This window comes from Salmo trutta, chromosome 4, assembly GCF_901001165.1.
Source record: "Salmo trutta chromosome 4, fSalTru1.1, whole genome shotgun sequence".
Taxonomy (NCBI): Eukaryota; Metazoa; Chordata; class Actinopteri; order Salmoniformes; family Salmonidae; genus Salmo; species Salmo trutta.
The window spans coordinates 6527784-6599872 of NC_042960.1; the positions used below are offsets into that span (position 1 = coordinate 6527784).

General features: G+C 42.9%; 3 protein-coding genes across 4 annotated transcripts; 2 read left to right on the forward strand and 1 right to left on the reverse strand.

Annotated features, from left to right (window-relative positions):
- The first annotated feature begins 14388 nt into the window (after positions 1 to 14388).
- On the forward strand, positions 14389 to 16525 carry LOC115191744 (forkhead box protein E1). Its single transcript, XM_029749612.1, has one exon. It carries the CDS (start codon positions 14762 to 14764, stop codon positions 15878 to 15880), a length of 1119 nt encoding a protein of 372 aa, XP_029605472.1. The 5' UTR covers positions 14389 to 14761; the 3' UTR covers positions 15881 to 16525.
- A 5385-nt stretch (positions 16526 to 21910) lies between these two features.
- On the reverse strand, positions 21911 to 32943 carry LOC115191745 (uncharacterized). The gene is made up of 21 exons (XM_029749613.1): positions 32841 to 32943; positions 32198 to 32258; positions 31923 to 32051; positions 29719 to 31838; positions 28901 to 29555; positions 28695 to 28787; positions 28449 to 28583; positions 28195 to 28288; positions 27901 to 28048; positions 27742 to 27792; positions 26560 to 26734; positions 26191 to 26324; positions 25820 to 25988; positions 25496 to 25727; positions 24934 to 25072; positions 24358 to 24490; positions 24006 to 24086; positions 23695 to 23844; positions 23317 to 23391; positions 22447 to 22527; positions 21911 to 22070 (listed from the first exon to the last, which is right to left on the reverse strand). Exons 2-21 carry the CDS (start codon positions 32234 to 32236, stop codon positions 21999 to 22001), a joined length of 4905 nt encoding a protein of 1634 aa, XP_029605473.1. The 5' UTR covers positions 32237 to 32258; positions 32841 to 32943; the 3' UTR covers positions 21911 to 21998.
- Positions 32944 to 38920: 5977 nt separating this feature from the next.
- LOC115191750 (acidic leucine-rich nuclear phosphoprotein 32 family member B) lies at positions 38921 to 55468 on the forward strand. 2 transcript variants are annotated; one of them, XM_029749618.1, is made up of 7 exons: positions 38921 to 39439; positions 44518 to 44667; positions 44957 to 45079; positions 54531 to 54708; positions 55048 to 55133; positions 55239 to 55269; positions 55364 to 55468. In XM_029749618.1, the coding sequence occupies exons 1-7, from the start codon at positions 39044 to 39046 to the stop codon at positions 55420 to 55422; spliced, it is 1023 nt and encodes a 340-aa protein (XP_029605478.1). In that variant the 5' UTR covers positions 38921 to 39043; the 3' UTR covers positions 55423 to 55468. The 2 variants fall into 2 exon arrangements, with proteins under 2 accessions (XP_029605478.1, XP_029605479.1); XM_029749619.1 differs by having other exon boundaries at positions 55367 to 55468.
- The last annotated feature ends 16621 nt before the right edge of the window (positions 55469 to 72089 follow it).

The following is a 72089-nucleotide window of genomic DNA, read 5'->3' on the forward strand; positions in this document are numbered from 1 at the left end:
TCCTGGCGCTGGGTTAAGGGCCACCGCACAGCATGCAAAGTAATTCAGTGGGAGAGCATTTGGAGTGCAAATACACAACTTAATTTAAATACAGTCAGTAGCAAACACACATAAAGTGGCCAGACACACAGAGAACCAGGTTATCATACCATTATGATGCGTATCAACCATCCTTTTATATAGAGTCTTGTCTAATATGCTAAGTAGCCGCACCTGGGGTCAATCAAGCTAATTCCCCTAATTAACCAATCAGCTGAGGGGCACGGTGGAAGAACAATTCAGGGCTGCGTTCAGCAGGGCACAACGTTGAGGAACGTTTACACATAGAAATATATAATGTAGAATGGACATGCCTATCTTCCATTGATATTATACTGTACAGAACACACATGGGCCGTGCGTACAAACTCTAGTCTTAAGCCCTATAATGATCACTCATCTTAGGTCTTTGAAGATGTGAAAATGTCAACATTTCAGTTTTACAAACATAGCCATCATGTTCATATTTGAAAACGTATTACTACTTACTTTCCCTCTGACCTTTCTGTTTGTATGTATCTACCTCCACACAGGTCGACAGATCACTTCCCATAGACGGGTTGGCAGACAAAGTCAGGAAAATGATGCGCGCATCGATGGGGCCAGAAGCTGTGCGTTGTTATGATTCTGAACGGTCAGATAGCAGCAATGACAACAAGCTGCCATGTGGGGAATCGTAGGTGGATTGTTCGTTTCAGCTAGGTTTGTCTTATTCTTGATGCCATGTCTTGTTTTGAGGTGTTTTGACTGATTTCATGTCAACGCTAATATGGCTAAAATTAGCTAGCTAGCCAACAACTGTAACGATGTATTTGAGACAACAAATGCTCATTGTGCAAATATATGTATGTTTTCAATAAACATTTGGAGACTAAATATAGTTTACATGTTGTCAACAATCTAAGCCAAGCCTGTTTTTCCCCATAGTTGTGCAAGTATCTGTTTTGTTGCTAAACAATCAACCGGTCGGTCTGTAAGGCCCTTGGCTTGAATAACGAGTTTAGACCAGATTTCAATGGCGAAGTCAGTCAGTGACTCAACTAAGTCATCTTTTGCTGATGACAAAGACCTTGACATTGGCCTAATTTGTCAAGCTACAGTGAAATGTCACTAAAGCCTTGTTCAAATTGGCAGTTTGAAGTAACTCAAATCCTATTTATTTGCCTCTCTGATTCGAATCTGTTCTTTTTTCTGCAGTCTGAAAAGCCAAAAAGCACATAGAATTAGATAGTTCAAGCCACACTTCAAACCACCATCGTAGGTGGTTTGTAGTCACATTCAAATAGCTACTCTGTTGACAGTTTGACAAGAACATGTGGTAGCTAACTAGCTTGTTAATTGTTACAAACAAATTTGTGAATGTGTACTCCCTGTTCACTCACGACTGCGTGGCCAAGCACGACTCCAACACCATCATCAAGTTTGCCGATGACACAACAGTGGTAGGCCTGATCACCGACAACGATGAGACATCCAGAGACCTGGCCGTGTGGTGCCAGGACAACAACCTCTCCCTCAACGTGATCAAGACAAAGGAGATGATTGTGGACTACAGGAAAAGGAGGACCAAGCACGCCCCCATTATCATCGACGGAGCAGGTTGAGAGTTTCAAGTTCCTTGGCGTCCACATCACCAACAAACTAACATGATTCAAACACACTAAGACAGTCATGAAGAGGGCACGACAAAACACTTTCCCCCTCAGGAGACTGAAAAGATTTGGCATGGGTCCTCAGATCCTCAAAAGGTTCTACAGCTGCACCATCGAGAGCATCCTGACTGGTTGCATCACTGCCTGGTATGGCAACTGCTTGGACTCTGACCCCAAGGCACTACAGAGGGTAGTGTGTACAGCCCAGTACATCACTGGGGCCAAGCTTCCTGCCATCCAGGACCTCTATATCAGGTGGTGTCAGAGGAAGGCCCTAAAATTTGTCAAAGACTCCAGCCACCCTAGTCATAGACTGTTCTCTCCGCTATCGCATGGCAAGCGTTACCGGAGCGCCAAGTCTAGGTCCAAAAAGCTTCTTAACAGCTTCTACCTCCAAGCCATAAGACTCCTGAATAGCTACTCTGCTGCTACTCTGTTTATTATCTATGCATAGTCACTTTAACTCTACCTACATGTACATATTACCTCAATTACCTCGACTAACCGGTGCCCCCGCACATTGACTCTGTACCGGTACCCCCTGTATATAGCCTCGTTATTGTTATTTTACTGCTGCTGTTTAATTATGTGTTACTTTTATTTTCTATTTTTTACTTATCAATTTTTTTACTTAACACTTATTTTTCTTAACTGCATTGTTGGTTAAGGGCTTGTAAGTAAGCATTTCACTGTACGGTCTACACCTGTTCTATTCAGCGCATGCGACAAATACAATTTGATTTGATTTGATTTGAAAGCTAAACATCTACCTAGCTAGCTAGTTGACTGCTGTGGCTAGCCAAAAGGGACTTGTTTTGAAAGTTGGATCATGTAATCCTTTGGGGCTCCCAAGTGGTGCAGTAGCCTAAGGCACTGCATCTCAGTGCAAGAGGTGTCACTATAGTCCCTGGTTCAAATCCAAGCTGTCTCACACCTGGCTGTAATTGGGAGTCCCATAGGGCGGTGCACAATTAGCCCAGTGTCATCCTGGTTTGGCTGGGATAGGCTGTCAAAGGAACTGGGAAATGTCCATGGCATTGTTGTCGCCTTAGCTTGTTACATAACTTCCTAGTGATAGGAACCATGAGCACCACCGCCAATCAGCCTACACCACTGCACACACACCCGTCATTACTATGACAACTAGTGTAGCCATGTCAGCAAATTACTGCAGTCTGAACACACACAAATCTGATCTGGTCACTTGTAACTTGCTGTTTGGACAATCAGTAGTACAAAACGGATTTGAAAAGCAAAACTGATTTGAACATTAAGGCCTGCACAAGGCTTTAGTGTTTCGGGGCTGAGCCCAGCAATGAGTTTCGGTGAGAAAGTACAGGGACATTTCCCCTCAGAGGTAGCTAGTGGAACCAGTCCTCTGCTGGGTCCCATTCTCCTACGGTAATCCAACAGGGAGTCACACCCATAGAGAAGCATTGTGCTGTGGTGAAAGCTCCCTCTACGCATGACCGATCTGTCGGATCGAACACACACACACACACATCCAGACTATCAGACACGCACATACACACACTCACGCATGGTTTTCCCCGGCCCTTCATGTCCAACACAACCATAGGAACCAGAGAAAGAAAAGGTTACTTTAGTTGTCAGGTTATTCAAATACAGCAGGTCGAGCATCTAAGTACTTACCTCAAGCCCCCAACCAACCAAAACACCACAACACCTTAGCAGGCGGTGCCACATGTAAAGCTGGAGGTGAGTCCTTCCTGGGTCAGAGGTCAGTATTGTGACATGTGGAGTGGTGATCCATAATGACATGTTGACCGACAAGACGGGAACTCCTCAGTCGTTCATTTTGTGTCAAAATAGTGACGATTATGTTTGTAACATCATCCACCTTACCTGAGTCCTGAATACCTGCATCAGCTCCATGATCTAAGGCTTTAGCTCAGCGGGCTAAAACAGTGTTATGGTGTGCAGAAGACCTAGGTTTGAAACCCAGTCGGTCACAGTTCCACTCCTGTGGTTTACATTTATGACAATAGTTTGATTATATAAGTTATATAAAGGAAACCGCAATCTAAATGGTTCATAAACTCCCATATAAAACCACACAAAGAACTGGAAGGTAACAAATGGAGAAGCCAGACAACTCAACTACGTATCAATAGAAAAAGGATAATACACCTGCACCTGCAAGCAAAGAGTAATGAGTTGGTGCCTGTTGAGGGAGATTATCGACATTGTTGGGTCACTTCCTACTGTATGTGTTTCCTCCACAATGGGCTCACCTTTTCACCCCTGGTGCAGATATCCTTGCCAGACACAAGCCCAAGGCACCTCCAACCATTTAGGAAGGCCCCATAGTAGTTGTCTTACAAAGTGCCTGAGGAATCCGCAATTATGTCATGTATATATGATGCTAATGTAACAGATATCAATGAAACAATATACGTTCTATCTGTGTGTTCTAAATGGGTTAATCTATGTTTGGAAAGAGTCACATTAAATGAATTCAAAATAACACGGGATCCAAATTGCGGTGTAATTAGCCGCGTTATGCCTCCAGCAGTGATCTTTAGGGCAACCTATCCACAATGAGAATGAAATGTAGCATACGAGTACCTGAATGCCTGCATACAAGATGTGGCTTGTGTTGGCTCTTTGCCTTAAGTACAGATAATCCACAAGTGTCAGTGATTGAGGAGGTTCAAATCCCACAGCAACAGGCGTGCAGGTGGCACTGGAAAGAAACGTCATACCAGAAGCTTTTTTAAGACCTCTTTCCCTTCAAATACTTACCATTCGGAATGCAGAGCTACAGACCAGAGCGAGCTCTCCCTGCCAAACCGAGCTGCAGAGGAATTTGAGACTGACAAGCTGCTAATGCATAACGCACACATTTGAAGACACAGGCACGCACACAAGCAAATACACACATACACAGGTCATGTTTTTGCCACTGTAGACTGTTTTGCAATGCATCCTGTTTGAATGGTCATGGTGAACTCCCAGCCAAGTCACAGAGATCAGCCAGGTCACCCGTGATAAAAGTCAGTATTAGACGTCCATCCATGTCTGAGGACGTCAAGAGATGACGTGGAAACCAGCCTCTAGGGGCAACAGTGAGCGCTGTTACCTTCAAGTAGGTTTTGGTTTTGCTAGGGCGCTGTGGATGGGGATGGTGAATGGGCATTAAAAAAAGTAACCTTTATTTAACTAGGCAAGTCAGTTAGGAACAATTTCATATTTACAATGACTGCCTACCGGGGAACAGTGGGTTAACTGCCTTGTGCAGAACAACAGATTTTTACCTTGTTAGCTCAGGGATTTGATCCAGCAATCTTTTGGTCACTGGCCCAATGCTCTAAGCACTAGGCTACCTGCCACCTCAGTAGCATAAGCATCTGCCTCTGAGTCCAAAGGTTGTTTTAAGCCTATCCCAAAACTTAAGCGTTACCTTAACCATTCGGAGTTAATGCCTAACCTTAAGATTTTGGAGTTAATGCCCTCATCTTAAAAATGTGGAGTTAAGGCCTAAACTTAACCTTAAGCCCTTTGAAATTTGACGTTCGCAACAACATCGAAATTAGACATTTGAGAAACATAGATGAACGTCTAATTCGGACGTGACACTGTGAGAGCTAGTTGCAGAGATAGCTGCATCAGTCCTGTTGAGAGTTTGAGGATGTATCTAGAGCCTATACATTATGACTCACAACATGTCAGTCCTGTTGAGAGTTTGAGGATGTATCTAGAGTCTATACATTATGACTCACAACATGTCAGTCCTGTTGAGAGTTTGAGGATGTATCTAGAGTCTATACATTATGACTCACAACATGTCTTCCCCCCCAAATAATGTGTTTTATTGGTCACAGACACCAGATCGGTGCAGTGAAACATGCATCAATGGGATTTGATGAGTGACCTTAGATCAGATTATAATCATGTTTATTACGACAATAAATGGCTTTTTGTAACCTCAGGCTACCTTAGAGTCCGTTCTGAGATCAGTATAAAGATGCACTAGATATCATACACCGATGGTCGATCTCGAGGAACTGAAACCTCAAAAGCTACAGTAACTATTTTGACAGTGTGTTTTGTCAAGTGTGTTGCTATCAAAACACAAGTCTTGCTGTGAGGAAGCATCTGAAGTAATGACAGACAACAACAGCAAACCTACTCAGGTCCCTACTTTGGCAAAGTCAATGAAAGAAAGGCTAGAAGAAGCCATTGCAAGAGCAATAAACTACAGGTGTAGGATCTGCAAAATAATCCTGCAGCAACAGGATTTGAACATTTAGTCCATAATGTTGCTTAATCGGTGGCCAAAATTAGGCTACATGAAAAGTGCAATACTGTCAATATGACCATGTGTTATTGCGAGTTTTCAGTGAATTTATGTAAATCAAGCTCATCTGCGTTTCCTGTGGTGCAGGAAATTTCTCAGCAACAAAGTAGTGATCAATTAGGATCCTACATCTACATACCCTACCTGTAATGTGAATAAACATGGAGGTTTGTTATCACTGCTATTGACTTTTTTAAGAAGATAATTATGAGTGGCTTACTGTGACTGAGAATTGGCATTAGTTTGCACATAAACACCTGTTGATTAAAAGTTTACATTTCATTGAATGAGTGTTATATTTCTCATAGCACCTATCTGTTTTTCTAAGCAGTACTTACCAGTGGGGCTTATTATACAAACATGTTGTGATATCAAATAATTGAACAATTTCAACATCGGATCATCATGACAGATGTGTGAATACGGAGCCAGAGTCCTTTCCTCAGTCTGTAGGGCTTTAAAGACATGTCAAGGTTTGACAGCTGTGAAAACACAGCACTGTGTTCACAGATCTAAATGGAAACCTGATGAATACCTTTATCTTCCTGCTTAGGAATTGTGGGGATTTAAGTAGCGGTTGAAAAGCTTGTCAGGAACTGACAAACAAAGATGTAATTATACACAACCGGAGAGTAGCAACACTTTTGACCAAAGAACCAATTACGGATTGTGTTAGTAGTTTATACCATTGTAATGAAAATGTTCACATACAGTACCAGTCAAAAGTTTAGACACACCGAATGATTCAAGAGTTTTCCTTTACTTTACTATTTTCTACATTGTAGAACAATAGTGAAGACATCAAAACTATGAAATAACACATATGGAATCATGTAGTAACCAAAAAAGTGTTAAACAAATCAAAATATATTTTAGATTCTTCAAAGTAGCCACCCTTTGCCTTGATGACAGCTTTGCACACTCTTGACATTCTTTCAACCAGCTTCACCTGGAATGCTTTTCCAACTGTCTTGAAGAAGTTCCCACAAATGCTGAGCACTTGTTGGCTGCTTTTCCTTCCCTCTGCGGTCCAACTCATCCCAAACCATCACAATTGGGTTGAGTTTGGGTGATTGTGGAGGCCAGGTCATCTGATGCAGCACTCCATCACTCTCCATCTTGGTCAAAAAGCCCATACACAGCCTGGAGGTATGTTGGGTCATTGTCCTGTTGTAAAACAAATGATAGTCCCACTAAGCCCAAACCTGCAGAATGCTGTGGTAGCCATGCTGGTTAAGTGTGCCTTGAATTCTAAATAAATCACTGACAGTGTCACCAGCAAAGCACCCCCACACCATCACACCCCCTCCTCCATCTTTCACGGTAGGAACCACACATGCGAAGATCATCCGTTTACCTACTCTGCATCTCACAAAGACACAGCGGTTGGAACCAAAAATCTCAAATTTAGACTCATCAGACCAAAGGACAGATTTCCACCAGTCTAATGTCCATTGCTCGTGTTTCTTGGCCCAAGCAAGTCTCTTCTTATTTGTGTCCTTTAGTAGTGGTTTCTTTGGGGCAATTCAACTATGAAGGCCTGATTCACGCAGTCTCCTCTGAACAGTTGATGTTGAGATGTGTCTGTTACTTGAACTCCGTGAAGCATTAATTTGGGCTGCAATTTCTGAGGCTGATAACACCAATTAACTTATTCTCTACAGCAGAGGTAACTCTGGGTCTTCCTTTCCTGTGGCGGTCCTCATGAGAGCCAGTTTCATCATAGCGCTTGATGGTTTTTGTGACTGCACTTGAAGATACTTTCAAAGTTCTTGAAATTTTCCACATTGAATGACATTCATGTCTTAAAATAATGGTGGAATGTTGTTTCTCTTTGCTTATTTGAGCTGTTCTTGCCATAATATGGACTTGGTATTTTACCAAATAGGACTATCTTCTGTATACCACCCCTACCTTGTCACAACACAACTGATTGGCTCAAACGCATTAAGAAGGAAAGAAATTCCACAAATTATCTTTTAACAAGCACATCTGTTAATTGAAATGCATTCCAGGTGACTACCTCATGGTGCTGGTTGAGAGAATGCCAAGAGTGTGCAAAGCTGTCATCAAGGCAAAGGGTGACTTTGAAGAATCTCAAGTATAAAATATATTTTGATTTGTTCAACACTTTTTTGGTTACTACATGATTCCATATGTGTTATTTCATAGTTTTGATGTCTTCACTATTATTCTACAATGTAGAAAATAGTACAAATAAAGAAAAACCCTTGAATGAGTAGTTGTGTCCAAACCTTTGACTGGTACTGTATGTTAAGTTGTGGTGATAACTGATTATGTCTTATCACCAAGCAGCTGAAATATTTGTTTGGTTAAATCTTATTAAACATTAAGCATATCATATCAGGTGTTTGAAGGACCCATGTATTGCCTGAAGTGCTAACTCACTGGGCAAAAACTGGTTGAATCAACGTTGTTTCCACGTAATTGTACTTCCACGAAAAATATGGCAGACTCAATTTCATGGGAAGCCACTCGTCCTCTCCTTCCTCCCCCGCTCACCCCTCCCTCCATCCCCTCCGTCTGCTCTGCCCTGTCAGAAACCCAGACGATGAAGAGATAAATCCGTCCTAATGAACTAGAACAAAATAAGGAGCGCGTTACAGCTTCTCCGGTGCTGAACACTTACATGTATCTCTATTGTGAAACATGAGCCTCCATTCAGGTGCAGGTAAGGGGGAAAATGCTGATGTGAGGGTGGGGAGCCCGAGCCAGTCACTGCGGTTGTGGCAAGCGGAGGCATTAACAAGGTGTTGACACACATGGATCCAAACAGAGGCGTCAGTGATGCACGGACTGACATCTGCAATCAGGCATGGCATTAATTGTGGGCTACACCACGAGATAGTTAAAGAGAGCTGGATATACTGTCTCTATAGGGTCGGAGTTGAACTCAAAGAAAGAGAGAGGGAGAGGAGAGAGAGATCGAGATCGAGAGAGAGAGAGGGAGAGAGATAGAGACCAACTAAGAGAAAGGTAAGAAGGAATGTATGTTTTTTGTATTATTAGGACTGTGACAAAGTGCAAGCAGAGCTTTAAAAACTCCAGCGATGCAGAAATGTAATCACACTACAATCACAATTGTCATGGGAGAGCAACATTGCATAAAACTCTTCATATTAGGTGAGACTGTCATAGTGACAATAGCCTCTATCCCTGGCTGTATTTTCTGTCCCAGGGATACTCACACAGTGAATTAACGGCGGTGGCGGGCCCTGGGCTGCACGCAGCTTCAGTTATGTAAACCGACCCAGGCTGGGAGCCAGTCAACCGTCCACGGGACTTTGCATCAAGACCAGGCCCCATCCAGCTGCAATGCAAACAAGACTGAAGCCTACTGATCCTGGGTGTACTGGTTGTGTCAGCACACAAACACACACAGGGTGAACAACAGACACATGTGGGCAAACACGCAGAGTATGCAATCATAATTTGATCAAATACACACACTAATACACATAAGCACAGAGATGACAGATACAAATAGTTACCTCATACAAAAAGTAGAACCAACACAATATTTTTTACAATTATGATATCTAAACAAACAAGATAGCCATAAGTGACACATATGTGGAATAAGTGGAATAAATTGCCTAGTCAGGAATTAGCCTAATATTTCAATCTAAACTTTTTCAAAGTAAAATATTTTTGTGCGTATAGTTACTCAAATATTGTATTTAAAAAAAAGTTTAGATTTAAATATTAGGCTAATTCCTGACTAGGAAATGTATTCCACTTATGTATTACATTTTAATGAAGTAACATCAGAACTGGTGTCTGCTAGTGTATAGTTAGTTATCTTGTTTTTTTATTGTGCATAATATGCTGCGACCCTAATCAAAAAGTATTTAATAACTCAAAATAACAAAACGTTGTAACATTTAAACTTAAAAAACGTTTTCATTTTTTTGCACTGCTTGGATCACCGGTGCGATTGAATGCAGCATTGCTGTATGGTGCACTTAATTAAAATGTATTATAGTTGAGTAGCCAGTCTAGGCTACAGCTCAAATGTTGCTGTAATAGGCCTACATCTTTCTCCGTTGCATGGTGTTTTGTTGCAGGTTTTGTTTTTTAGTTATTTATTGTCAAGCTTTAAAAACCGAAGTGAGACAGCAACATTTTAGTAGCCTAGCTAGGATTGTGGCATGTGTCTGTACACTTTCCTTCCGCTGCGCGCTGTAAATGGGACACAAGAAAGCATTAAGTTAAAGTTAAATTCACCGATGAGAGCGCATCGGGCTGTAATGGTAAGTAGATGACTCAACTGTTGACTCGTTTAAACTCGCTTGTGTGTCCTATTTGGCCCGCGGGGCCTTGTGTTTGACACATGTGCGCTAGCCACTTTATGACTGATTTGTGTTCGTTGCCATTGCTAGTTTGATTGTATTGACATTCCCAGACTTAGTTACAGTCATCCGTTTTTGTTCAAAATATTGAAGTAGTGCATCCCGAATGGGTGGAGGCTGCAAACAATGTACCAGGCCAGCTGTGACTTATTGATGGCAATATTTTTGGGACTACCAAGAAATGTATTGGTGAATTATATTAATACTGCATCCATCTATTCTGCCAACGATGCCTTACTGTACAACATGTACTTTTTTGTAAAATATAAACTATTTTTAAAACCTCTTATAAAGTTGGTTTTGAAGCATAAACTGGGATTTGTATATATTTTTTTACATATCTGCAAAGTATGTTTTACAACACTGTCAGTTACACTTTAAACTGTGGCATATCTTGCAGAAAATTCACCTCAGTGATCACATGAGAACTCTCTCCTCCACCTCTCCGCTCTCAGGGACCCTAACCACCATGGAGACCAGACTGAAGAGGTCCTCACCCAGTCCCTGACCATAGCCATTGTTCCCAACCATTAGCGTGGCAAACACCAACCCCAAATAACCCACCTGTACACGGCCAGCAAATGGTTAAAGCAAAGCGCTGACATTCAAATTGCTTGATTTGTTTCTCTTTGTTTGCAGAGAGCCGTTTGTCCCTGTCAGCCGGAGTGCTGGTATAGAGACTGTGCCTTGCGCTCTTCATTTGCGTTGGATAGTTACTGCGACGCGGCACAGCTGGACAGATTCATTCCACGACCAGACAGTGGTCATATGCCTCTCTGGGTTGCAGTGATGCGCAGCTGGACGCAGATGGCGGACGGAAGGCGGCCACGTCCTCTCAAAGTTGCACCAATGCACCAATAGCTACAGGCCACTAAGTTGCACCAATAGCTACAGGCCACTTTGCTGTGGGGTCCTTTATGTGTCCACTCATGCTGAACTAAAGCACCCTTCGAATTTGACATGAGGAATAGTTTTGAAACTAAAGTTTGTTTTTAAAATAAGTATTTGCATAGAAATAAACGTTAATTATAATCGACATAACAATTCACATTTCCTGTTGCTGCAGGATTATTTTCCTGCTTTAGCAAACTGCAAAAATCTGTAAGTCACATTGAGAAACAAGTTCCTATCTAAATACACTTCACTTCTGTAACAATAACTTGAAAGCAGACCTAAAACCACTTGGTCTAGTTTTGATATTGTCAATTGAGAATCACTCTTGCCCACTAAAACATCACCTTTTCTTTCCTTGTCATGTCCCTATCATTTAGTTGAATCATTAAAACATGAGTAGCCAAGGTTTCAGATTTAGTAGAAAATGTTGATACTACTATGTCCTGTCATAATTCTGAATCGTAAACAAGATTTGAATCAAATATTAAAACAAGTGGGGCTATTGTGCGTGAGGGCCATGTGACGAGGCGTTTATAAACCGTGGAAAATATGAGCTTGTGCTCATCACCCACAGTGAATGTCTGTTAAATGAGTCGATCCTATTGTTCACGACCATGGAGCATGAGGTACAGGCTTATGTGAAAAAAGGTGAGGTCCAATGCAGATACTGTTTAACTTGTTCACCTGTCATCAGTATGCAGTATATATCATTAACCATGTACAATAACAAGGCATCTTGTTAGATCTATTTATACTAGCTCATACATCTAACATATCCATTAGGTATGAAAATCGACCTTTTTGAATTTCTAAAACATCAAGATCTTTATACTAAATGCAACACAATTGAAAGTTAGTGCTTGGCAAACCCATACTGTCATCCATCTTTGAATGTATTTTCCAAATGTTAAAGGTCTGTTACAATTCAAAATAGGCCATTATACATAGAGTACAGAATTAATTTGCATGATTAAAAACACCTGATCTTTCCAAAAATGTGCATCACATGATCAAACTATTCTCTCCGTATCTATGAATGGCTATGACTGACACACACAAACAGCCCAGCAGGCAGTGAGTGAGTGGATGGTGTATTTGCATGTCACGATCTCCTCTCACTGGGTGTCCAGGCGGGGGTGTTAGCCGGCTTTGCATGCCCTAAACACACACGCCCCCGTTTTACATACAGCTTCAATGGAGGACCCTGGGGCCAGTGTGTGGCATCTCACAACTTGCCTTAGATTATCAAGAAACGTGCAGTGCTTTTTATAATCTAACTCCTATTTCAATCATCGCAGACAATGACAACAATAAGCAATGTTGATCAGATGATCATGGAATATTTACGACACCAGCTGGTCTATTTTTTTTTTACCCATAAAGCATCACTAGCATATGGTAGATACATAAACAGTTGTTGTTAAAACTGACACAGCTTTTGAATATTGAATTAAACATTGTACCATGTACCATGTACAGTCCATTCTCCATATAAACAGAAAAGGGCCAAATAAGTTTTCTTCCATAGACCAGTCATTTCACTTGAGGCTCACTAGGACTTACTTGAAAAATGTGATATCAATATCTCTGACTTCCCTAGTGAAATAAAATACAATATTGTATATTCAATAGAATTATATAATATTGAACCCATCAATCCGCAGGTTATGAATGTCTGTCATCACAGGAGCCTTGCCTCAATGCTGACACGGGGCCAAGAAGCGGATAATTCTTTCGGGCGCTAGGGATTACCAGGAAATGACAGCTATGTGGAGTCTTACGGGAACCCAGGGCGTATTCACCTCTGTGGTGATGACACCTCATGGTGTAAGGCCCTTAGCTCCAGAGCCTACAGACCAGGGGACCCACAGCCCCAGCCCACCCCAGGAGGCAGGGTCTTTCATCGGGCTGTTGTCTGGGGGAAGCCTCCCTCCCTCCACCTCTCTGGGTCTGACACTAGCACTTTGTGTAACTCTGTTAGTGTTGAGTGCTGAGAGAGCACAGCAGAGGTGTTCCCATTCTGTTTGCTTAAAAGATTGAGTTAGTTAACCCTAGCACTCTGGAGTAGACTGGGACTCATCATCACATACCAAAAGGGCTGTTGAGAGGAGTGAGTGAGGTACTGTTGTTGGCGCTGGTCAAATGGCAAAATGTTTTGTCATCAAGTTGATAACAAGCGTATCTAATAGCACGTGTATTTCAGTGAAGTAAAATGCCAATCAATATTATAGTCATAACACATAGTCATATTGTACAAACACAAAAAGACTTGTAAAAGCTCTACCATACAAACAAAGGAAGAATAGTGAAATTATCTTCAAATAAGGATACTGCCATATATTCAGGACAATGAATTAACAACATTATACATTTTAAAAATGTACTCGTAATTCTGATTTTATGTTTGTCCCTCATTCTCAGGTTATGTCCAGGAGTGTGCTGCCTGCATGGCCTTGCTTTGCATGCATAAAATCACAGGGCAGGTTCTGTCTGGACAACATTTACATCTCTTAACACAGCTGGGCCCGGCTAACCACTGGGCCAAAACAAACAAGGAAACGCAGAAGAACAACAATCCCTAGGTTAAATCACCACTAAAGAGGCCTTTTAGTGTTCAACATCAAAACAACAAGGGTCCATTTTGGACCTTTTCAAATCAACTTGAGGTGTAACTTTAGAGCTGTATTTGAATGGTTGGAAGGCAGTTGAGTTTTTTATTCATTGGTCACAGGGTTTGAAAAGTACCTTAATTTAACATATTGGACAGCTGAAGTACGATACTGAGATGATCAGATTCATTTATTTACTGAAATCTGGTTAAATTGGAATGAACTAAAAACAGAGAATATACTTTTTTAAATGTTTTCGTAATTTCAATCGTTTACTATCTTATACATGTTACTGAAAAGTCAGTGCTACTCCTACATCCAATACTTACAGCAACAACAACAAAAAATGTCCTAAATATACACTTTTAAACTGCCAGTGGCATTACATACATTTTACAACACATGAACAATAAACCCTTATCCATTTTACTGAGGTGAGTCAGTCCCTGGGTGGGGGTGTGGCTCAGGTGTGCTGCAGAGGAGGTAGTCGAGACCTCAGGTAACTCACTGACACTCTCACACACAACTGGAAGAACGTGTTTACAGTCACTGCATTCTCTCATCTCTACCTGACGAGACTATCCTGGATATATAGAAAACTGGGAACGCAAACCATCTTTATTTGTTGAACTGCTCATTTTTGGACTCGAGGACTGAATTTTTGAGGACTGAGTTTTTGAGGACTGAGTTTTTGAAGAAGGAATGTTGAAACCTTCCTTTCTAGTAAATATTTTATTGCTCTTCTCTCCCTGCGTCTGCTACTGTTCCTGTCGATGACATACTGCACTTTTGGACAACCTTAGAACGACCTAGACCATTAACTTTGCAAGTTAGTTCGTTCTGTTTTTGGACATTTACGAACTACACTCAACCATGCCGGTGGTCAAAGTGGAGAAAGACACTCCTCCTGAGATCTCCCTGCCTGCTCCCAACCCCCCTCATACCATCACAACAGTGTCGGATGAACCGTCAAGGGGCCGCCGCAGGAAGAGACCCCTCCAGCGAGGGAAGCCCCCCTACAGCTACATCGCCCTCATCTCCATGGCGATAGCCAACTCGCCCAACCATAAGCTGACCCTGGGCGGCATCTACAAGTTCATCACGGAGCGGTTCCCCTTCTACCAAGACAACTCCAAGAAGTGGCAGAACTCCATCCGCCACAACCTGACCCTCAACGACTGCTTCATCAAGATCCCTAGGGAGCCAGGGAGGCCCGGGAAGGGTAACTACTGGGCCCTGGACCCCAACGCAGAAGACATGTTCGAGAGCGGCAGCTTCCTCCGGCGCAGGAAGAGGTTCAAGCGCTGTGACTTTACGACCTACACGTCATATGTACATGAGTCCCCCGTCTTCTCGCCTGTCCAGATCGCTCGCTCGACCTACTCCAGCTCTGTCTACGGCTCCAATATGGCGGTGAGTCCCCCGTACGGCCAACATGGTCAGCTACCCTCTGCCTACTACCCATCATCCTCGCCCCCTGGGTTCGGTCCTCACTGCCAGTCCCACTCCCGCATGTTCAGCATCAACACAATCATAGGGCACCCCTCCGGGTGTCAGGGGCCAGAGATAATGCAGCAGCCCAGCCGGAGCTTCAGTCCAGAGGGAGGCCCCGCTGGGGGCCCCAGCCACTGTAACCTTGGAGCCCCAGCCTTCCAGGCCCAGTCATGTGGAGGGGCCATGCTGTCCCGCTCCTCAGCCCATGTGGGGTTTCCCTACTCGGGCCCCAACGGACTCCACCACCACCCACACCACCACCCACCTCAGGGCTCCTACAGCCAGGGACACAGCCAGGGGTATGGAGGGTCAGGGCGTCTCCACTCCCACTCCTCACCCCACATGGCTGGAGATGCTGTGGAGCATTATGGGAGAGTGTCCCCGGGACAGTTGGGCTCGTTGGTCCAGTATAATGGTGCAGGTACCACCAGCACTGGAGCCTACCTAAGACACCCCACGTACTCGGGGAACATGGATAGGTTCGTGTCTGCCATCTGAGGAACAGTCTTCAAAGAATTATGCATTGGGTTGGTTTTTGGAAAGAACAGTTCCAGTGGACTTCTCCGTTTCAGTTGGCGGCTATGTGAGAGACACTGGTGTTAGTGGGATGGCATGACTGAAAAAGAAAAGACTAAAGGACATAAAATGAACAGCATTTTTCCGTCATGTTTTGGTGTGTTATTTTGACTTGAATCAATGTGCATGTTTTGAGATACAAAATGTCATTAATTCAGTAACTGTGACAAATATGATATGGACTGCAATACAATGTATACACGCTGAAGTATCAAGTGCAATGATCAGGACACTACATTGTTAAATATACATTAATGTTTAAATCCATATCATGATGCACCATAATGTGTGTACAGTTGAGATTTGAATTTAAAGGTTAAAGTATGTGTCTGGACTTGTATCACTTTGTAGCTTCATCGAGTGTATCTCAAAAGCCTGAATGAGGTTTTGCAGTTTGTTTTCTTTACTGTGGTGAAAATCTGTGGTTGCAAAAGCTCAATTTTCATGAGTTGAATGTGTGCAGGGCCTTTTTTTATGTAATTGTCTAAATGTATTTGTAATGGAATTTAAACGGTGTAAATTATTGTTTCATTTTGTGCATTTGATAAAGATTTTTTGAAAAAAATGCTTAAGAAGTATTTTGTGCATTTTTTTTATATGGAGTCATAGTTGAATTACATTAATTTAAGCAGAACAACATAATTACTACAAAGATAAATGTATCATTGAATAAAATATGCGGATGCCTGTAGTGCAAGTTGTGACAAAAGGAGTTTCAATGGTAGAAATCAAAACTCTTGATTTGGATCCACTTAACACTTTAATAATTGTTGTAATTAAAGTGCAACAATTGGAAATGGTCATGCAAGGAGTTATTGGAATGTTTCACGTTTTTATTATTCGCATCTACAGGTCAGGATACACAAAATGAAATGCTTACTTGCAGGTTCCTTCTCGACAATGCAACAACTATAAGAAACAATAAAAGATAAGAACATGAATATAAAGTAAATGGCTCAGTAGAATAGAATATACATTTTAGCAGAAGCATAATAATAGAATTGTGTCACTGAAAAGTCCATAATTCTGTAGATTTACAGCTAAAGGAATGTAATAGAAATACATACAGCTTAGAGAAGAGCAAAAGTAAAAGCACTCTTCAACAACATACACTTCATGCTTCATGACATTAACAAAAAGACTGCTTCCTTCATTCCTTGCCAGGAACAGGCACTTAAGACATTTCAGACTGCATCTTTTGTGCAGCCCATTCCTCCCCTCCATCATTTCAGCTCAGTTGGACATGAAGTGTGTCTGGAGCCGTAGAATTATCAGTCACTGTGAACGGCAGGCACAAGTGTCATGTCCAGACATCAGTGTACAGATGTAGGATCTTAATTTGATCACCCTGTTGCAGGAGAACTAAAACTTGTGGTGTATTTGAGGTTTAAAAATGCTTCTGAAGTCTGACATTTCAAAGCGGATATTACAGACTTGCAAAAAATGTTTTATTAACCCCTACAAAAAAAAACCTTAATTACAATCCACATAATAATTCACATTTCCTGTTGCTGCAAGATTATTTTCCTGCTCTAGCAACATGGCTCAAATTAGGATCCTACATCTGTAGCGCACACTCAGACAGAAAGCCTGGCCTAATCTTCGCTAAAGAACCAGCAATCAGCAAATGAATTCACTTGGAACCTGATATTTTATCTCAGTACACTACGTGTTCAGTGGTGTCAGGTAAAACATGTGTGTGGCTCAGACAGTCTATTGTCTTAATATACTTTACACTCAGGACAACAAGACTTAAAAGGGAGGAAGAGAAGAAAAAACTGTTTTATGCCATCGTTATGAGGTCGTTTCAGATCAGCTACATTTGAAGTCGGAGGTTTACTTACACCTTAGCCAAATACATTTCAACTCAGTTCTTCACAATTCCTGACATTTAATCCTAGTAAAAATGTCCTGTCTTAGGTCTGTTAGGATCACCACTTTATTTTAAGAATGTGAAATGTCAGAATAATATTAGAGAAAATGATTTATTTCAGCTTTTATTTCTTTCATCACATTCCCAGTAGGTCAAAGGTTTACATACACTCAATTAGTATTTGGTAGCATTGCCTTTAAATTGTTTCGGGTAGCCTTCCACAAGCTTCCTACAATAAGTTGGGTGAATTTTGGCCCATTCCTCCTGACAGAGCTGGTGTAACTGAGTCAGGTTTGTAGGCTTCCTTGCTCGCAGACGCTTTTTCAGTTCTGCCCACAAATTTTCTGTAGGATTGGAGGTCAGGGCTTTGTGATGGCCAATCCAATACCTTGACTTTGTTGTCCTTAAGCAATTTTGCCACAACTTTGGAAGTATGCTTGGGGTCATCGTCCATTTGGAAGACCCATTTGCGACCAAGCTTTAACTTCCTGACTGATGTCTTGAGATGTAGCTTCAATATATCCCCATAATGTTCCTTCCTCATGATGCCATCTATTTTGTGAAGTGCACCAGTCCCTCCTGCAGCAATGCACCCCCACAACATGATGCTGCCACCCCTGTGCTTCACGGTTGGTATGGGGTTCTTCGGCTTGCAAGCCTCCCCCTTTTTCCTCCAAATATAACGATGGTCATTATGGCCAAACAGTTCTATTTTTGTTTTATCAGACCAGAGGACATTTCTCAAAAAAGTACGATCTTTGTCCCCATGTGCAGTTGCAAACCGTAGTCTGGCATTTTTATGGCGGTTTTGGAGCAGTGGCTTCTTCCTTGCTGAGCGGCCTTTCAGGTTATGTCGATATAGGACTCGTTTTACTGTGGATATAGATACTTTTGTAGCTGTTTCCTCCAGCATCGTCACAAGGTCCTTTGCTGTTGTTCTGGGATTGATTTGCACTTTTCGTACCAAAGTACGTTAATCTCTAGGAGACAGAACGCATCTCCTTTCTGAGCAGTATGATAGCTGCGTGGTTCCATGGTTTTTATACTTGCGTACGATTGTTTGTACAGATGAACATGGTACCTTCAGGCGTTTGGAAATTGGAAGGATGAACCAATTTTTTTTCTGCGGTCTTGGCTGATTTCTTTTGCTTTTCCCATGATGTCAAGCAAAGAGGCACTGAGTTTGAAGGTAGACCTTGAAATACATCCACAGGTACACCTCCAATTGACTCAAATTATGTCAATTAGCCTATCAGAAGCTTCTAAAGCCATGACATCATTTTCTGGAATTTTCCAAGATGTTTAAAGGCACAGTCAACTTAGTGTATGTAAACTTCTGACCCGCTGGAATTGTGATAGTGAATTATAAGTGAAATAATCTGTCTGTAAACAATTGTTGGAAAAATTACTTGTGTCATGCACGAAGTAGATGTCCTAACCGACTTGCGAAAACTATAGTTTGTTAACAAGAAATTTGTGGAGTGGTTGAAAAACGAGTTTTAATGACTCCAACCTAAGTGTATGTAAACTTCCGACTTCAACTGTATGTGTACCTAAATAACGGGGACACCATTTAAAAAAAAAGTACTGTGCCTTCAGAAAGTATTCATACCCCTTGACTTATTCCACATGTTGTGCTACAGCCTGAATTCAATATACTCCAAAATGACAATGTTTTTAGACATTTTGGAAAATGTATTGAAAAAGAAATACAACAAAGTCAATACATGAGTCAATGCATGTTTGAATCATTTTTGGCAGCGATTCCTGCTGTGAGTCTTTCTGGGTAACTCTAAGAGCTTTTCACACCTGGATTGCACAATATTTGCACATTATTCTTTTTAAAATTCTTCAAGCCCTGTCAAGTTGGTTGTTGATCATTGCTAGACAGCCATTTTCAAGTTTTGCCATAGATTTTCAAGGCAATAAATCTAAATTGTAGCTAGGCCACCCACTCAGGAACATTCAATGTTGTCTTGGAAAGCAACTCCAGTGTCTATTTGGCCTTGTGTTTTATGTTAATTGTCCTGTTTTAAGGTGAATTTGTCTCCCAGTGTCTGGTGGAAAGCAGACAGAACCAAGTTTTCCTCTAGGATTTTACCTGTGCTTAGCTCCATGTTTCTTTTTATCCTAAAAAAACTCCCTAGTCCTTGCAGATGACAAGCATAAACATAACATAATGCAGCCACCACCATGCTTGAAAATATGAAGAGTGGTATTCAGTAATGTGTTGTGTTGGATTTGCCATCAACATAACCCTTTAAATTCAGGACAAAGTTAATTTCTTTACGCATTTCTTGCAGTTTTACTTTTAGTGCCTTATTGCAAACAGGATGCATGTTTTGGAATATTTTTATTCTTTACAGGCTTCCTTTTCACTCTGTCATTTAGGTTAGTGTTGGGGAGTAACTACAATGTTGTTGACCCAGCCTCAGTTTTCTCCTATCACAGCCATTAAACTCTGTTTTAAAGTCACAATTAGCCTCATGGTGAAATCCTTGAGCGGTTTCCTTCCTCTCCTGCAACTGAGTAAGGAAGGACACCTGTATCTTTGTAGTGGCTGAGTGTATTGATACACCATCCAAAGTGTAATTAATAAGTTCACCATGTTCAAAGGGACAATCTGCTTTATGTTTTTTACCCATCGTCCAATAGGTTCCCTTCTTTGTGAGGCATTGGAAAACCTCCCTGGTGTGTGTGGTTCAATCCATGTTTGAAATTCACGCTCGACTGAGGGACCTTACAGATAATTCTATGTATTGGGTACAGAGATTAGGTATTCATAAAAAAACATGTTAAACACTATTACTGCACACAGAGTGAGTCAATGCAACTTAAGGCTTGTTAAGCAAATATTTACTCCTGAACGTATTTAAGCTTGCCCTAACAAAGGTCTTGAATACTTATTGACTCAAGACATTTCAGCTTGTCATTTTAATTTGAAAACATTTCTAAAAACATAATTCCACTTTGCCATTATGGGGTATTGTGTGTAGGCCAGTGAAACATCGCAACGTAGTCAATTTTAAATTCAGACTAACACAACAAAATGTGGAAAATGTCAAGGGGTGTGAATACTTTGAAGGCTCTGTACCGACATGTAGTTGTTGATAGACACATTGACTATATTCATCATGCATTAAGTGAATCTAAATGGGTGAAGTCAGTCAAAATAAATCTGCAGATAAAAGTTTCACTAATTTAAGTTATCAAATATCAAGTCCATTTGACAATACAAATTCTAATCTCCTACTCGTAATCAAATATAAAGTCAATATCACAAATCCACCAGGATAGACTGTGGGATACGTTCCTTGGAGGCGACGCAACTCACGTCTTAGGTATTTGTTACATCTAATTGAGAACAGTCGGACAGCACGTGTTTTGGAGAGACGGTGTATATAAAAAGAAAATTAGTCGTATTGAAAAGCAGCCAAGCAGAAACGACGAGGAGCACGGCAGACAGAAAATGATTTAGATGACATTTCCCATTGCAACATCAAGAAATGACCTACTTGTCAAATATGGTTTTACTTGTCGAAAGATTTATGAAAACGTTGTAATACATCATCGATTTTGCCAACCACCAATTAGGTTATAACTGCATGCTCTGTCAACACTTAACAAGGCGTCTGTAGTTGTCAGTGGGCTGACAAATTATAAATCATTGAAAATATCTTTGGAGATGTTCGGGTTTTTTTTACACCCAAAATGAAATCCACTTTACATCATTGTAATGTCAATCCAGTAATGTATAAAAGTGAGAGTAACATTGATGTAAAGCCATTCTTGTACTGGTAAACTGTACATAATAAATACAATGTGTGAATGTACTTTCATGGAAAACCCAGAAACATTTCAAACCAACTCCATTCTGTTCAAGTTAACTCACTTAGTGGGAGAGCGGTTGGAATCATTTCATTGAGTGTTCCAAGTCTATCAAACCAGAACGCTCTGTAATATTATGATGACTAAATTTCATACCGTTTGCAATTGCAGAAGTGTTCGGCTGTATATTGTAATGCTGTAAACGTTTACAATACAGTTAACATAAATCAATTCCATCAAAACTCCTCAGACGTGTTTCCAGATTATTTATTTGTACAAATAGGTTTAAGAAAACACTTTAAAAAACAGAACTGATTAAAACTAGTTTTCAATATGACATTAACCAAGATATTCGACTAGAGTCTTGAGTTCCTTGCAGTTCTTGACAACGTCAGGAACAGAAGACAAAGTCTGAGGAGAAAGAAAAGGAAAAAGTGTCAAGTCTAATGCCAAACTATCAATATACATCAAGTAACACATGAATATGACCATTTCTATTAAAGGTAGACTCAGCAAAATGACGTTGCCACGAGCAGCAGTGCAGATACTGAGATGAGCAAGTTGCAAGACTTCGCTCTCACACAGTATTTGCGCATGTGCACAGATTCACATCACGCTTTTACAACTTGGCAGCCACAGGACCAAAACAGAGGAGAAGTGGAGCCTCGTGCTTCAGTTCTCTTAGTGGAAATGTACCCACTATGCTGTTTACTTTCAACATCTACGTCATATCGCTGAATCTACCTTTACATTTCAAACAGAAAAATGTATATCCCTGTACTCTCACCTTTCTGACCGTCTCAATCATATCGTCAAGGACACGAAGTTCCTTCTCCACTTTCTTCTGGTTGGTGTCGTGGATCATTTGCTGCAGAGACAGAGGGGAACATTGAAGATGGTGACTTGTGCATTGGATACCACTTACAGTTGAAGGTTTACATACACCTTAGGCAAATACATTTAAACTCAGATCTTCACAATTCCTGACATTTAATCTTAGTAAAAATTCCCTGTCTTATGTCAGTTAGGATCACCACTTTATTTTAAGAATGTGAAATGTCAGAATAATAGTAGAGAGAATGATTTATTTCAGCTTTTATTTCTTTCATCACATTCCCAGTGGGTGAAATAATCTGTCTGTAAACAATTGTTGGAAACATTACTTGGTGTCATGCACAAAGTAGATGTCCTAACCGACTTGCCAAAACTATAGTTTGTTAACAATACATTTGTGGAGTGGTTGAAAAACGAGTTTTAATGACTCCAACCTAAGTGTATGTAAACTTCCCACTTCAACTGTACATATGAAGTGCTTTCCTTAAAGCTGGAATCCTTAGTTGCAACATCCATTTTTGACCATTGATTCTTGAAGAATATAACTTATATAAATGCCTCATGAGCTTAGTTCAACTATCATACCCCATCAGAACCCAGAATATAAGCTTGTTTTACTCCAATGTTTGTAAACATTGTAAATGTAAAACACTTTATAGCCTCATAACATGGTTAAAACTATCATTTTGATATAGATGGAGATGCATCCATAGCGCTGCCTAGGAATTTGAGAGTGGTTACATTTCTCTAGGCCCATCCCTCAAATGTTTACCAAATCAGAGGCGGGGTGACACACTTGTGTATAGATCGTATAGACACTTACATGTCTCTTGGCTCTCTCCAGAAGCTTTGCTCTTCCTTCCTCAGCTTCCATCAGAGTCCTCTTTAGTCTTTCCACCTGTGGTGGAGACAGTGTTTAAGGTCCTACTGCCTGTCAAATACAACCAGTGTTGGAGGGAGAGGATTTCTTGGTCTTTCAAGGCTGCAGGGTTGGTGTGAGGGGATGTATTTGAGATGTAATTGTGGCCAATTTAAAACAACCCAAGGTTGGGTCATGTAGGGTGCTGTGGCGAGCTCAGATCAAAATATTCTGCGCAGAATGCCCAGTGTCTAGGTGTGGGGACAGCAGAGACATGGACACCGTAGGGTAGCCCTGGCAGTTCTTACAGGGATAACAGGCAACCTATGGTCTGGATTCTACCTCTTTCAGTAGGCGGATCTTGTCGTCCATGGAATGCATGCTGTGTGCTGATTGGTTGCCGGTCTTTCTTAGCTCGTCCCTTAGAGCCTGGGACTCTACCTGTGATTGGTGCAGTGAACGGCGCAGGTCTGCCACCTCCCTACGCAGCTCCTACAGAACACAAATACAGAACATAGCAGCAACGTAACATAGGCTAAATGGAAGCACATCATGGCGTATAGGTGACAATTCACACGAGGATAAAAAGACGAAATAAAGTGAATGTAGCCAACCGAGTATTTTTTGGTGGAAAAAGTGATATAGTCCCTTACTTTGTTCTCAGATTTGTGCATGTAAAGAAACTCCCTGGCCTCATTCACTTCACTGCAGATCCTCTTCATAGTGTCAACCTCCTGGTAAAACAGAACAAATGACCTGGGTTCAGCCTCAGTCACACAGACCACTATTCACCAAAATACCATGTCAGTCAAGTAATCACACGTCTCATGTCCTGTAGCCAAGAAAGTAATAACAAATGTCTAGATTTCTCAGTAAAATAAGTATTGGCAGCACTTTGCCAATATGCTCACAAATACAGGGTTTAACGCAGGTAAGAAGTTAAGTGTAACTGAAACTGGTGTTTTTAGTTGGACGGTCTGATCTGAGAGCAGTGTAGTGTCTCACCTGGGCCTTGTTCTGTAGAGTCACCTGGTCCCGGCCTAGCTGGTTCTGGAGACGGCTCAGCTGGCACCTCAGCTCCGATACCTCAGCCCTGTGTCTGTGGGCCTGGGCCTGCTGCTCCCCCTGCAGCCTACAGCTGGTATCGCAATACAATTATTGGTTAGGTTTACTCAGCGTATCCCAAACCCTGTGCATCAAAGTGTGATGATTAGTTGATTATTTCAATCGGCTGTGTAGTGTTAAGGCAAAACCCAAAACGTGCACCCCTTAGGGTCCCGAGGACAGAGTTTGGGAAACCCTGGGTTTAACCCTAATATGATGGAACTTGACATAGGGCAGGCAGTGTTCCCCACACTGGATTCAACTTGTCAACTAATCATCAAGCCCTCAACGAGTTCAGGTGTGTTTGTCCGGGGCTACAACAATGTGTGGTGTTGGGGTTACTGGAGGACTGGAGTTGGGAAACACTGACTTATGGTGACCAGGAAGGTAAACAGTAAATCATTGAATGCTTAAAGGAGAAATTCTAAGCTTCACATCTCAACACAAAATAAATGCCACACACGTCACAGTGCTTACATGGTGTTGTTCAGTGCCTCCTGCTCGGTGTCCTTGCTCTGTCGTAGCTGTGTGATGGTGGAGCTGAGCTCAGAGACTGTGTTAGCCAGGTCTGCTAGCAGCTCCACCACACTACTCTGCTCCTCCTCCGGAGGCACCACTGAAACCAGGAAGGGCGGGCATTTAATGACTGGGCCCAGGACACATCAATACAGACAAACAAATGGGTTGTGTTCAGTCTGGAGACGTTTTGAAACATTGAAACAGGGGAGGTGCTACGAACTTGTCCAATAAGAACACAGACTTTAGTTTTTCGTTGTAAGGTTTTGCTACAGTGTACCCTACTGAACAGAACCCAGCAACACCCCTGGGGAGACCAGCAACACCCCTGGGGAGACCAGCAACACCCCTGGGGAGACCAGCAACACCCCTGGGGAGACCAGGGGTGTCCCCTGGGGAGACCAGCAACACCCCTGGGGAGACCAGCAACACCCCTGGGGAGACCAGCAACACCCCTGGGGAGACCAGCAACACCCCTGGGGAGACCAGCAACACCCCTGGGGAGATGCAATGGAGGCCTCACCTTGACACTTCTTAGGAGTGATGGGGGCGAGGCGAGTGAAGGCGCTGGTCTCGCTGCCCAACCCTTCAGCTTGTGGTTCCTCTGTCATGTCTAAGGGGGGCTGTGTGTCATTGGCCTGTGCCAGGTCAGTGGTGATGGCCACCATGATGCTATCCACGAAGGAGGTGGAGGGATGACGCTCGACAGGGAGGGAGGGCTGGGACACCTCTTCTTTACCACAGACCTCTGGCTTCTGAAATAACACCACATCACAACAGACTGAGTCTTCTATGGACTAGTACAGGGTGTGTGCAGTGTGTGGTGTAACAGGGTGTGTGTGATTACCTTGGTGGTCAGAGCAGTGTGAACATCGTTGGTCAGTTGTCTCAGTGTGTGGTGTAACAGGGTGACGTCAGTAACAGCCTGGGCTAGCTGCTCTACCAGGTCCAATTGGACCGACTGGGCTCTGGCCTTACTGTCCTCCAGCTCTGCCTGCAAAGCCTCCCTCTCAGCGCTGACACACATACACACAGACACAATCAGCTAAAGACAATTATTCAATTGTTTGTAATAACCATGTCCCATGTAGTGATTGGAGACAACCCCCCCCCCACACACACACACACCCCAGAACTCATCACAGCTCAACTCAAAAATAAATCATGTCTAATAACTAAATGTACTATGACTCCACAGTGAGTGGTAGTGGGTCTTACTGGAGGTGGCTGAGGGCTCCTTTGAGGTCCTCACACTGGATGTTCCTCTCCCTGAGCCCCTGTAGGTTAGCCCGGAGGGTCCTCTCGCTCTCCACCACCTGCTCCCTGGCCATATCGTTCTCCATCTGTAGGAACTACACAGGGGAGGAGGAACAGAGCTGTTACACACAGCACTCATCACGGCTGAGTTTAGGATCAGCACACAGGAAGAGAGGGAGAGAAAGAGAAAAGAGGGAGATCTACAGAGTAAAAGAAGGAGAGAGACTGGTAAAGAGCAGAGAAAGAGACAGAAAAAGATAGAGGAACTCAAAGCAAGAGAGAGCACCACCACATACAGTACTGCAGAGATATATCCAGAGGTCCTCCTACCTCGTTCATCTCCATCATGCTGTTGAGCTGCACGCGGACTTCATGGAGCTTCTGCAGCTGCAAGCTCTGGCTGTGGGAGTGGCTCTGCAGCTGGCTCAGCTGCTCCTCGCTGTGGGCCAGAGCCTGGGACAGCTCACATACACGCTGCTCTGACTGGACCAACGCACCCTCCAACCTGGACACAGGAGGGGTTAAATAAAATTTTATAAAACTGGTTGTTTGGATCCTGGATGCTGATTGGTTGATATGTAAGAGTTGTGGGACAACAACACCCACAAAACAGCATGTCATAATTCCACTGTCCCACAGCCCAGGCAGGAAATCCATAAACTTTCTATCCCTCGGGGTAAAAAAAGCATCTACACATTAGTTTTCCATGCTACTATTTGGTTTGCAACAGTTAGGGGTTGTATAAACCCACCTGGCTGCCTCTATGACCTTGCAACAATGTAACATTTTACAAATAGATTTCTCCTGTGCCAGTAGGCTTGAACACAAAACTAATAATTCACCATGGAAACCGTAAACAGTCAGAATTCCATTCATTCCTTAACCAGTGCAATGCTGCTTTTGTAGGCCTATTGGATATTTAATATATCATTATTTATTGAAGTTCTTGTATCTCATCATCGAATCTGCTAGCTAGCTACATGCCAATGATTTGTTTAGCATAGCAACTCGGAACAAAAAGAATGATTCGAATTAACGCCTGGGTCAAAACAGAAAATAACTAATGACCAGAACACAAAAACAAATGTACTCGTTTAAAATGTATAATTTAAAAATCTAGATTTGTATTAATATGTTGGCAACTGTTTTATAAAAGCAATAAGGCATGAGAACCCGGGGATTATCATGTGATAACTCCCTCCTAAGTGCTGTTCCCTCTGGCTTGATTCAGGCCTAAGAACATCCCTTAGTTGGGAGTAATCCCTGGGTTCTCATGCCTTATTGCTTAATTAAACTCAATGGCTAAACATGCCTTAATAGTTAAACCAATGTGCATTATTGATTACAAATAGCAAAAGGTATGTGTCTTAGTTCATGTTAAATCATCTTTATAGCTGCAATGTGATGGGGCAAAACATACAAATATATCAGAATAGCCCATTTCAATGGTAAAATACAGATTTAAATAGTAGTGTTGATAAGAGAAATGAGGTAGCTGAGGAGTTCACTTACTGGTTGGCCCTGTCGGTAGCTTGCTGGACTTCTTGCCATGACTGCTGCAACCTGAAATAACAAAGTTAAGGTTCTTTTTCTCTATATATATAAAAAAGTTGAATTGACAACTGCCATAGTTGAAGCACCATAACAGCTTAGAGTGAACTTTGAACTGACTTGGTGGACTCTGCAGCCAGGGCCTGCTCTAGGAAGGCATAGGAGGCCAGGGTAGAGGAGACGGTGGCAGACAGCTCCGTGACCTTCCTCTCCAGCTGAGCTCGCTCCACTTCTCCCTCACTCAGCTTCTGACGCAGAACACCCAACTCTGAGAGAGGGAGAGAGAGCAAGAGGGAGAGTGGAAAAGGGAGGGAGAATGACAATGCTAGAAAATAATCGGCACTTATTTTTAAACTTAACACAATAACACTTGAAACTCGAACGCTATCTTCAATCGTTTGTTTCAATCCCTACCTGAATTGATGATGGTGGCCTGGAGATTCAAGTCCCCAATCTCCTGTCTGGCATCTTGGAGACTCACGTTGGTTTGGTCCAGTTCCTCTTGGATCTGTCATGTAGAAGAGAGCCACGACGCATTGGAATGAAGCCATAACATTGTGGAGAGACGAGTTGCAGAAGATAACAGAACAGAGCAAATATAACAGGCAGTAGAGACATTGTGAGGTGTGGGAGATGAGAGAGAGAGAGAGAGAAAAGGGAGGTCAGACCTGCTCTCTCTCCTCCACAGCTTGGTCTCTCTCCGAGAGGTGCTGGTCTCTCTCTCCTATAGCTTTGGCTGCCTTCTCATTCAGCTTCACCAGTATAGGAGTTGTCCTCTGGAGGAGACACCTGGCTGTTTTCAGCTGGGGAGAATATGACATCTTACACACACGTGGTACAGAACAAAACATTGCAACCTTTTGGGTGTCTTTTCTTTCCTGACAAGACAATGTAGCCTCCAGGTTAAGACATACCTCTTGATGCAGACTGTCGTGATCACTCATGGTTCCTCTCAAGAGCTCAGATGCAGAGTTGAGGGATTCCACGTAGGCCTTTTTCAATGCAACCTGAGTGAGGACACACACATGAGCACGGGAAAACAAATACACAGCACCAAAATAAGCATAAGCTGGGAACCAGGCTATTGCATCTAGCCCTGATCTCAGACTGTGTGTGGTACCTGTTCTGGGTAGGTCTTGTTCAGGGCAGCCATCAGCTCCTGGTGAGATCCCACACTCTCCTCCAGCTCAGAGATACGCACGGCACAGTGAGCCCTCAGCTGCTCGGTCACACTGAAGGCTGCGTCCTTGGCGGTGAAAGCCTCCTCCATCCGTCTCCCCAAGTCCTCTCTCTGCTGCAGGGTGTCTCGGACCTTCTGCACCATCCTGCCCTGGGTCTTCTTGCCCTTCTCATAAAGGGACTTCATCTGACCATACTGTGTAGCCAGGCTCTGCTGGTCCTCTTTAACCAGGTCTCTTATCTGCCTCATGCTGCTGAGAGCAGCCTCAGTGTCTCCACTCAGGGCTGTCATGGTGCTCCTGGTGTCCTGCATGCTGTGGAGCAGGTTCTGTAGAGAGGTCTGGTCCAGTTCTAGCTCCTTGATCCTCTCCAGGGCCATCACATAGAGGTCTTTGTAGGTTACCGTCTGGCTGAGTTCAGTGTGGTCGGTCTGGACCAGCTTGTCCCTGAGTTCTGAGGGCCCGGGGCCCCTAGAGTGGCCCTGTCCCCTGGCTGTGCACAGCTGCTGCACCAGGGCCTCCACCATGATGAGAGTGGAGGTCAGACTCTGCTCCATCTCCTGTCTGGGGACCCCGCACAGGCTCCCAGGGGCCAGACTGACACAGAGAGAAAATAGTTCTCATACACACACACGGGAAATACTTGTGCACACTTCTCTCAGACAAACACAAAAAAACAATATTTACATGGTTCATATTACATAAACACAGAACATTTTACAGAGTTCTCACTCACAAAAACACACAGTCCAATACTCACCTCCAGAGCAGAGTCTCGGTGCTGGTGCAGGCGTCAGACACAGAGAACTCCCTCTTCCTCTCAAACTGACCAGAGGTGTTGGCACTGCAGTCTGCCTGCCTCACTGGAGTGGTGCCAACACACATGCTGTGGCACTCTACAGCCGTGGACCCCGCTGTAGTTCCCACTACAGGAGGGGCTGAAGTGGGTGTAGGGGCTAGGGCAGGGTTGCTAACAGGGTCCATCTTGCCCGATGCCAGGATGAGGAATTGGGCCATCTGGATGAGTTGCTGCTGAAATGGCTCCTCACAAACCAACCTTGGTAAATGATCAAAAAGACCCATCTCTACTTTCTCCACCTTGGGTTGGGATTTTACATGAGGTACATCCACTTCTGGCCTCGTCTCCACAGTCTCTGTGACTGGGTCTGGAGAAGGAGGGGGCTTGCGGGTCGATGCTGCACCCACTGCCGTCGAGTTGAACTTGGGCAGAGACATCGGGCTCTCCAGGACGGCCGCCCAGAGTCGGCTGTCTGGGTTGGCCGGGAGAACAAAGCTACCCTCAGCAGAGTTGAGGACACAGCCCCTGCCGTTTTCCAGAGCGGAATCCTCCATTTGGGCAAAAGGCAATTTCTGAATGCCCCCGCTTCTGGTCATGGGGGTAGTGCTAAGAACAGGGCTGAAGGTCTCAAACTGTAAAGCATCACCATCGCCGGCCCACCTCGCTACAGAGGGGATCTTGGGTAGTTCAGTCAACACGTCAGCAATGTTCTCAGAGTTTGCTTCGTCTGTAGTGTTGGAGAGAAGAGGAGCGTTACTGCTTGAACCCAGCGCGCCGTCTCTGGCCCCACTGGACTCCTGCATTGAACCATGAGAATGGGAGTGAGAGACTATCGATGGGTTGTCCTCATCTACAGGTGTGGAGCTCCTGGCCGAGGCTCCAAACTCATTGCAAAGGGAACGGTCAGATTCCAACTGTATAGATGGAACCACAGCGCTGTCTCCATCATGGAGAGAAGAACCCTGTTTGGGGCCTTCAGGGAAATGCTGACAGGCGACATCACCCAGGTCCTTCAATGACCTTAAGAATGCATTTCCCATTGAGGGTTCACTGATGGCAGCGGTGTCTGCTTTCAACACGGCACCTTCACTTTCCACATGGCTATAAGGGTGTTTTGCATGATCGGAGGACTGCTCCTCTATGATGCTTGGGTTGACCCTGTCGTTGTACGATAGATGACTGGTCACAGTCTGATTCTCAGGTTGGAGGATAGTGTCTTCGGACACTCTGGTGGACTCTGAGACTTCAACTTGTCCGCCAGTGGCATTTTGAACACCAGTTGACTCTTCATTGGTATGGACCATCTCTATGGATTTCAAAGTACTACTTTGAAGACTACAATGTGTAGGTTCTTTGAAGGAAAGGTGTGCACTAGAGGCCATATTACAATAGAGATGATCTGTGTGGTCATCGATGGACTGCATGTCCAAGTCATCTACTATAACACTTTGACATATACTGTCGTTGTATGGCTGATGGTGGTTTGCAGGCTGATCCTTTGGTAGGAGTATAGTCTCAAGTGCCACCCTGGAAGCCTCTGAAACTTCCACATCCCCTCCGGTGCAGATGAAAGATTTAACCGTTACATCTCCCTGTCCGCCAGTAACAGTCTCAGTGATGTGGGCTAGATCGGTGAACTGTGGAACACTAAGACTGGGGTTTGAACCCCCATTAAAGGACAGGTCAGCTTCAGTTGTGGCCAAATCGCTTTCCAAATCACAATAGACGTGATCCACATGGTTGTCGCAGCATTGAGTAACCATACTGTCAGAGAGACATGTGTTTTCATTATCATAGCCAGGAAGAGAAGAGATGTTCAGTTGATTCTTGGGTAGGCAGATGGTTTCATCTACAACCCTTGAGGGCTCTGAAACCTCAACCTCACCCCCAGCACAGATGAAGGACTTGAAGGTAATGTCTCCAAATCCACTGCTTGTATCAACAGCTGTGTCCTCAGTGGTAGGAGCTGTATCACTGGTAGTAGTTTCATCACTGGGCTTTGGAACACTAGGTGAGCATAGGACCTCAGCTGGTGGAGGGCAATGTGTTAACGGGTCTGTGTAGATGAACACATCATCATTCTGTAGGGAGAATGGGAGAAGTATAAGGTAAATTTCAAACAATAGTTCAGTGAACGGGATCCATAGCTTGGCTGTTTGTCATACCTTGGGTGTTTTGAGGATATTGCTGCCCGACCCTGATCTCGATTTGAGTCTAGAAGATGGGGTTGAGAGATGGCGCATTTCATTCTGGACACACCTCAATGGGGTGCGTTCTCCAGATCTTGTTGAAGGCTGGGCACATTGAGAGAAGCCAACATCCAGTTATTGATAAACAACTTAGTTAGCTAACTAGTTAATGTTAGTGACTGCTATCCACAATTATGGTCGAAAGTTCTGTTCAGTAACTTCATAATACATGTGTGAAATGCAAATCTTACCATGGTCTCTCCAAATGTATGCGATCTTCTCGTGGACATGAGGGCTTGCGTGGCTGGGCTACTGTCAGAATACAAACAACCTGGTATTATTGTTGGAGCCATATCAGACCGGTTACCAACTTGCCTGGCTTGTTTGCGTTCAGATAAAAGTGATGGGGTGTATTCATTGGTCGGATTCAGTTGCAAAACGTCTATTGGACTAATTCAAGTAAGTCCCTCCCCGTTTCGTTCCGTTTAAGAAACGTTTTTCAACAGAATCGCCGGAATTAATACACCCCTGATGTAGGTAGCTATGTAACAGGCGGTTGACGTTTATTAACTATGGAAATTAACTATTAACTAAGGAAATTATAACGTTATTAACGTTGACTGAAATGAGCTAATACGCCTACCATTGAGCATATTATCCATTGTGTTAAATGATAGAGCTCATGCAGAATTTGAGTTTCACGGGGACATTTAGCGAACGTTAACTAGAGTTATCACATAACGTAAGCTGGCTAACGTTATAAGACGTGACCCTATTTAAATTATTCGGCTGCAAAGCGCTGTAAATAAAAGTCAGAGCTACTTCATATGGTTATTATTAACAGCTACTTAAAATATTTCCTAAAGAAAATGTTTTTGAATGAGGTAAACAAACCTGCTGCAGGAGTAAACGTCAACCGCCTGTTCTTCATTCAAACATGAGTAGGTTCGCTGCTATTGGCTATAAACCGTTAACGTCAACTCTCCAACGCCTTCACGTAAATCTATGGGTCGCCTTTTACCCATTACTGCCACCCGCTGTTGTGTTTGTTTAGTGTATGGTATTATTTTCAAACGTTTCAGACGCTGCAGGTTTACAAAGACAAAATTCAATGGAAGCCCATACTGGATTTTAGGAATGTTATTCATAAGACTGTATTTTATTTTCATACAAAAGACTTAACATTCAAACATTCCAAATCAAGTTGTATACAAAAACAAACTTTTAGGGAGATTACAGAAATGTCAGATGTATCAACTGCATCTAACCCTCATTGCATCTGTCCCACTCAATGATTGGTATTAACTTTTTAATACAGACACAGCAAACTTTAATATATTGAATACTGCACTATAATCCATCACACAAAAACGACCATCCATATTCCATCATCATCAATAAACCTTCAGATAAGCAAAGCATACATTCATTTCTGTCTGACAAGCTGAACTTTTTCAGCTCCTGGATCCTGACCAGTGGTTTAGAAGTGACCCTTGTCTCCCCCCTACCCTTTAGCTCTGTGGTGCTGAAGCTCCTGCTTGCCAGACCCATCCTGATCATGGGTATCACACTGCAGCGGCGGCGGAACGAGCCAATGGCCGTCCACTCCTTCAGCAGGCTGTCGCTGATGGCGTCCAGGGACATCTACCTTCCCTTCCCCCGGCTTTGTGGAGCAGGGCCCCCACAGTGGGGCTGGTCCCCAGGCGAGGTGTCCTCCTGCGGTGGCGGAGAGAGGAAGGAGGCCAGGGCTGGGCCTGGGGCCGGTAGGAAAGGCTGATCTGACCCAGTAAGGCCTTGGTTAGACTCCTCATGTCTAGCTTCCAGTCCTGAGATGGGGAGGGGGTGGTTGTCTTCCCTTCCTTCCCCTGCTTAGACCCTCCAGTCAAGGCCTTCTTTGTGTCAGGTTTTGCCTCTGGTGGCTTCACTGTTTTATAGAAGTTCTCCCTCTTTGTTCATAGGGTTTCTGGAAGGGGCTTGTAAAGGCAAGTCCTTTCGGAACAATGGAGGTAGACCTTTCTCTGGCTGTAGCTTCGGGTGACCTGTGACCTTGTGGTCAATGGCACAATTAAAGGCATTCTGCTTAACGGCTGTCTGGTGTTTGACCAGAACTTGACCGGGTTTATCATGACCACAAAGCCTGGGGACTGCGGCCTCAGATATGTCAGTGCTAAGACCGTACTTCTTCATGGTTTTCAGCAGCAGGTCATTGATAGGACCGTTACCCACTTGAGCTGAGTACCACAGAGCCATGTGACCGTGCTTGTTGACGTGGTTCAGGCCATGGTCCAGTGCTTGGAGGAACAGCCTAACCAAACCCAGACGCCCATAAAAGACCGCATACACCAGAACGGTTCGACCGTGGCGGTCATAGAGCCCCACATGGCCTCTGTGGACCAGGAGCATGCATGCTACACCGAGGGACGAAGACTCCCCATCACGGAGGCAGCAGAGCATTAAAGGGGTCCTCCTCTCCTCATCCCTGCTGTTGACGTTAGCCCCAGCCTCGGTGAGCCTTCTAGCTAGGATGAAGTCAGCCTTTAATATAGCCTGGTGGAGATTCAGTGGTCCCATTAGGCAATTCAAGTCAGCTGGTGAAGGTGTTGTTATTGTTGTTTTCTCTCTGTTCAGTGAACTCTTTACATCTGATTTAACAACACACTATTAATTAGTTGTAATTTGCTGACCCTAAAAACAGCATCTCCTCAAACGAAAATACCCGCTGTGTGTGTGACTCCGAGCCTCCAACTTTTTCTCACACACACACACACACACACACACACACACACACACACACACACACACACACACACACACACACACACACACACACACACACACACACAAGAATACAAAGTAGTAGTGTGAAAGAGTGACTTGCTGTTGCTATTGGAAAGGGGAGTGGTTCTAGAAGTAAATCTATGCCAGGCAATGAGAGGCCCACTCCACTCCATCCAACAATGACAAGTTGACCAATCTCACAGACTGTTGTCACACTGGATATAGACAGAGGGCAATTAAGTTCCCAATATAAATCCCAGAATTTAAAAGACTTTGTACTGGACATTAGATTACTAAAACTGAGAGGTTGACAAAGGTCAAGGGAAATACTGGAAGCAATTTTGGAATCCATATCCTATCATAGCGGAGTCAATATTAAAACTGTGCAACAATCTAACTTGGATAGTAATGGTAGTGAACACGCTTTTACTAAACAGAACTCAAGCGTAAAGATTCCATCTGATAAGTGATAGTGTGCACTGCAGTGTACCGAGGTGCTCTCTCCCAGCCTAGAGGTGCTTGGAATAAATGCTCTATAATGTAACTTACTTAGTCAAATAAAGTGCTACGATCATACGGTATAACCAACCATTTCAACAAGCACTCTATCTTCACAGGAAAAATAAAACAATGTTTTAATGAAACAATTTTAAAGCAAAATATAAATACAACATGTAACAATTTCAAGGATTTTAATGAGTTACAGTTCATATATGGAAATCAGTAAATTGAAATAAATAAATTAGGCCCTAATCTATGGATTTTACATTCCTGGGAATACAGATATGCATCTGCTGGTCACAGATAACTTTAAAAAAGAAGTAGGGGCGTGGATCAGAAAAGCAGTCAGTATCTGGTGTGACCTCTAGCAGCGTAAATCATCTTCTTCGCATAGAGTTGATCAGACTGTTGATTGTGGCCTATATCCAAGGTGAAGAAGAAGAGTCTGTTCTTACAGTGGCTCCTCCAATACACTGACCTGGGGTCAGCAGATAGGACCCCCCCCACCCACCCTAATGGCGGCCACAGCCTCCTATGGATCGCGCACGAACCGGAACCTGGGTCGGTCACGAGATTCTAGAGAAACGGGGACATTCATAGAGGAAGAAGCCAGTGAACATAGATCTACTTTAACGATTATGGCAAAATGGATGACGGAGAAACATTACTTTTTTTTAATACCGTTGACTTTAGTTTGGTAGGATAGTTTAGGCATGAGATGCAATGGTATCTATACAAACCCACTGCAAAAACAATTGGCGCCACTATGGAGCTCTCTGGTGGATGAATGCACAACTCAAGTCCTTTTAAAAAGCAATAAAGCTCTCAAGTCAACCTCAGCTCGGGGGAATTCTATAGGCTTACCTGCACTGATGGGGGAAAGGAACTCCCCCAGCTCTCTGTCTGCATGGGGGGTGAAGCACACCTCCAGACTGGTCACAGGAGGCTCCCTGATCCAGCTGGGAACTCGGGGAAAAAATGAGCTCCAACTCGGAATTCCAAGTTGGGAACTCGGGCCTCTTTCTAGAGCTCCGACATGAAGATCATGATTCAACCTTCCTCTTTTCCGAGTTCCCTGTTATCTTGAAAGCGCCATAAATCCAGAGAATGCCAGACTTTGGTGAAAGTTTCATGACAAAATTTGGCCACAAGGACCCCAGCGCCACCTTCCTGTTCAAGTGAGCACAGCACAGCAGTGAGTCCAAAAATGTATTGTATACTGCTGCATAAATTATGTAATATGCCAGGGAGATATGTATATTCTAGCTAAGAAAGTAATACTAAGTGTATGTTGTGTAGTAAGCTGTTAGTATCCTATGTGCCTCACCCTAGTCATTTGGTCCCTTTCCCCCTCAAAACAAAGCCTACTGTTCTGACTTGGTGGTGCACATTTAGCCTGTACCCTCTTTTAGAAAAATGTAATAATCGAATATTGTAAGGGCTTTCATTGTCTGTTAATATGTCCCCTTCTGACTTGGTGTACAGGGAAAATACTGTAAGAACGGCCCATGTTCTGAATTCTGATGCTGTACATTTCAAAAGTGCTGAACAAATAGATTTTTGACAACGTCTGTCTTAGCTTGCTCATTAATGTCTTAATCGAAATTACAGATTGCCTCTTATCCGCTCATTGTTCCCTTATGCCATAGTTTGTACATCTCAATTGTCAGTAGAAACCACATTTGTTTAAGCAAGTCAGGTTTATCAGCTGTTTTTTTTAAAAGCAGTCAATGAGGCTGAATGAACTGTTTCGATACCAGAAAAGGCTCCGTTGATAGGCAGGTGTAGCATGGTAAGGATTCATTCACTCCATGGTGCTGAAAAGAAAACTCTGCTGTTGGGACAGTTTGTGGGCACCGTTTGTCACCGTTATAGTGCAGTTAAGTATTGTTTCGTGTTGTGTTGTGTAGTGGCTTTGCTGGGATGCATCTAAAAAAAAAAGGTTGAGTTTGCCCCATCAAGATTTACATGCTAAATGATTTGACAACTTGGAGCAGCGCATCATGCCATTTAGACTGGCACATTTTCAGTCTGCGTAATCTCGAACAGCCTACTGTCACTCACAGATTCAGACTTAAAGCAAATAAGGCTATTTTCTTGGCAGCCGAAATCCCCCTCCCTTCTATTTTGGACACTTATTCTTTGGACACTGTGTTAACTAACCTCCAGACGAGCTTCAATGCCATACAACACTCCTTCCGTGGCCTCCAACTGCTCTTAAATACAAGTAAAACTAAATGCATGCTCTTCAACCGATTGCTGCCGCGCCTGCCCGCCCGTCTAGCATCACTACTCTGGACGGTTCTGACCTAGAATATGTGGACAACTACAAATACCTAGGTGTCTGGTTAGACTGTAAACTCTCCTTCCAGACTCACATTAAGCATCTCCAATCCAAAATTAAATCTAGAATCGGCTTCCTATTTCGCAACAAAGTATCCTTCACTCATGCTGCAAAACATACCCTCATAAAACTGACTATCCTACTGATCCTTGACTTGGGCAATGTCATTTACAAAATAGCCTCCAACACTCTACTCAGCAAATTGGATGTAGTCTATCACAGTGCCATCCGTTTTGTCACCAAAGCCCCATATACTACCCACCACTGCGACCTGTATTGGCTGGCCCTTGCTTCATATTCATCGCCAAACCCACTGGCTCCAGGTCATCTATAAGTCTTTGCTAGGTAAAGCCCAGCCTTATCTCAGCTCAGTGGTCACCATAGCAGCACCCACCCGTAGCACGCGCTCCAGCAGGTATATTTCACTAGTCACCCCCAAAGCCAACTCCTCCTTTGGCTGCCTCTCTTTCCAGTTCTCTGCTGCCAATGGCTGGAACGAATTGCAAAAATCACTGAAGCTGGAGTCTTATATCTCCCTCACTAACTTTAAGCATCTTAGAGCAGCTTACTGATCATTGCACCTGTACACAGCCCATCTGTAAATAGCCCACCCAACTACCTCATCCCAATATTGTTATTTATTTTTTTGCTCCTTTGCACACCAGTATCTCTACTTGCACATTCATCTTCTGCACATCTATTACTCCAGTGTTTCATTGCTAGATTGTAATTATTTCACCACTATGGCCTATTTATTGCCTTACCTCCCTAATCTTAATACATTTGCATACACTGCATATGGATTTTTCTATTGTGTTATTGACTGTACGTTTGTTTATCCCATGTGTAACTACGTGTTGTTTGTGACGCACTGCTTTGCTTTATCTTGGCCAGGTCGCAGTTGTAAATGAGAACTTGTTCTCAAATGGCCTACCAGGTTAAATAACGGTGAAATAAAAATAAATTACAAAATTTACATTTTGGGACTGCAAGGCCTGGCATACTTCAGAATCATTTTGGTAGCTCATGTTGACAAATACCGAAAACTGCAGACATTACTAGTGCCTCCCCCGCTATCGAACCGACATAAAAAATGAAATGAAACGGAGCCGAACGTGATCAGAAATCTCAACAAGCAAGCAAGTCGCAGCAATGAAGATTTGAGTGCGTGCGCGTTCACGCAAAGAGGGGTGGAGAATTCTGGCAGGGGGGGCTTTTCGGCACAACACGTTTTTATAGTTTGTTATTGAATACTCCGTCCAGCTGGTGGCGGCAATGCACCATTAACTTTGGATGCCAACCGCTGTTAAACCTTAAACCCCATCGAAGAAGAAGTAGACAGCTCCAGCCCAAGTCAAACACCCCATTAACAAAAATGGATCGCTCCTACAGACAGTGAGTCACGTGGCCTGCTATATAAAGCAGACAAACAGGCAGGCACGCATCCAGTTATACTGTTCGATTAAACGTTAGAATGGGTAAAACAAGTGACCTAAGGGACTTTGAGCGTGGTATGATCGTAGGTGCCAGGCGCGCCGGATCAAGTATCTCAGAAACGGCTGCACTCCTGGGCTTTTCACGCACGACAGTTTCTAGGGTTTACCGAGAATGGTGCGACAAACAAAAAACATCCAGTCAGCGGCAGTCGTGTGGGCGAAAACAGCTAGTTGACGAGAGAGGTAGAATGAGAATGGAAAGAATCGTGCAAGCTAACAGGCGGGCCACAAACAGACAAATAACGGCGCAGTACAACAGTGGTGCGCAGAACAGCATCTCGGAACGCACAACTCGTCGATCCTTGTCACGGATGGGCTATTGCAGCAAACGGAGGGCAAATGAGGAGTGGAAAAACATCGCCTGTGTGGATACGGTAAGGAGGCAATGGAATGTAGACTGTTCTATTGTCATTGACCAGATTGGCGCACATTCAACAAATCTGATCTAACTAAGTGGCTAGTTGTCAAATCCGTCATGATTTATTTATTGTAACTGGCCCACAATGTGGTTAAGTCCGATTTTAAAATAGTTGGTTGTTTTCGCTGCATAACATTTATAAGTTGCCCCTTTTCAGGTTTAGAAGTGACTGCCAAATGCTAACTCCCTTTCCTATAAACTGGGTAGCGTGGTTGTCAGTCGTTTTTAACTGTAATGCATGTGTTGGGGTTGACATCCATACAAGCATTATACTCCAGGTTTTACCTCAACATACAGTATAGTGTGAAATACACATAAATAATATCCTAAATATAGGCTACTTTTGCTGGGGGACGATGAGATTCGGGATCTTCCTTCATCCTTTCACTCACGCGTTTCCATGGCAATGCCATTGTTTGTTTTGGTTGGATTGATTGACCTCTTTACCGCATCCTCTGGCTGTAATCTCCAGGAGACACGTTTGATGTCAGCAGTGGTGTAAAAAGTACTTAAATCATACTTGAGTAAAAGTAAAGTTACCTTAATAAAAACGAGTCAAGTGAAAGTCACCCAGTAAAATACTGCTTGAGTAAAAGTATCTGGTTTGAAATCAAATTGTATTGGTCACATACACATGTTTAGCAGATGTTATTACGGGTGTAGCGACATGTTTGTGTACACAGTGGTGGGGAAAAAGTACTCTAGGCATAATTGGCTAAGTAAAAGTAAATACTATGCATCAAATTCCTTATGTTAAGCAAACCAGAAGACGACACGATTTTCTATTTATTTATTTGTTTTTTTTACGGAGAGACAGGAGCACGCCAACATTGACATCCTTTACAAACGCACTATTTGTGTTTAGTGCGTCTGCCATATCATAGGCAGTAAGGATGAGGTGTTATATTTGATAGGTGTGTGAATTGGACCATATGTTCTCCTGCCTGAGCATTTGCCTGTCAGGGAAAATGTATTGGAATAAAACGTACATTTTCTTTAGGAATGTAGTGTAGTAAAGTTTTCCAAAATATAAGTAGTAAAGTACAGATACCCCCCCCCCAAAAAAAATGTCTTAAGTAGTACTTTAAAGTATTTTTACTTATACCACTGGCTGTCAACAAGCTACCTTGATCCAAAACAAAATATATATTTAACATTTAAATGTACTGTTTCATATTCTAATTTGTCTTATTTATGCACTTGGTCATGTCTTGTACAGTATACTATCCTAGTGGCAGTCATATTTATAATGTGCCTGAATACTAGGCTAGTATTCAGAAGCTATACAGCTAGCTAGCTACCTACATGATATTAGCAACATATCATTCAGCCGGTGGAGATCCTTTATTTAATCCCTTATAATTTCTGCCAACAACATGAACAAGGTGATATTCAACTCATGGATGGTGTCAGAATGCACTGCTGTATTAAAGCAATTCAGAACTAAGTTGTTGACATGTTCTGTTGCAGATTCAAAGCCAGATTAAGTCATTGCAGAATGTATCCATAATCATGAATGAATAAGCATATTTATTTGACAAGAATCAATCATGTCAAACACCTGAACTCTAACAATTACATTGTTTACTATTTTTATTTATTTAAAACAATGCATACATATGCCTTTTATACATAAAACATCTGAATTTAAGTAAACATACAATTATTTATTCATCAATGTCACAAGCCTGGGACATTGAAGAGCACCATATGAACTATTATTACTATCTGAGAGCGCATAGATTCTGATTTTCCATTTTAGGACTTAGACCAGTACAAATAACACAATGTAAAACAGCATATTATGTTTACTGCTCTAATGACGTTGGTCACCAGTTTATAATAGCAATAAGGCATCTCGGATGTTTGTGGTATATGGCCAATATACCAAGGCTAAGGGCTGTATCCAGGCACTTATTGCTTAAATATCAACCGGGAAGCCACAGATAGAACAAAGAATAAGATATTTCACTGGATGTATAAATGTGAAGCATCAGCCTGGAGAGGAAGCCCAGTGGCCGGCATTGGGAGAAAATGGAAAAAGACCGATTTTGGCATGCATTCTGCAATTTTTCTCACGAAACTGTTCCCAAAACTAAAATATGTTACGAACAGAGTGTACTAATTTTTGTAGACTTTACCCTTTGCTAAAGTTTTTTTTAAAGTTAGTTGTTTAGGAGTGTAAAGGTGAATTGACTTATTGCACACACGCACTTCGCATAGTAGGCGTTCACGAACGGAAATGTGCAAACAATGCTAGAATGCGCCAAAAGGCTGGTGCTTGGCTCTGCCCACTGTGACTCATTTTATTCCATTTGAAACGACAAGCTGTGGTTTATCTTGGTTTAATTATACACTCTTTGGGGAAGCGTTATCAACCGACCTTAAGTATGCTGATCTATATATCGTTTGTATTTCCGGTTTTTATTTTCAATATGTCGCAATTCGCACCTGACAAACAGTTGCACAATATGGCCGAGCCTAACCGTACCACAGACCGAACTGCAAACACTTCCAGCTGATTGCTAGGAAACGTGCTTCGGTTGACAACGTTCGGTTATATTCGGCCATTGTTTACATGTTGTGCATCACGTGAAACGCAGCACATTGTAAATACTCACTGTAATTACAACCGACAGACCAATATACCTACCGGCGCCCCAAAAAGTCGGGCTGATAATACTTTCTTTTGGAAATGTTATCTCCACAACCGGTAAAGTACGTTTAAGTATAATTGTATTCAACATTCTGGCATGTAGTGCCTATTGAGTCTTTTTTACAGCGACTTCTTTGACGGATAGGCAGTCCGTTTCCCCCCCAATACATTTGAATTGAAGATACAAAAAAAACGTTCCGTTCATTTTCGCAATCCTTCGAGTTGCTGAAGGGTAGGCGCAGACCTGGCTCTCAAGAGAAGACGGGCGATGTGCACACTGCCCACAAAATGAGGTGGAAACTGAGGTGCACTTCATAACCTCTTGCCAAATGTATCACCATATTAGAGACACATATTTCCCTCAGATTACACAGACCCACAAATAATTCGAAAACCAATCGAAACGCTAGTAAAACTAAATTCATGCTCTTCAACCCATCGCTGCCCGCCCGCCTAGCATCACTACTCTGGACGGTTCTGACTTAGAATACGTGGACAACTACAAATACCTAGGTGTCTGGTTAGACTGTAAACTCTCCTTCCAGACTCACATTAAGCATCGCCAATCCAAAATTAAATCTAGAATCGGCTTCCTATTTCGCAACAAAGCATCCTTCACTCATGCTGCCAAACATAGTCAGTTTTACGAGGGTATCCTACCGATCCTTGACCTCAGCGATGTCATTTACAAATTAGCCTCCAACACTCTACTCAGCAAACTGGATGTAAATTGTGGAAGCCAACTCCTCCATTGGCTGCCTTTCCTTCCAGTTCTCTGCTGCCAATGACTGGAACGAATTGCAAAAAACACTGAAGTTGGAGACTTATATCTCCCTCACTAACTTCAAGCATCGGCTGTCAGAGCAGCTTACCGATCGCTGCAGCTGTACACAGCCCATCTGTAAATAGCCCATCCAACTACCTACCACGTCCCCATTTTTGTTTTAGTTTTTTTCTGCTCTTTTGCACACCAGTATTTCCACTTGCACATCCTCATCTGCACATCTATCACTCCAGTGTTAATTGCTAAATTGTAATTATTTCACCACTATGGCCTATTTATTGCCTTACCTCCTTACTTCATTTGCACTCACTGTAAACAGATTTTCTATTGTGTTATTGACTGTTTGTTTGTTTATCCCATGTGTAACTCTGTTGTTTTTGTCGCACTGCTTTGCTTTATCTTGGCCAGGTCGCAGTTTTAAATGAGAACTTGAGCTCAACTGGCCTACCTGGTTAAATAAAGGTGAAATAATAAAAAATAAATTAAAAAAAACTCCCATATCTATTGGGTGAAATACCAGTGTGCCATCAAAGTTACACGATTTATGACCTGTTGCCACAAGAAAAGGGCAACCAGTGTACTTTAACTATTTGCACATCGCTACAACACTATATATTGCCATAATATGACGTTTGAAATGTCTCTATTCCTTTGGAACTTTTGTGAGTAATGTTTACTGTTCACTTTATATTGTTAATATCACTTTTGTTTCTATTTCACTTGCTTTGGCAATGTTAACATGTTTCCCATGCCAATGAAGCCCTTAAATTGATTGCTAACAAAAAGCATTGCTTGTGTCATTAGTGACTGAACAGCGGGCAAGTGAAGGTAGAACTGTATTGTGCGGTTCTTCCTCGTGGCAGCTGGTTTAAAGAAACAACCGCGGTGCCTCGACATAAAACATAATGCAACCAAATACCTTTATTGATGGCTCCACTAGACAGCCTTATCAATGTTTCACTTTGTCGGTGTGCAAATCATGATCGTTTGATGTTCAACGTTAACTTTCTTCAACCTTTTTATCAAGCTTTTGATTGAGCAACGACTGACCCTGAATATTAGACGTGATGTAACATTTTGTAGCTACGAACTGAGAGTTGCTAGTATTCATACAAAAGTCAGGAAAACCGTCAGTGGAATAACAACCACACATATTATTGAAGTCCATATTTTGTGTATTGACCTTTTTTTTCATCATGAAGTTCAGATTCAAGGTTTCTTACGGATTCAAATAAATAAATAAAAAAGTATTGATGCAGCAAGTTATAGTTGCCAAAAGGTGACCATTCTAAACATGTTTTCCACAACCCTTTTGCATATAGGGTGGCAGGTAGCCTAGCTGTTAGAGCATTGGTCCAGTAACCCAAAGGTCGTTAGAGTCCTTGAGCCGACAATGGGAATAATCTGTGGTTGTGCCCTTGAGCAAGGCACTTAACCCCAACCCCATGACCAGACTCTCCAAGGATGTCTCGGGGCGAGTGGGATATGCAAAAAAAACATATTTCCAATTCATACATGTGTATTAATACACACTGTGTAAAATGGAACAAATATATATTATTTGTTATTCATTTTTTATTTTTAATCCTTATAGGTACGGGAACTTGTCCTGGACAACTGTAGCTCAAATGAAGGAAAAATCGAAGGCCTCACAGCAGAATTCGTCAATCTGGAATTCCTCAGTTTGATAAACGTTGGTTTAATCTCAGTCTCCAACCTTCCCAAACTTCAGAAACTCAAAAAGGTAAAGTTTTGCTTTAGATTTTTTTTTGACACAAGCTTACACTTACATTTACAGTAAACAACTGTACACATTTGTGTTGTTGGGGGGGGGGGGGGTAGAAAAAGCCATTTACTATGTTCCTAATGGCACTTGTATAATGCACTACCTTTTGAGGGCCCTGGTCTAAAGTAGTGCTCTATGTAAGGAATAGGGTTCCATTTGGGACGTAGTCATTCTTTTCTGAAAGGCTGTTACTTGCTTTGCTGTTTTTGGACAGAAGTGACTGATATATCTTCACATTATGTTGCAGTTGGAACTCAGCGACAACAGAATCTCTGGTGGCCTTGACGTGCTAGCAGAGAAACTCCCCAACCTCACACATCTAAATTTAAGCGGGAACAAACTGAAAGACATCAGCACGTTGGAACCTTTGGTAGGTACACCAAACTCCCAGTAGAGCACAATACAGTGCGACACCATCTCATTGTCTCAGGCTATGCCTCAAATGACACTATTCCCTATATAGAGTTTTGACCATGGACCTAGTTGGCAGTGTGATGCTCGTTTCCCTATGTTAGTAAAGTTAGTGCCGACAGACACGGCAGCTCTGCTTCCAGCTCCTAAGTAACTTTGCGGTATTTTGTTATTAGCCCAGAAAGCTTTTTTGTGTTATTACATGCAGCCTGAAATAACTTTTGGATATCAGAGCAGCGGTCACTCACCAGCATTACGACCAGGAATACGACTTTCCCAAATTTGATCCTTTGTTCGTACCCCCCAGGGCAATTTCATTTATCCCAGAGGCTGCTCCAAGACACCGCTGGTGGAGAAGAGGTATTCGGAGTGGACTTCTAGTCTGACTCATGAGGCGTGCACACCATTCACCGCTTCTGAGTATATTACTCGCTAATGTTCAGTCTCTGGACAATAAAGTAGACGAGCTCAGGGTGAGGATCTCCTTCCAGAGAGACATCAGGGACTGTAACATACTCTGTTTCACGGAATCTTGGCTCTCTTGGGATATACTGTCCCTGTCCATACTGCCAGCTGGGTTCTCAGGCCATCGTGCATACAGGAATAAAGAACTCTCCAGGAAGAAGAAAGTCGATGGTGTATGTTTCATGATTAACTACTCATGGTGTGTTTGTGATAACATACAGACACTCAAGTCCTCTTGTTCACCCGACCTAGAATACCTCACAATCAAATGCCGACTGTACCTCCAAAGATAATTCTCTTCGGTTATAGTCACAGCCGTGTATGTTCCCCCTCAAGCCGATACCACAAACTGGAAACCACATATCCTGAGGTCGCATTTATTGTAGCTGGGGATTTTAACAAAGCAAATTTGAGCAAATCGGTACCAAAGTTCTATCAACACATTGACTGTAGTACTTGCTTAGGAAAAACACTAGACCACTGCTACTCGCCCTTTCAAGATGCCTACAAGGCCCTCCCTTCGACAAATCCGATCACGACTCCATTTTGCTCCTTTCTTCCTAGAGGCAGAAACTCAAACAGGAAGTACCCGTTTTAAGGTCTATTCAATGCTGGTCTGACCAATCAGAATCCATGCTTCAAGATTGTTTTGATCACGCGGACTGGGATATGTTCCGGGTAGCCTCTGAGAATAACATTTGACGTATACACAGACACGGTGACTGAGTTCATCATTAAGTGTATTGGGGATGTTGTTCCCGCGGTGACTATAAACTAGTATGGGCTATGTGGGACGCTAGCGGTACAGCCAGTGAAATGGCAGGGCGGCAAATTCAAAACAACAAAAATCTCATAATTCATATTTCTCAAACATACAAGTATTATACACCATTTTAAATATAAGATTCTCCTTAATCTAACCACAGTGTCCGATTTCAAAAAGGCTTTACGGCGAAAGCAAAACATTAGATTATGTTCGGACATTACCTTGACAAGAAAAACCACACAGCCATTTTCCAAGCAAGGAGAGGCGTCACAAAAACCAGAAAGACAGCTAAAATGAATCACTAACCTTTGATGATCTTCATCAGATGACACTCCCAGGACTCAATGTTACAAAATACATGTATGTTTTGTTCGATAAAGTTCATATTTATATCCAAAAAAACCCTTTTTACATTGGCGCGTGATGTTCAGAAAATGTATTCCCACCAAAACACTCCGGTGAATGAGCACATCAATTTACAAAAATACTCATCATAAACGTTGATGAACTTTACAACAGTTATTGAAAGAATTATAGATATACTACTTCTTAATGCAACCGCTGTGTCAGATTTTAAAATAGCTTTTCGGCGAAAGCACATTTTTCAATATTCTGAGTAAAGAGCTCAGCCATCAAAGCAAGCTATACAGTTACCCGCCAAGTTCTGGAGTCAACTAAACTCAGAATTAGTATTATAAATCTTCCCTTACCTTAACTGATCTTCGTCGGAATGCACTCCCAGGACTTCCACTTCCACAAGAAATGTTATTTTTGTTCGAAATACTCCATATTTATGTACAAATACCTCCGTTTTGTTCGCGTTCAGGTCACTAATCCAAAGGCATAACTCGAGAGCGCAGAACCAGAGACAAAGTCAAATAGTTCCATTACCGTTCATAGAAACATGTCAAACGATGTTTACAATCAATCCTTAGGGTCTTTTTAACATAAAACGTCAATAATATTCCAACCGGACAATAGCGTATTCATTACAGAGGAAAAAGGAGAGGCGTGCCAACGTGCCCGCGCAGTAAACAACTCACTGGTCCCAGGCAGTCCACTGATTGACTGAGCTCCTATTCTCTGCCCAGTAACAGTAGACGGATGAAACAAGTTTCTAAAGGCTGTTGACAGCCAATGGAAGCCTTAGGAAGTGCAAAATGACCCCACAGACACTTTTGTTTGAATAGGGATTAGATAGAAGAACTTCAAGTCACTTCCTGGTTGGATTTTTTTCCTCAGGTTTTTGCCTGCCATATGAGTTATGTTATACTCACAGACATCATTCAAACAGTTTTAGAAACGTCAGTGTTTTCTATCCAAATCTACTAATAATATGCATATCCTACGTTCTGAGCCCGAGTAGTAGGCAATTTAATTTGGGCACGTCATTCATCCGAATTTCCGAATACTGCCCCCGTCACTAAAAAGTTAAAACCTACCCTAACCAGAAACTGTGGATAGATGGCAGCATTTGCGCAAAACTGAAAGTGCAAACCACTGAATTTAACCATGGCAAGGTGATTGGGAATATGGTCAAATACAAACCGTGTAGTTATTCATCCCGTAAGGCAATCAAACAGGCAAAACGGCAGTACAGCGACAAAGTGGAGTCGCAATTCAATGGCTCAGACATGAGCCGTATGTGGCAGGGTCTACAGACAATCACGGATTACAAAAGGAAAACCACCCACTTCGGACACTGACGTCTTGCTCCCCGACAAGCTAAACACCACCTTCGCCCGCTTTGAGGATAACACAGTGCCACCGACGTGGCCCGCTCCCAAGGACTGTGGGCTCTCCTTCTCCATGGCCGACGTGAGTAAGACATTTAAGCGTGTTAAACCTTGCAAGGCTGCCGGCCAAGACGGCATCACTAGCTGCGTCCTCAGAGCATGCGTATAGCAGCTGGCTGGAGTGAATATGTCCGTAAACAATCTCTCCTTATCCCAGTCTGCTGTCCCCACTTGCTTCAAGATGTCCACCATTGTTCCTGTACCCAAGAAAGCGAAGGTAACTGAACTAAATGACTATCGACCCGTAGCACTCACTTCTGTCATCATGAAGTGCTTTGAGAGGCTGGGTAAGGATCATCACTTCTACCTGACACCCAGACCAGGCCTGGGCCAAGGCCGGCCCGGGAGCCGTATGCGGCCCGGGACCTGATTCAATATGTCCGGTGGAATCATGTTCAGATCAAAGAATTTGCGATAGTAAAGTTTTGAAAAACTTATTTGTTATTCAAATTAAAAGGCCAATGAATACTCTCCTTTGTGTAATGCTTAAACTCCCACTGCTTGTGGGACATTTATTTTGAAGGCACGTATAAATAACTGCACGAGGACAGACAGTGACTGACAGGCTGACACACACGTCACAGTTACAAATAGTAGCTAGCTAGAAATTGCGCAAAAATTTGTTTTTCCAAAGAAAAGGAAAGTAGACAATGAATGTAGGGTGTTCCAACAAGAGTGGACATCAAAATATTTCTTTATTGAGGTATTAGGGAAAGCTGTGTGCAAAGAGAGGATCGCTGTCTTGAAAGACTACAACTTGTTCTGACACTTCTAGACGCATGCAGAGAAATATAGGAATATGTCTTCTGAGCAGCGGGCAAGTGCATCGAAAGAGTTGCTTTGAGTTGCAAAAGCAGCAAGGACTTTTCACAAAACTGCATTCAGCAAATGGCGGAATTGTGAGAGCTAGCTATGTACTGTCCCACAAAATTGCTAAACATAGCAAGCCATTCTCTAAATTCATTAAAGAATGTTTGACTCCGCAGTAATACTTTGCCTCGACAAGAAAGAGCTGTTTGAAAATGTTTCCCTGTCAAGACGAACAGTGACACGGCGTGTTGAGGACATCACAGAGAATATGGAACAGTTGAAAGACAGGGTAAAGGATTTCTCCTTGGCCCTGGATGAGAGCAGTGATGCATGTGACACGGTGCAGTTGTTGATATTCTTACGAGGCATAACCCCAGACTACAGAGGATCTTGCTTCAGTGCAGTCAATGAAGTGCACAACCACAGGGAAAGATTTATTGGGGGAGGTTAATAAGTGTGTGCAAAGCTGGGACTGTGTTTTGAAAAGTTATCCAGTGTGACCACTGATGGATGCCCAAACTTGACAGGAGAAAACGTTGGCCTTTTGAAAAGGATACAAGATCAATTAGCTGAGCTGAACCCAGATCAGAAAATGATTTTCCTGCATTGCATTATTCATCAGGAGGTGCTCTGTAAATGTGTTCTGAAAATGAGCTATGTTGTGGATACAGTCACTAAAGTGCTAAACTTCATAAGAGCAAAATCTTTAAACCACATGCAGTTTGTCTTACTGTTGGAAGGGTCATGCAGATCTCCCCTACCACACAAACGTGAGATGGCTGAGTTTGGGGAAGGTGCTTATAAGGGGTGTGGGACCTGAAGTCGGAGATTGCTGAGTTTTTGCAAATGAAAGGAAAATATGTGGATTTCCCTGAACTGCAAGATAAAACATGGTTGGCTGATTTTTTTGCCTTCACCGTGGACATCATGGCCCTCCTGAATGAACTGAATTCCAAACTACAAGGGAAGGGCTTTTTTTCACATCAGATGTACAGCCTTGTCAAAGCCTTCAAGGGAAAATTACTCCTCCTCACCCGCCAAGTAGAAGCCAACAATCTCACCCACCTTCCGACACTACTGTCTGTTCCCTATCAGATGACCAGCGGGAGAAGTATACGTCGCTGCTGCGTGCTTTGAACGGTGAGTTTTCTCGTCGTTTTGAGGATTTCAAAATGTTAGAAAATGACATGCTGTTGGTTTCCTCTCCTTTCACCTTCAATGTGGATAACGCTCCCACTGACCTGCAACTTGAGCTTATTGATCTTCAGTCTGATGCAGTGATTGACGAGGTTCTATGCATGTCTCGAACAAAACTTTCCAAAGATTAGGAGTCATGCTCAGAAGATGTTTGTACTGTTTAGGTCAACCTATGTATGTGAACAGACATTTTCTGTGGCGAAATATAACAAGTCAAGGCCCAGATCGTAGTAGGCCTGATTACCAACAATGACGAGACCGCCTACAGGGAGGAGGTGAGGGCCCTGGCAGAGTGGTTCCAAGAAAATAACCTCTCCCTCAACAAAACAAAGGAGCTGATCGTGGACTTCAGGAAACAGCAGAGGGAGCACACCCCTATCCACATCGACGGAACCGCAGTGGAGAAGGTGGAAAGCTTCAAGTTCCTTGGCGTACACATCACTGACAATCTTTAATGGTCCACCCACAAAGACAGCGTGGGGAAGAAGGCGCAACAGCACCTCTTCAACCTCAGGAGGCTGAAGAAATTCGGCTTGGCCCCCAAGACCCCCACAAACTTTTACAGATGCACAATTGAGAGCATCCTGTCGGGCTGTATCACCGCCTGGTACGGCAACTGCACTGACTGCAACCACAGGGCTCTTGAGGGTGGTGCGGTTTGCCTAATGCATCACCGGGGGCACACTGCCTGGCCTCCATGACACCTACAGCACCCGATGTCACAGGAAGGCCATAAAGATCAAGGACATCAACCACCCGAGCCACAGCCTGTTCACCCCTCTATCATCCAGAAGGCGAGGTCAGTACAGGTGCATCAAAGCTGGGACCGAGAGACTGAAAAACAGCTTCTAAGGCCATCAGACTGTTAAATAGCCATCACTAGCTGGCTACTACCCGGTTACTCAACCATGCACCTCGGAGGCTGCTGCCCTATATAGATAGACATGAAATCACTGGCAACTTTAATAATGGAACACTAGTCACTTTAATAATGTTTACATACTGCTTTACTCATTTCATATGTATATACTGTTTTCTATTCTACTGTATTTTAGTCAATGCCATTCCGACGTTGCTCGTCCTAATATTTATATATTTATTTTATTTCACCTTTATTTAACCAGGTAGGCTAGTTGAGAACAAGTTCTCATTTGCAATTGCGACCTGACCAACATAAAGCGTAGCAACTCGACACATACAACAACACAGTTACACATGGAATAAACAAAACATACAGTAGAACAAAAGAAAACAACAAAAAGTCTACATACAGTGAGTGCAAATGAGGTAATCCTGTTGAGGATCCCTGCCCGGTATTGGGATTCATTGTCATGTGACCATGGCGGGGAATTCAAAACTGCAAGAGTCTAATCATTTCAAATACTCAAATAATCAACTATTTTCCTCCATTTGAAAGATACACATCTCCTAAATCTAACCACGTTGTCCGTTTTTCAAAGAGGCTTTACGGAGAATGCATAAAGTTAGGTTGTTAGGAAAGTACATTGACAATAGCTGTGTGTAATGTTCAGCCAATATAAAGAAGGGCATCAACTGAGACAGAAAACCAGCTAGAATTATGCACTTACCTTTGACAATCTGCATCAGATGACACTCATAGGACATTATGTTATACAATACATGCATTTTTAGTTCCATCAAGTTCATATTTATATCCAAAAACAGCATTTAGTCGCGGTGAAATTCAGAATTTTTTCCGGCTCGAATGCTCCCAGTGAATCCAGCGTTACAAATCACGGAATTACTATTCGAAAACATTGGTAAATTATAGTCATTCAAAGAATAATATATTATCATCTCGTAATTGCTACCGAATGGCCAGATCTCAAAATAACTTTACTGGGAAATCACATTTTGCAATAAACGGGGTACTATGCTAATAACAACATGCTAGGCTATACAGGTTAGCAGCATCTAATATCATAATAACATTGTAAATATCCCCTTACCTTTGATTATCTCCATCAGAAGGCACTGCCAGGAATCCCAGGTCCAGAACAAATGTGGTTTCTTTTGACAAAGTTCATAATTTATGTCCAAATAACACCATGTAGTTAGCGTTCAGTAGGCTCCCACAAAACGTGGTGGGTGGGGGTGTAAAATCACGCCGAAAAGCTAAAAAAACCTAGTAAATAATCTATTTACGTTCGTTCAAACATGTCAAACGTTGTTTAGCATCAATCTTTTGGTCCATTTTTAACGTGAAACATCAGTAAACATCAGTAATATTTTCACACGACCTATTCTTTGTCTAGAAAAACGATTATGACATGCACTCTTCTCAGATTTATGCGCAGGCGCAAAAAAATGAAGTGACGACATGTCAACTTCCCTGCATTCTAATTTGCTCCCTGTTCATCAGACGCTTCAAACAACTTTATAAAGATCGTTGACATCTAGTGGAAGCCATAGGAGTTGCGAAATGAATCCTTTCTCACTGTGGTATCTATAAAACAATGACACTAAATAGTACAGTCACAAAATTCACATTTTTTTTAAATCTATTTTTCACAGGTTTTTGCCTGCAATATGAGTTTTGTTATACTTACAGACACCATTCAAACTGTTTTAGAAAATTCAGTGTTTTCTATCCAAATCTGGTAATAATATGCATATCCTAGCTTCTGAGTTGGTGTAGGTGGCAGTTAAAAATGGGCACATCTTTTTTCCAAAATTCTCAATACTGCCCCCGTAGCCCGTAGAGGTTTTTAAGGCAATAAATAGGCCATGGTGGAGAAGTAATTACAGTATAGCAATTAAACACTGGAATGGTAGATGTGCAGAAGATGAAGGTGCAAGTAGAGATACTGCTAGTAAGGGAGATATGAGTCTCCAGCTTCAGAGATTTTTGCAGTTCGTTCCAGTCATTGGCAGCAGAGAACTGGAAGGAAAGGGGGAATTGGCTTTGGGGGTGACCAGTGAGATATACCTGCTGGAGGGCATGATACGAGTGGGTGCTGCTATGGTGACCAGAGAGCTGAGATAAGGCGGGGCTTTACCTAGCAGAGACTTGTAGATGACATCACCGAAGTCGAGGATCGGTAGGATGGTCAGTTTTACGAGGGTATATTTGGCAGCATGAGTGAAGGATGCTTTGTTGCGATATAGGAAGCCGATTCTAGATTTAATTTTGGATTGGAGATGCTTAATGTGAGTCTGGAAGGAGAGTTTACAGTTTAACCAGACACCCAGGTATTTGTAGTTGTCCACGTATTCTAAGTCAGAGCCGTCCAGAGTAGTGATGCTGGACGGGCGAGCAGGTGCGGGCAGTGATCGATTGAATAGCATGCATTTTGTTTTACCTGCGTTTAAGAGCAGTTGGAGGCCACGGAAGGAGAGTTGTATGGCATTGAAGCTCGTCTGGAGGTTAGTTAACAGTGTCCAAAGAGGGGCCAGAAGTATACAGAATGGGGTCGTCTGCGTAGAGGTGGATCAGAGAATCACCAGTAGCAAGAGCAACATCATTGATGTATACAGAGAAGAGAGTCGGCCCGAGAATTGAGCCCTGTGGCACCTCCATAGAGACTGCCAGAGGTCCGGACAACAGGCCCTCCGATTTGACACACTGAACTCTATCAGAGAAGTAGTTGGTAAACCAGGCGAGGCAATCATTTGAGAAACCAAGGCTGTCGAGTCTGCCAATAAGAATATGGTGATTGACAGAGTCGAAAGCCTTGGCCAGGTTGATGAATACGGCTGCACAGTAATGTCTCTTATCGATGGCGGTTATGATGTCGTTTAGGACCTTGAGCGTGGCTGAGGTGTACCCATGACCAGCTCTGAAACCAGATTGCATAGCGGAGAAGGTACGGTGGGATTCGAAATGGTCGGTAATCTGTTTTTGTTAACTTGGCTTTCGAAGACCTTAGAAAGACAGGTTAGTATAGATATAGGTCTGTAGCAGTTTGGGTCTAGAGTGTCACCCCCTTTGAAGAGGGGGATGACCGCGGCAGCTTTCCAATCTTTGGGAATCTCAGACGATACGAAAGAGGTTGAACAGGCTAGTAATAGGTGTTGCAACAATTTCGGCAGATCATTTTAGAAAGAGAGGGTCCAGATTGTCTAGCCCGGCTGATTTGTATGGGTCCAGATTTTGCAGATTTTAATATTTAAAAAAAAAAAAAAATCTTAATTTCATTATTTTACTTTTGTGTGGTGTTGTGAATTGTTAGATACTACTGTACTGTTGGAGCTAGGAACACAAGCATTTCGCTACACCCGCAATATCTGCTAAATATGTGTATGTGACCAATAAGATTAGATTTGATGTGGCACTCTGCTATAAAATCTACTGAGGGATTTATTCAGGCAGTGTTGTTCACCCCCTAAATCCCCTAACCCATTTGGTCCCACAGAAAAAGCTGGACAGCCTGAAGTCTCTGGACCTGTTCAACTGTGAGGTGACCAACCTGAACAACTACAGGGAGAGTGTTTTCAAGCTGCTCCCTCAGCTCACCTACCTGGACGGGTACGACGTGGAGGACCGAGAGGCATCCGACTCGGACGGAGAGGTGGACGGTGACGACGATGAGGGTGGGCAGCTATTTAGTTTTCTTGTTGAGGGAATACGAGGAAGTGCAGATGTGAGTGGAATGGGGGTGTTCTGTAGCTCAGTCGGTAGATCATTGCGCTTGCAAAGTTAGGATAGTGGGTTTGATTCCCGGGACCACCCATACATAAAATGTATGCTTGCATGACTAAGTCGCTTCAGATAAAAGCATCTGCTAAATGGCATATTATATATTACAATCCATATTAGTATATCGTGGGTGTTTTGTCATTCAAGGGAATTCTATTGTGTATTTGTAGGGTTTGTCAGCATGTATCTGTGTGACTGACAATGGATGTGATATATATTTTTTTTGAATTTAGAAGTGGATGAGGATGGAAAGGAGGAGGACGGTGACGAAGAGGAGGGAGTAGTAGGAGAGGAGGATGAGGTCAGCGGAGATAAGGAGGTAAAACCTTTTTTGGTTTGTTTGTGACCCAATAGTTTAAGATCAACAGATCAATATGGTTTGAGAGCTCTGTGGATCCTGACCTGCTCTGTCACTTCTCTCCAGGAGGAAGACCTTGGCATTGATGATGAAGATGGTATGTAATTCTCATACTTTTTGTCACAAGCTCATGTTTCACGTTTGGATACTTTACTAAGTATAGTATAATAAGCCTTTCCCATTTCTCCCAGAAGTCAAGGCTGTCCAAGGAGAGAAGAGAAAGCGAGAGCCTGACGACGACGACGATTAAGAGCAAAAAACGAAAGCATAGAGTTACCAACCCCTTCCCTCTCCAATAGTAGTTACATAGGATGAGCCTTGACTAGAATACAGCATATACATATGAAGTGGGTAAAACAGTATGTAAACATTATTAAAGTGACCAGTGTTCAAAGACTATGTACATACGGCAGAAGTCTAAGGTGCAGGGTTGAGTACCGGGTGGTAGCCGGCTAGTAACAGTGACTAAGTTCAGGGCAGGGTACTGGGCGGAGGCCAGCTAGTGGTGACTGGGTAACAGTCTGATGGTCTGGAGATTGAAAAACAGCTTCTGTCTCTCGTTCCCAGCTTTGATGCACCTGTACTGTCTTCGCCTTCTAGATGGTATCGGGTTGAACAGGCCATGGCTCGGTTCCTTGATGATCTTCTTGGCCTTCCTGTGACACCGGGTGCTGTAGATGTCCTGGAGGGTAGGCAGTGTGCCCCTGGGGATGTGTTGGGCTCTTCCTCATCACCCTCTGGAGAGCCTTGCGGTTGCGAACGGTGCAATTGCCGTAGAAGGCGGTGATGCAGTCGGACAGGATGCTCTCAATGGTGCATTTAGAAGATTGTGAGGGTATTAGGGGCCCAACCAAATTTCTTCAGCATTTTCATGAAGTTTTTTCGTACTGAACGCAGCCCTGGTGATTTCTACTCCCAAACTAATGAAAATAAAATGGTGACACCATTTAAAATATAATTTTCCCCATCCAAACAACATCTTGGTCCATATATCATGCTGGTGTTATTTAGCAATAAGCATGATCACCCCCCCCATGCCTCCTCACCTCCCTCAATTGAACGAACTGCTATTATTGTTACACACAAATATGGTATAAGAATACCTTCCATATTGAAATAAAGGAGAAAATTGGCTTACTGCTGTGCAATTTCTATCAATAAAGAAATGGGGTGGGCCAATTTCTTTAGATTTTCTCAATTGAAATAAATAAAGATGGTTCTGGAAGTATTCTTAGGGTGTTTGTTAGGTTGCATAAACATGAGTGCTTTTCCCCCACAATTATGGCCTTAAAATGTGTTTTATAAACATAAATGAGGATAGGTTGCTGCTGCTGGTCAGTCAGACGGGCAGGCTGCTCATTACTAAGGGAAGGCCTACTTTAAAAAAATGACATGTAACGAGCTACAAAGAAAATTCTGGCTTTCAAAGAGGCACGTTCTTCTCTTTTCTCCCCTGCAACTCTTCTCCGGGTCCTTAGTGTACAAGAGGAAGTAGTGTGCTATGCCGCCCCCCCCCCCTTTCTGAGTGGCTGTTAGATTTAAGTCAAAACTATGTAAATACCTGACTGTTTGTTTAGTAATGATCGACAACAAAGGGGTGTTTCTACAGGCATTTCATTTTCAATACATTTGCAAACATTTCTAAACTTGTTTTCACTTGGTCATTATGGGGTATTGTGGGGTATTGTGTGTAGATGGGTGAGGGGGAAAAAATGATTTAATCCATTTTGAATTCAAGCTGTAACACAACAAGGTGGTATAAGTCAAGGTGAATGAACACTGTAAATAGTGTGATATTACTCTCCTTTTCTACTATCTTTCAATGTATACCAATGTTTAAGATATTTAACAATGTTTACATTTTTTGTATTGCAACAGTTGTGAAAGACAATGAAATAATTTTTGTGGAATTATTAATGTGTTACATAGTGTGTTAGGCATCTGTGATAAATTGATAATCTAGTATTGCAGGTTCCCCGAGTACCCGAGTCCTTGATTGACGAACTTGACAAGGAATCATCTAACAATTCAAAATAATATCAGACGTGAGTCACATTTTAAATATATTGAATGATAGAAAGAAAAATATATGCCAGGCTATGAAGAAGACAAATGACATTGACTCCTGAGGTGTTGAACTGTTGCTCATAGCAACCCTGGTTATTATCTATGAACGTTGGAACATCTTGAATATCGATAAGGCCTCAGTGGTCACATGTACTATTAAATCTGCACCCAGCACAGCTAGAAGAGGACTAGCCACCCCTCAGAGCCTGGTTCCTCTGCACCCAGCACAGCTAGAAGAGGACTAGCCACCCCTCAGAGCCTGGTTCCTCTCTACCCAGCACAGCTAGAAGAGGACTAGCCACCCCTCAGAGCCTGGTTACTCTGCACCCATCACAGCTAGAAGAGGACTAGCCACCCCTCAGAGCCTGGTTACTCTGCACCCAGCACAGCTAGAAGAGGACTAGCCACCCCTCAGAGCCTGGTTCCTCTGCACCCAGCACAGCTAGAAGAGGACTAGCCACCCCCCAGAGCCTGGCTCCTCTGCACCCAGCACAGCTAGAAGAGGACTAGCCACCCCTCAGAGCCTGGTTCCTCTGCACCCAGCACAGCTAGAAGAGGACTAGCCACCCCTCAGTCTGGTTCCTCTGCACCCAGCACAGCTAGAAGAGGACTAGCCATCCCCCAGAGCCTGGTTCCTCTGCACCCAGCACAGCTAGAAGAGGACTAGCCACCCCTCAGAGCCTGGTTACTCTGCACCCAGCACAGCTAGAAGAGGACTAGCCACCCCTCAGAGCCTGGTTCCTCTGCACCCAGCACAGCTAGAAGAGGACTAGCCACCCCTCAGAGCCTGGTTCCTCTGCACCCAGCACAGCTAGAAGAGGACTAGCCACTGTCATGACGTTGGCCTGTGGGTAAGGTTTATGACCCCCCCATAAATACCCTTCTCCCTTCCCCTCTCTCTCTGACCCTACTGAAGGACTTGAATAGCCTGTGTTAAATATAGAGAGTCTGGGAACATCAAACAAATGGGGAAAAGGAACCATCTTTTGATAATAAAACCAGTTGGAAATATGCTTGATAACGTAATGAGTATGTATGTCAGTTCATTGTTATCTGAGACATTATGATTGATGACAGGACGACATAAACTGTACCTGAGAAAGTATACACCCTCTAGTTATCAGAGTCACATGGAATTGTTATGCAATTGAAATGTTTGATATTGAAATTGTTTGTTAGGAGATTAAATGTAATTTTAGCTTCCAAATGAGAGAATTGGGTTTTCATAAGGAAAGTGCCCTGCCCGATCAGTGGCCAACCCTGTGAAGAGACATGGGGTTATAAACGATGAAACGCCTCCTTCCCCCCTCTCCACTATATAAGCTTTGACGAGGGGATGGCCAGTGGGTTCCAGTACGTGAGGACTGCAGCCTCTACGTCAGAAGGACACACATGTTAACTAAACCATATCAAGGACAGAACTAAGCCAACCTCGGCGTGAGCTTTGATGGCGAATGGTATGAACTTTGAGCTTATTCACTACAGAAGTGATACTTCCTAGCCGTTGAGTTAGCCGCTGCTAACGTGGGCTAGGAAAGGACGGACGACGGATCCAGTCTAACAACCAGACGAAGATACCACCACGTATCCATTACCACTAGAGACATTCGTCCACTACAGGAAGATCTGTTGGCCAACCCGGCCAGCATCTACGACCAATCTACCGAAGCGCAGCTCAGAGTAAATATTTATTGCATTTTCCTTTTCCAAATGGGCGGCAATTTAGAATGCATAAGATAATGTATTTACGATAGCATAGCTGCTGTTTCTTTGTTCCTAAATCTTCCCGCTCTTTCATTCAAGTCCAACCACCCCTTTCCTTTGTGTAACCAGCCATGATACAGGCTCCGTTCACCAGGACGTTTTCTGTATGACATCATTGTATTCTGTGTATTTGTAATTCTGTGTGATTAGTTAGGTATTTAGTAAATAAATAATTAAACCCAATTTTACAGTGCCTTCTCCACTGTTAGCCCAGAGTATACTCTGCTTCCTAAGAATTTAACTTTGTTCAATGATCCGAAAAGGGTCTGAACAGACATTTATGGCGCCCCCTGAGAGGACTCTAAAACTAAGACGCACGTTGGGTCAATGTGATAATTACATAATGGAGCCCCCGTGCGAGGAATCTGAAATAGGATGAAGTTTTCATTTTGATTCAGCCTATATAAAATTGAAAAGCAGATTACATAATATACCAAGTTGATTATATACATTATGGGAATTGTAGACCTGAATTATTGGTGCTTGTGTGCTCTGGAGAATCGCCTCAGTGTTGTGCTCTGACGTAGTCAGTGGGTAGCATAAACTATACAGTTCTGTATGAGGGCTGATAAAGCTATCTGATAAATAGCGCGTTTGGCCAACGCAGGGCTATTTCTGCCTCGCGCGTTTCAGACGCGTGTTGGCTAGGTCATTATTAATTTCTCGAGCGAGGACAAAGACCCAGCCGATTGAAATTTAGGAGAGATTAGCTTGACCAGTTTATAAGTATCTCTCTGTCTGTCTCTCGCGTTTCGATGCGAGGAGACCACGGTGCATTTTGTTGTTTACCGCGAGTTCCGGTTAAAACATCGTCAAATATCGCCGAAAAGGGTTTGAACATAATACGTTATAAGTAAAACCTTTCCCTTGCCAAGGGAATCCTATGTGAGCATTTTTCAGGCATCAAGTAGCATTAGCTTGCTTGAGATGCTAAGCTAACAAAAGGGAAAACAGCCATTTTGTTTGTGCCACATTGTAATTCATCCGACTTGCGGAACGGAAGTCCTGCCCTGGGTACTTCTGTTTGATTTCAGTGTGTGCCAGCAGACTCCCCTCTGAAGAGTCTCCAGTACTTTACTTCAAATAATTAGTCAGATGACACTCAAGTCGTTACTCATGATATCCAGACGGATATCGATGTCTTATTCAATTGAACTAATAAGTGAAATTGCCAGATTTACATTCTCAAGTGGATCTTTTAAAAAAAAATATCCAAATTGATGAGTTTTCTAAATGAGACATTGTAATCTTTGTTCCACATTAACCTAGATGAATAAACCTCTCAGGTTAATTAAAGTTTAAATCCCAAATAGCCTATATAGGTTTGATTTATCATTAAAATTGATCAATCAGTAAAATTTGGTTTTTGCAAAACCCATTCAGTAATCCAGTACTGACAGAAGTCCCGCCCCAGCGGGAATCCCATGTGGCTTCGGCCCAAGGAAGAAGTGTACCATAGTGGGAAGTGTTCCCAACATTTAATCTACTGTTTACACTTATGATATCCAATCAATGGAGATTGTATGGATTATCATCTCATTCAATTTAATAAGTTAAATTGTTGAACATACCTTAATGTTCTTCCAATCAAATGAGACACTTTTAAAACTTCTCATATTAACCTGGATGAAGCAACCTCTAAGGTTAATTCAAGTTTAATACCCAGATAGCCTACCCAGGTAGGATTAATCATTGGCATTGATTAATTAATTCAATTTGCTTTTGCAAATTCATTCACACCCAACTTCCACATTACTGGTACAGTACTGATGGTTTGTCAACATCTATAAATAGATTAAAACTTGTCTTTGCAGCTTCCAATGAATTCCAACCCAAACATTGAATAAAATAGGAACATTTTTCCTCTAAATTTTTCAAATAATGTGCAAGCTACCAAAGGAGGTGGTCACCACTCCTCCGCTAATTAGGGAACCTCCACCCATAAAAGGATTGATCTCTGACCTCAGCAGCGATACCAACCCTAATTATGCCATTAGTGAAAAATCAGCCGAAATTGCAAACGCTGTCCAAAATCAACCATCAAACACAGGCTTTGTGACGGTTCTCTCCACTTTAGCACTTATGTATCGCCATCAAAGGTTGGCATCGATCCAATACCACAGTGCACAGCTGAAGCACGTGCAAGACATGGCTAACATGAGGGCACAGGTGGAGAGAACTGAGCAACTATTGACAAAAGCAGGAAATGAAAACATTCTGCTAGTCGAGGAACTGCGTTTGAAATCGGAACAATTTAAAAGTAATTGCAAATACTTATGACGATGAACGAGCACAAGCTCTTCAACAAAATCATATGCTACAGGAACAACTCGATTTAGCCAAATCTAAATACGATGATGTCCACGCCAAACTAGATAAATCTGAAGAGTTATCTACAAACAGGAGCGCTCAACTTGACAACATGCATGCTGTTTTGTTGAATGTTACTCAAAATAACACGGTGCTCCTCAAAGCGCTGCAGACCAAAGACGATCAGTTAATGAACACAGTGACAAAGTTGGATGATAAATCAGCAGAACTTATTGAAGTCGCTGACCAATTGAATGATTAGAGAACTCAGGTGATGAGGATGGAAATATTGATTTCTAAGCAAGCAAAGGAAATCTCATCACTGAATCTCTCGCTCCGTACTCGAGACCTCTATCTGCAAACCATGACATAAGTTTGAGACCGAAAGGAGCAGGTGTGACACTCACGTGTCCAAAATTGGTACTCTAAGCGCTCTAGTGGACTCTGCAATGCAGCAGAAGACCACCCTTAGGTACCATCTGGAGGAAATCCAGAATGGTCAAGCTCTACAGCATGACTACCCATCCAAGCAACCGGAGTCCGGTACTCAAAGGAGTGAAGACGATAGGTTTCAGACATTGCATCCATCATGTGTCCCTCAGTCTTCTCCTCTTGGCCATTCGGCACTGAGTAATATGGAGCCTCTTGGCCAACAAAGCCAAAGCTTGGCTTCTCCTCTTGGCCTTTCGGCCCCAATTTCTCCACAGGATGAAGCCAATCCTCTCCGCCCACTTGGCGCGGAATACCTTGACAAACTCGTCAAGAATTTCCCCACCTTTGACCCCGTTCCAGGTCAGCCAAACGATACTGAGACTTTCCTAGCTGACATAGAGGACGCGTTGGGTGGCTACCCGAACGCTACGGGTTCTGACAGGGTTTACCTGTTGAAGCGTACGTCGAATAGACACGTGACGAGGTTCATTCGCCTACAACAGCAACACGTGCTAAATGACTACGCTAAACTTGCCACAGCTTTGAAATTAGAATTCAGTGGTTCTGCGACTCGCAAACACGATAGCTCACTGGCTAACACGGTCAAACAAGCTCGAAACGAACACCCACAAGCTTTCTATCATAGGCTTCGTTCAGCTTACTTTGGCCTACTCACGGAAACAGGAATGGAAGAGCTGTTACCATTCAAACAAATGTTCCTGTCGAACATGTATCCCACCTTCATTACCTACTTGGGCCCTGCAGCCCACGTTGGCTTGCCTATCTTACAACTCAGAGAGCTTGCAAGCACAGCTTTTGAGGCATCAAAAGTTCACAACGCTAAGAGCCCTGACCACTCGGTTTTGAAGTTTAACCAGGAGCACTCACTCCAGTTAGAGGGTGCATTATCAGGTATTGGAGCGTCGAGAGATGACGCACAACAACAGTTTCTACCACGAAACCATGATTCCAATAACCTCCGCGGTCGAAATAACTGTAAAGTACGTAGCCATCAACATGACTACCGCTACAATCGACCCGTTCGCTACGTTCCTGCACCCAACCCACAAAAAGTGTCAGAGCACAAGGGTAACAAAGGGTTGAAGGACGATCAAAACGTAGACCAATGTTCTCCAGAAGTTCCACTACGTGAAGAATTTAAGCGAGAACAATTTGAGAAAAGGGTAAAAGATAAGTCACAAGGACTAGACGGGGAATTACCGGACACCAGGTCCGCAGGAATTAACACCCATAGCATGGACGTTAAAGTTCAAATTTCTCCCGCTCTCATTCAAGACCCTATCCAGGGCCGGCTTGATCAAGAAACAAGCCCCCGGGCTCTGTCTATAGACTCTGATACAAAAGTTGCGAAGATAAATGTCAAACGCTTCGTTAAAGCCAAGCCCACTCAAAATCGGAAAAGTCAATCTGCTTCCATCTTGAACAGACATGGCACATCACGTCGTTGCGAACGACCACTCCACTTTGTGGGGAATATGTCCACTAACCACGAATCTAAACGGCCATACCTGTTAACAGTCCTGGAGGACTGCTTAGCTTGTCATGCGCTAATTGATTCGGGTGCGACAATATCACTCATCTCTCAAACATTGTTTGATGATCTAAAAAGGGCTTTGAAGCCAACTAAACGTTGGTTAAAAGTGGAACGATGCGACACTAAACTTCGAGGGGTCACTCAGACTACCTCGCCACTCACATTGAGAGTCATGCTGAAACTACACTTCCAGCACGTATCGCTCGTTCACCCTGTGTATGTTACCAGCCTCGAAACTGTAACCCTGCTACTTGGAGCAGACTTGATGGATCGGTTACTCCCATTGATGGATTGGAAAACCAACCAGGTATGGTCACAGGCCACAGTGCCTTCTCCACTGACCACACTGTCTTCCCCTAACGCTAGCTGCAACGCAGTCCTTCACGAGGGGTATCTGTCAAAAGCACCCCTTGGGAAAAAGACGTGTAGAAACCTCTTGGTGCAGAATCCGATCCAAGGAGATATTACGATATCTCGACACATTCCATCAGCCAATCTGATTGACCATTCTTTTCATGATTTCGAGCCAGCTGTCTCTGTGAATGAGCAACTTCCCTCCTTCTTGCAGTCGTGCAATACGGTAGTTGAGATGAACTTCTCTTGCCCTTCGGACACTTCCGCAAGCACTGCGGCCGTCTCAGCAAGAAAAACATTGATGCGCAGAGTACACTCTGCTTCCGATGATACACCTTCTGCTTTGTTGGGGACTGCCACCCCTTACAATGACACTAATGGCGTCAGTCCAGCAACTGACCCGATGACTCCCACTGGTGAAACACTTTGCGATATCACAGACCGATATCCCTATCTCAGTTTGCAGGTACTGAAGAGGTTGCCACATGCGGACGCGGTGGTGACTGACAGACCTCGACAGCCACTGAGGGTGTTGACGCACAAACACCAGGAGATTTGGTTGAAAGGTTACAGCCATTCTCATAATAACGCGGCCACTGACAACTCGTACATAGGGTCCGACCTTTTCGTTTGCGCCTCGGACACCAACACCACCCGCTGGTGGGGGGGTCCCGAGACACAAAGGGGGGGAATAGTAGCCCAGACCCATGATGAGCCTCATCGAGGCCGGTGGGGGGGTCAAGACTACGGACAACACCGTACGAGGCCGCCAGAGCATAAATCAAATCTAGTTGTAAACTCCCCTATGAGAACAGTGAGGAACAGACAGACCCCTAGATGGGGATTATCTTAGAACACATCTAAGATAGTACTGAGGTGTACCACACTGGTCGTAAAGGAAGTCCAATGGACTTGTCCACCTCCAAAACAAATGGCAACAATAATCATTCCTTGCCATGTGTAGGTTCAACTACAATACAACTAGTAATATGCTCCAATCATGTGTTCCGGTAGATAATATTTCAGAATAAATCGGTAGGACAACTGGACCCCTTGAATACCAGTACCAATACCAGCAACACTCAGTAAGAGGATTAGTAACCTCACAAGTTAAATTGCTATTGATAATAGCGACATAGGAGTCACTCAGAGTGCAACACGGGGAAGGGAATCTCCATTGCACTCTTCCAATGGTTAACACATGCCACTAATAAATAGAACCCTCCGTTCAGGAGAAAAGTTATTAGAAGTCATGAACCATGATCACACCACGTACGACTGGTCTAATACTTAGAGTACTTCCGTCGTGAGGTTAGCTCCTCCGTGGATAACATAGCTATGAAATAGACTTCATACCTACCGCCACTACAATAGTGGAAGACACCGTGACTTGTAGAAAACTACTACAGACTCCCTTGACACCAATTCTGACTGACCTCCAGGCATTGACCTGAAAATTACCTGACTACGTCAGACTCATTCTGAACAAGTTGTAATCTGCCAGGATACTTGGTTTTCTTCCCTTGACATGCGCGATTGTGTAAGCATAAACGCACATGCAAAACGGAACATCCAATTAGGATTTATGCTAGGATCACTTAAGGGTCCAAGCAAAATATCAGCCTTAGTAAAGTTGAACATTTACTTCTAGGCCTTTGACTCCACAGCACTCACCAGTTTTCTAACCAGAAGTCCATAGGTCATCCTGTAGACTGCCCAAAACTAGTGCCTTACAGCTGTAGACTTATCATATAGTTGTCAACTTAGGATAGTACCCTAAGCGCCACCCCGCAAATTAGGAAAGCCCTAGATATGACATTAGACAATGCCATGATAGGGTCATTTTGCCAAGACCATGGACGTAGATAGAATACAGTCCAATTAGATGATTAAGGTGGCATAACTATTTTGTTTTGTTTATGCTTTCATTAATTTTGTTTCATTTTCTTTGGCACATAGAAAGTGATAGCGCCATAAACAACTCCCCCATACAACCATCAGTTAGTGCCACAACGCCGCTCATTTGGGAGGAAATGTAATGATATATTTCATGAGTGTGTGTGCGTTGTTAACCTCTGCCTAAGTTACTGCCCAGATATTCCAGTCTGGACGACCAGACGACGGGTCCGGAACGGCGATCCCAATCCGGACATCCGCTGCCGAGTCATGGAACGGACATCTTCATTTGCAGAGACCCTACCCGGGTCGACCACCAGAGGGGGGACTGCAATAGCAACCACCAACTGGACATCTGCTGCCCAGCCTTGGAGCGGACTTCTTCATTTGCAGACACCCTACCCGGGTCGACCGCCAGATGGGGACCACAACGATGATTCACAACCAGGACAACCCACGTTCATTTTTATGTTGGTTTACAACATGCAGGTTAATCGCAAGATTGAACCCAACATGGGGGCACTGTCATGACGTTGGCCTGTGGGTAAGGTTTATGACCCCCCCATAAATACCTTTCTCCCTTCCCCTCTCTCTCTGACCCTACTGAAGGACTTGAATAGCCTGTGTTAAATATAGAGAGTCTGGGAACATCAAACAAATGGGGAAAAGGAACCATCTTTTGATAATAAAACCAGTTGGAAATATGCTTGATAACGTAATGAGTATGTATGTCAGTTCATTGTTATCTGAGACATTATGATTGATGACAGGACGACATAAACTGTACCTGAGAAAGTATACACCCTCTAGTTATCAGAGTCACATGGAATTGTTATGCAATTGAAATGTTTGATATTGAAATTGTTTGTTAGGAGATTAAATGTAATTTTAGCTTCCAAATGAGAGAATTGGGTTTTCATAAGGAAAGTGCCCTGCCCGATCAGTGGCCAACCCTGTGAAGAGACATGGGGTTATAAACGATGAAACGCTTCCCCCCTCTCCACTATATAAGCTTTGACGAGGGGATGGCCAGTGGGTTCCAGTACGTGAGGACTGCAGCCTCTACGTCAGAAGGACACACATGTTAACTAAACCATATCAAGGACAGAACTAAGCCAACCTCGGCGTGAGCTTTGATGGCGAATGGTATGAACTTTGAGCTTATTCACTACAGAAGTGATACTTCCTAGCCGTTGAGTTAGCCGCTGCTAACGTGGGCTAGAAAAGGACGGACAACGGATCCAGTCTAACAACCAGACGAAGATACCACCACGTATCCATTACCACTAGAGAAATTCTTCCACTACAGGAAGATCTGTTGGCCAACCCGGCCAGCATCTACGACCAATCTACCGAAGCGCAGCTCAGAGTAAATATTTATTGCATTTTCCTTTTCCAAATGGGCGGCAATTTAGAATGCATAAGATAATGTATTTACGATAGCATAGCTGCTGTTTCTCTGTTCCTAAGTCTTCCCGCTCTTTCATTCAAGCCCCACCCCCTTTCCTTTGTGTAACCAGCCATGATACAGGCTCCGTTCACCAGGACGTTTTCTGTATGACATCATTGTATTCTGTGTATTTGTAATTCTGTGTGATTTAGTTAGGTATTTAGAAAATAAATAATTAAACCCAATTTTGTATTGCTGATTCAACTTGTTAGCCAGGGTTCGTGAAGATAACCAATAATTTACAACTTTCATGATGAGACTGAAAATAAGATAAGGGTTAATATTGACTGCTATCGATGTAAAATATTACTAAGTATTTTAAGAGTTTATTCGGAAGATAACAGCTCTATAAACGTTCTTCTGTGGTGCCCCGACTTTCTAGTTAATTACATTTACATGATTAGCTTAATCAGGTAATATTAATTACAGAGAAATAATTTTATAAATTAGCATGTCATATCACTTAATCCGGCATAGCCAAAGACACGACACCACCCATTAGAGTCTGGTTCCTCTCTTGGTTTAATCCTAGGTTTAGGATTTCTAGGGAGTGTTTCCTAGATGCTGTGCCTCTGATATGCATCGATTGGTCTTAGGTTTTAGACTGGGTATCTGTGAAACACTGCTGATGCAAAAAGGGGTTTTAAGAAATACATTTTTTTGATTGACAATTCCTTGGTGTGTCTCACCTATAATAATAATAATAATAATAATGATTTTTATAATAAAAGTATTATTATGTTACAGAAATTGTCAAAGTCTTGTCACACTCAAACCCAGGCCTTATGGATAAACCCACAAAACGACTACATTAGCTTGGAGGAGCTGAAAGTGAGTGGTATTGAAAACAAAATGCTCTATGCTCTCTGACCCAGACAATCATGTAGCTCCAGTTCACAAGAACGGGTTTACAGGGCAGTGATGAAAGCAGTTTATATGAGCTCTACACAGCATTGGGAATTCAAACATACAATGATATATATATTTGATCCAAATACACATTCAATACTGTTGTTACAAAAACATGCACTAAAAGCATGTTAAGATCAATATAATTACTTCTCATTGTGTACATTTCAAGGTTTTGCAAACAACTGTCTAGTTGATGTTTTACGGACGAACTCACTGCTGAGTTTCCTATTTACTAAAGAACAATCATTCAAAAAAAACACAAGTTGTAATATCTGTATATATGTCATTCTATATTGAAAATAGGTACATTCTGAAAGAGTATGTTGATGTGATAAGACAATTTTATTCAGATCTGAATTTAGGACAACTATTTGTTTTACTTACATTTTAGTAAGTATGTTGTCTTATACCATGCTAATATGTTACCAAGCAATGCAAGTAGATTTGGAATGAACCCCAAACCAGTGGTGTGTCTTTTTGGATCCAGATTTGATCCAGAATACCAAAAGGCATGATCAGATCCTCTTTCCTATTCAGGCATCATATAATGCACAGCCACATGCAAATCCTCTGCCAATAAAACATTTAAAACCTTAACACGACTACTCGCAATGTCATTATTATCATCACCATCCATCAATGCTTGAATTGCATTCGTTTTCTTTGTACACGCACCAAGCTTCCATCGGCTGGAGCCAATTAACGTGGTATATTGTAAAAAATAATAAAAATACTTAAAAAAAAAAAAAATGTTTAAAAACAATTGCATGAAATGAAATGTATGCATTCACTACTGTAAGTTGCTCTGGATAAGAGCGTCTGCTAAATGACTAAAATGTAAATGAAAAATAACAAAATAAAATGTATGTAAATAGTTTTGGTCAAAGTAAAGCTTTGGTGGTACAAAAATTGTACGGTCTTCCTAACATTTGACATAACTAGTAAGCCTTACATCCTGACTATATGGGCTAACAAATATGCACCTGGGCACACATGGGAGGGGTGGGACCACATGCACTTCTAAGTAATTGAGGCCAGAGAGCATAATTGCTAAATTGTAATTCAAATCATAGACCCATAAGATAACATATGACCAAATCAATGCATGGTCCATATAGAATTAAAACAACATTATTCTTAATGAGAAATATGATCTAATAAACAAATGTTTGCATAACCGCACATAGGATGTTCCCACATGATGCAAGGGTGGCATGACTGAAAACGTTTGGGATGCACTGATCTAGCTAATGGTAAGCACAAATACAGATGGACATGCTTCAGACTATTCATTTATAGCCACTATGCTGCATCAGTTGCATTACAGGTGATAATGCGGTAACACTTTATTTGAATAGTCCACCTGTAGATGATCTTCAGACTATCAGTAACATTTCAACTAACCAGTGTTGGAGAGTATTAAACTATATGTAGTTCAACTAGTAATTGAACTACATTTTTCATCAGCTTGGTGGTAGTCGAATTAAATTCAAATCATGTTATGCCATGTAGCGGTGTAGTTTACAACTTAAACTACACACTGCGAATATAAACTGGACGCTGCAGATAGAGCATGAAATACGGTTATAGATCATTTGTGACCTATGTATGTAGTGTTTCTAAAGCCTATATGAATGCTTTATGAAGCTTTCATAAGACGCATTTCAAATAACGCTGGACCGAATTTCCTTTCTTTTTCAGCATCACCCCTTTCTAATTCTCACTTGGAACATCGTTTTTGTGTTTAATATGCTAAATTACACATTCTGTTAACAGAGTGATCTGTTCTTGCAATTTGTAGTCTATGACGTTTCAGATTTAGATATGATCATTTATCATGACATAGTTCGTATTTTCAAAATAACTTTAGTTAAGTGAACTGTATTTTTCTTGAGGGTTACTTCAGTGCAACTTAACTTCTTCCAGAGTGAAGTAATTGGTAGATTGGTAAACTATATGTTCAGAGTAGCTTCCCCAGGACTGTAACTGTCTATTAACCCTAACCCTAACCTTAACCCTTATCCTAATCTTTACCCTAACCCTAACCGTAACCTTAGCAAGCAGTTGCTTATCAACAGATAGTTTGTTGATAGTATGACCACCAATAGAGCATATACAGACGAACTTTCTGGACTATCCAAATAAAGTGTGACCAATAATGCTTATTGCTAAATAACACACCAGCCAGATGAAATGGACCAATATGTTGTTAGGCTCATTTTTGGAGGGGAAAATTATATTTGAATGGTATCACCATCATTTTATTTTCATAAATGTTGGAGTAGAAAAGTCACCAGGGCTGCGTTCAGTATGTAAAAACGTAATGCAATGTTCAATTACATGGACACAGTGCTTTTCTGAACGACCAGTTGAAAAACGGGGAGGTGTTCGGTTGTGGGTTCAAAATGCACAACTGCCTACGCCACTCATTGCTTCAAGCCACACGGAGCAAACGTAGGCGATCTCAAAGTCTATTCAAGAACATTGAAGAACGTTTTGGGGAACCGTTTCGTTCAGTACAAGCAATTACGCAATGTAGCTGACGTCCAGTTGAACCTGAGCGCACCCCAGAACTGACTTTCTCACAATCGCTCTACAAACAAATTGCCAAGCGTGGTTCATTTCTGAACTGTTAGAGTTAGACCAACAGTTTAAAGTAACACAAAAATTTCAGTTGTGTTTCAGTTGTGTTTGGGATATATTTACCAAATTATCAGGAAAGTTTTGGGTGTATTTTCCCTTCAAAATGCACCAGAAAAAAAAACATCTATTTTAAAAGGTTATGACAGGGGGGCATGCCCCGGACCCAATTGACCTTGACCCCCCCACAATATGCAACACAAAGTTACACCCTTGATGTCTATAGTCTGAAATTTCCAGGGGTAACTTGGTGTGTGTGTCTGTGAGATATTAGATCATTAGATTGATAAGAGTGAGTGTGCTATGACGCCTGTTTGAACAAGTTTATTAGATTGACACACAACCCGCCATTCTCTACCTACAGTATGTACACAATATATACAAAAGTATGTGGACACCCCTTCAAATTAGTGGATTCAGCCTTTTCAGCCACACCCGTTGCTGACAGGTGTATAAAATCGAGCACACAGCCATGCAATCTCCAAAGACAAACATTGGCATTAGAATGACCTTACTGAAGAGCTCAGTGACTTTCAGCGTGGCACCGTCATAGGATGCCAAATTTCCAACAGACTATCAGTTCGTCAAATTTCTTCCCTGCTAGAGCTTCCCCGGTCAACCGTAAGTGCTGTTAATGTGAAGTGGAAACATCTAGGAGCAACAACGGCTCAGCCGTGAAGTGGTATGCCACATAAGCTCACAGAACGGGACCACCGAGTGCTGAATCGCGTAGCTCGTAAAAATCATCTGTCCTTGGTTGAAACACTCACTACCGAGTTCCAAACTGCCTCTGGAAGCAATGTCAACACAATAACTGTTTATTGGGAGCTTCAGGAAATGGGTTTCCCCGTGCAGACAAAGCGAGGTCCATACAGAAATGGTTTGTCGAGATCGGTGAGGAAGAACTTGACTAGCCTGCACAGAGCCCTGACCTCAACCATATCGGACACCTTTGGGATGAATTGGAATGCCGACTGCGAGCTAGGCCTAATCGCCCAGCATCAGTGCTCGACCTCACTAATGCTCTTGTGGCTGAATGGAAGCAAGTCCCCGCAGCAATGTTCCAACATCTAGTGGAAAGCCTTCCCAGAAAGAATGGCAGCTGTTATAGCAAGCTAGCTGCTATCCGAGTGGCCACTCCTGGCTAACATATCTGTCCCGTAGCAAGAACCAATTAGCCTGGAGCTAGCCTTGCTAGGCCCATCTCTCGGCTAGCCGAAGAGGTCCATCAGCCACTCCTTGGGCTACAATACCTATTTTGCCAATAAGCCTGGACCCCCGCCGACCCATCACGACTGGACTACCGACGTAATTCGGCCGAGGGGGTTTATCAACTGGTTCCTCCGTCGCGACGTCCCCTGAATGCCCATCTGCTAGCCGCGGCACGCTAGCTGTCTAGAGCATATCGGACTGTTAGCTTAAGAGGCCCATCGGACAAATTCTTTGGTCACTATACCTATTCTGCGAATTGGCTTGGACCCTTTTACCACACGGAGCCATGCTGATCCACGACGACTGGTCTGCAGACGTATCAGCA

Excerpts from the sequence above, each read along its gene's own strand:
- LOC115191744 (XM_029749612.1), top strand. The coding sequence starts at position 14,762 with ATGCCGGTGGTCAAAGTGGAGAAAGACACTCCTCCTGAGATCTCCCTG.
- LOC115191745 (XM_029749613.1), bottom strand. The coding sequence starts at position 32,236 with ATGTCCACGAGAAGATCGCATACATTTGGAGAGACCATG. Across the intron at positions 32,052-32,197 it reads ATACATTTGGAGAGACCATG|CCTTCAACAAGATCTGGAGA; the intron begins GTAAGATTTGCA and ends CAATGTGCCCAG. Across the intron at positions 25,073-25,495 it reads CACTCCTAAGAAGTGTCAAG|TGGTGCCTCCGGAGGAGGAG; the intron begins GTGAGGCCTCCA and ends TCCTGGTTTCAG.
- LOC115191750 (XM_029749618.1), top strand. The coding sequence starts at position 39,044 with ATGGGTAAAACAAGTGACCTAAGGGACTTTGAGCGTGGTATGATCGTA. Across the intron at positions 45,080-54,530 it reads TCAGCACGTTGGAACCTTTG|AAAAAGCTGGACAGCCTGAA; the intron begins GTAGGTACACCA and ends TTGGTCCCACAG. Across the intron at positions 55,134-55,238 it reads AGGTCAGCGGAGATAAGGAG|GAGGAAGACCTTGGCATTGA; the intron begins GTAAAACCTTTT and ends ACTTCTCTCCAG.